Genomic DNA, 72,089 nt, shown 5'->3' with positions numbered 1-72,089 from the left:
TAACAATTTACCCACGTGCCAATTTCACTCAGTAGTACCATATCATCACTCAGCAGCACCACTCAGCACCACCATAGCATCACTCAGCGCCACCTCAGCATCACTCAGGACCACTCAGCATCACCACAGCACCACTCAGCACCACCACAGCATCACTCAGCACCACCACAGCACCATTCAGCATCACCACATCACTCAGCGCTACCCCAGCATCACTCAGCACCACCACATTACTCAGAACCACCACATTATCACTCAGCATCACCACAGCACCGCTCAGCACCACCACAGCATCACTCAGCGCCACCCCAGCATCACTCAGCACCACCACAGCATCACTCAGCACCACCACAGCATCACTCAGCACCACCACAGCAGCACCACAGCATCACTCAGCACCACCACAGCATCACTCAGCACCACCACAGCATCACTCAGCACCACCACAGCACCACCACAGCATCACTCAGCACCACCGCATTATTACTCAGCACCACCACAGCACCGCTCAGCACCACCACATTATCACTCAGCACCACCACATTATCACTCAACACCACCACAGCACCACTGAGCACCACCACTCAGCACCACCACAGCATCACTCAGCACCACCACAGCATAACTCAGCACCACCACAGCACCCCTCAGCACCAAAACATCACTCAGCACCACCACAGCACCACTCAGCACCACCACATTATCACTCAGCACCACCGCATTATCACTCAGCACTACCACAGCACCACTCAGCACCACCGCATTATTACTCAGCACTACCACAGCACCACTCAGCACCACCACATTATCACTCAGCACCACCACATTATCACTCAACACCACCACAGCACCACTGAGCACCACCACTCAGCACAACCACAGCATCACTCAGCACCACCACAGCACCACTCAGCACCACCACATCACTCAGCACCACCACAGCACCACTCAGCACCACCACATTATCACTCAGCACCACCGCATTATCACTCAGCACCACCACAGCACCACTCAGCACCACCACATTATCACTCAGCACCACCACATTATCACTCAGCACCACCACAGCGCCACCACAAGCACCACCACAGCACCACCCAGCATCACCACAGCACCACTCAGCACCACTCAGCATCACCACAGCATCACTCAGCACCACCACAGCAGCACTCAGCAGCACCACAGCACCACTCAGCACCACCACAGCACCACTCAGAACCACCACAGCATCACTCACGGCCTCCGCAGCATCACTCAGGGCCACCACAGTATCACTTAGGGGCACCACAACATCACTACGCGCTACCACAGCATCACTGAACGCCACAGCATCACTCGTCGCCACCACAACATCACTCCGCACCATCACAGCATCAATCTGTGCAACAATTCAACAACAACTGGGTCAAATATGTTCTCTCAATGTTTCAAGCTTTATTACAAATGTCACAAAAAGATGTTAATATTTCACTTCTGTTCTTGGATTTGCGACACAATAAAATACACTAAACATAATCATCACAAAAGTTATTTACAAAAGTTTAAGCTATTGCCATTATAAATTACAATCACTTTTATTTAAGTATTAAATATTTAAAAAAATTAAAAGCCATTGTTATTTGTAATATCAATACATCTAAGTCACGTAAATACAAAACATGTTCCATTACAAATGCTATAGGTGTCACATTTGTGAAAGTTATAACTATTGGTATTGTAAATGACAAAGCTATTAATTTAGCTATTTCAAAACCAACACATAAATAAAAATATTGTCATTTACAAGACCAATAGCTCAAACTTTCCTAATGCGAGACCTATTGCATTGCAAATGCTTGTTTTTGCATTGCCATTTCGTGTCAAACACCTCTGCACGACCCTCCTGGTCATTTCTGCTAATGTCTGTAGAAATTCTAGCTGTCACGACCACCCTGTCCTTCCTGCTCCTTGTGGTTGAGCCAATTTCAAAAAAGGGGAACCTAGAATTGGCCTCACCACCCTCGGATTGAACTCCTGCACACATCCATCCTGTTTCGCAAGACTTGGTCACGCCACTGTCCCAGAACTTGTTTCTTTCACATATCCTGTTGTTCAAGATCTCTCTGCTCCCTCACGGACATATCCTGTTTTGCAAGACCTGTCGTTATCTTTGTACCATCTGTTGCAGCCCCGTCCTGCCTGAACAAAGAATGGTGTAACTGCATTTTTGATTCTGGGGCACCAAACCCCTCACCCAAACTGGTTTCTTAATGTGGAAAATTTGTATGTAAGGCCTGTAAGCTGCAGAGTGAAGCAGCAGCCTCCTCTGTCTTGTTTCTAACGAGCTTGGGACTCTGTTCCACAGCCCGGGCTATTCGAATAAAACTTGGTACCTCCTGCAGGCAAAGGCTCCTGTGTCTCCTTTTACTAAATAAGGAGGGTATGGAAGACTTGGGTGGTTCCCCACCACTGAGACCCAGTAAGTGGGTTTAAACGGTTCTTCAAATGGTGCCCGAATAGGAACTCCACGAGCACGAAGGTCAGGCCCGGTGGACGTGAGAAGGTGCACGTAGAGACTCCAACGGAAGGTACCCTACCCGAGGGAGTCTTGCAGTCCGGTAGACGAACTACTCGCCCGCTGTTCCTCCCCACCCGGTCTGGGCCACGTGACCGCATCGCTGGAGTCCCCTAACAAAGTGATTTCTGGAGCAGGACACAGCCCTACGTCTGCAGTAGAGAACTACCCCTGTCAAGTAAGGCTGGGCTGATCACCCACTGAGTCTTTATGATTCTGCTGCTAATGACTTTTGTAAAAGCCAAGCCAGCGAGGTGAGTAAACCCGCTGTTGTCTGTTATCTGTTTACAAGCATGCCGGTCAGTAGTAAGTTTAAGAAATGATGTTGTTGTATGTGTGCGCAGGACTCCCAGCTGGATGCTGCCTGTTCGCTTCCTGGTCACACCATGTATACTAAACATGGTCCTTCTGCTATAATGTTTTCCACTTTTTGGACCAAATACACTAAACAAAGTAACTCAGAATTACAATGGCCGCCTTATGGGTCTTTCGACCGACAAGTTCTGGCAAATCTAGAGGAACAGCAATTAAAACGGAAGATTTGTCCCTCGATGTTTGAGTCTGTCAGGTTGTGGAGGAAGGAAATTGAGCAGAGGGCAAAGAGGGAAAAGGCACTAGAAAGGAAGCGGTAGCAGATGTCAATGGCTGACCATGCTAGGGAGCACTTACAGGACCGAATGGAAAAATCTGTAGAGATAGCCGATAGGGAACATAGGGCGCAGGTGCAGAAGTGCTACCCGGCCCGGGAAGAGAAAGGAAAATGCTTTATGGAAGGGGGAGAAGAAGGTGATTCCCTGCTTGATACCATGTTGGAAAGTCCCCCTGCTTATGCCCCCATGGACCCTGCACTGACACTCCCTGCCCTGCATGCAGTTGCACCAGCCGTGCGCACACTCCTGCCCCCACTGCCCCTCTTACTGTTCCCCCGTCACACCGATCCCCCTTATTTTGACACCTATGACACCGACTGTGCACACTACCCCTGTCCTCGCCACGGTAATGACCACAAGTCCCCATCCGCCCAATCCCTGCAGCCGTACCCCTGCCGGCCCCTTCCCTTCTTCCCCGTGGTCTATGGTTAAGCAGGATTTATATAAATTATTCAGTTTCCCCTGACTGGCTTGCTTGCGCTCTGCAGTCAGCTTTTCGTCCCTTCGAGAAGATGACCTGCAAAAGCAACAGTGTGAAAGTTGGATAAATTGTGGGAATATTTACCCATTTAAAGAAATATGGTCAACCTTTTCCCAGTGGACAGTTATGGGACAGACCACCTGGGCTGAATACATGTGTACCTTGGTTATACAGAGATTCGAGAATTCATTTATGCAGATACCCGCCGGATTAATGGACCTCAGGTCACAAATAAAAAAAAGCGATGTGCAGGGAGAGGGGATGTTTGGCACTATGTCTGCTTTGATAGCTTACCGTGATATGACCACCTTCCCCAAACCCCCGGTAGAGACAGCTATGCCAATAAGAGCGGCTTCCCCTGTCTTTTTTAACGCACTCACTGATGCCCCAAATAATAGCCATGGGGCTGTCGAAGCACACTGGTGCAGGCTATGGGTTCGTGTCCCTTGGAAAAGGTCAGAGGTAATGCAGTTGAAAGGGCAGTTACCAGATCCTCGAAAAAATCCGGCTGCCTTTTATAAAGAATTAGGCCAGATAATATCTGCTGATACACTTATTCTTGAAGACAACGACTTGCTCTTTGGTACGGTCGTTCCTACTGAAATTTGGGATAAAATTCGACATACTGACCATGAAGTAGAACTGGGAGGTAAATGGGCTAATCTGGAAGCTAAGGAAGACACAAGGGCAGGAGGGACTAAACCAGAAGCTGCCATCCTGACTTTGCCCGATAAAATATTAACGCTCATGAATTTTTTTTTTGCCAGAAACAGTCATTAACTGGGATAAGATAAATGCCTGTAGACAGCGAAAGGATGAAAGTGTGGCTGGCTTCTTTACTCGTTTTGAAACAGAATACAAGGGACATGGTGGCTTGGAGCCCCGGATCCCAGGGTCTAGCCCAGTATTTGTCGATAAGTTTGTCAGCAACCTGCTTCCTGAGATTTCCGCCAGGCTCAAGAAAGTTGAGAGTACATGGTCCGCCCAGACTATGACTGGTATCTTGGCTATGGCACAGTATCACGAGAATAGGGAGAATGGATATAGAGAGAAGGAAAGTAAGAAGGCTAGGGATTTTAAGACTAAGCTACTTCTGCAACAGGCTTACCCTTCCCGAGTTCCCGATGCACGAGGGAGTTTCAGACCACAGCCCCTCCGAGGGCTCGCCAGTCTACTCCCTCAGGCCCTCAACGCATGGGAGCCCTCCAAACAGATCAGTGGGCCCGATTCACAGAATGAACTTACTACTTTTGGCATTCACAGAATGCACTTACTACTTTTGGTATTCACAGAATGAACTTACTCATTTCGGTATTCACAGAAGTTAGGACTACTAACTTTAGGACTCCTAAATTCCTTCTGTGAATACCGAAAGTCTTAAAATTAGTATTTTTCTCAATTTAGTAGTAGTAAAGTTAGGACTCCTAACTTTAGGATGCCTAAATGCCTTCTGTGAATACCGAAAATCTTAAAATTAGGATTTTTCACTATTTATTAGTAGTAAAGTTAGGACTACTAACTTTACTACTACTAAATTGAGAAAAATCATAGTTTTAAGACTTTCGGTATTCACAGAAGGCATTTAGACATCCTAAAGTTAGTAGTCCTAACTTTACTACTACTTAATTGAGAAAAATCGTAATTTTAAGACTTTCGGTATTCACAGAAGGCATTTAGGCGTCCTAAAGTTAGTAGTCCTAACTTTACTACTACTAAAAAGAGAAAAATCCTAATTTTAAGACTTTCGGTATTCACAGAAGGCATTTAGGCATCCTAAAGTTAGGACTCCTAACTTTACTACTACTAAATAGAGAAAAATCCTAATTTTAAGACTTTCGATATTCACAGAAGGCATTTAAGAGTCCTAAAGTTAGTAGTCCTAACTTCTGTGAATACCGAAATGAGTAAGTTCATTCTGTGAATACCAAAAGTAGTAAGTGCATTCTGTGAATGCCAAAAGTAGTAAGTTCATTCTGTGAATCGGGCTCACAGTGCTTATTGTAAATGGTACGGCAATTGGATAGATGAGTGTCCCGTATTAGCTGAAAACATCTGAACAGGGAAGACTCGGCCTCGCGCTCCTAGGGAGGGGAGGCCGACTAGGGACCATGGCCCGCCCCATCCGCAGGACAAAGAAAGTAGGTCTAGGGATGACGCTCCTGTCCGGCAATGCCCGGCCAATAGGTTTGATGGATATGAAGCAACACGCACTTATTACAATGATGATTATGACGAAGCTGATGAGACAGGGTTCTATTAAGCATAGGACGGCCTGGAAAGAGGTATTACTAGAGTGCAAATTCCAGTAGATCAAAGGGGCCAGTATGTTCAAATGTTAGTTGTGGGGAATGATCAGAATTTTCTTTTGGATACTGGGGCCACCAGGTCTTCTATGGCACGTCTGTCAGTCCCGGGGGCACCCCTTTCTGGCAAAATGAATGTCTCCGTGGGTTTTGCAGTAACACCCGTGACCAGCCCTGTCTCTGAACCCCTCCCTCTCAATATTGGCCCAGCACATGTTGACGCTCCCTTGGTCCTTACTACAGGTTGCAGTTTACTGAAAGCTCTGTATGCGACCATATCATGTAGTCCCAAGGTGTATCCCTAAAAATTTCCCCCACCGCAGTCTCCTATATGTATCTGTCCAGTCCTCTCCCACCAGAGCTTCAGTGTTTACCTTCCTCCCTCTGGGCATCATCAGGCACTGATGTGGGGTGTCGCAACATACCCCCTCATGTGGTACGTATTCAACCCGACACCATCCTTCCCCGCCTTTGACAGTATCGACTGCCCGCAGAAGGAGAAGCGGTCCTTTTAACAATAATATCTGAATTGATGGACAAGGGAGTAGTGGAGGAGACATGTTGTAATATCTGTAACAGTCCCATTATTCTGGTTCTTAAAAAGACCAATGGAGATGCTCTTTCCCCTAAAATATAAAGATTTGTGATTGACCTGAGAGCCCATAACAAAATAATGATCTCCCAATACCCTGTTGCCCAAGACATTACAGCCCTCTTGACGATGGTTCCTTCTGATGCCACAGACTTTTCTGTCATAGACCTGAAGAATGCCTTTTTCAACATTCCTATACATCCTGACAGCAGACATTTTTTTGGTTTTTCCCTTGGTGGGTGGAGCTTTAGATTTTGCCGTGCCCCTCAATGCTTCACCGAGAGCCCCAGTATCTATAGTTAAGCTCTCAAAAGTCAGCTAGATTCCTTGGAACTCCCTGATAATTCCACACTGCTGCAGTATGTTGATGAACTCCTCATTACTGCAATTTTCGCCCGACATGTAAAGAGGCTACTCTCTGTTTGTTATGCCACCTTGCCCTCCATAACCACAAGTTCTCTTTAAAAAAGCTTCAGTTTTGTTAAGAGAAGGTGACCTATTTAGGTCATCTCCTCTCGAAGGAGATAAGGCAGCTCACCGCTGATCGTGTAGCCGTTATCAATGCTATGGTGACCCCACGGACACAAAAGCAGATGTGAGCCTTGTTATGTTATGTTATTTGTTTTTGTACCGCGCACAGCTGCCCCAGCAAAGGGGCGTCCTGGCGCACTGAGAAGGTAAACACAACACAACATCGAAGATGGAACAGACTCAATCAGAATTTAGGCAAACAGAAAAGTTTTAATGGCCCGCCTAAACTTAAATAAATCATCTATTGCCCGAATCTCAGCAGGAAGGGAGTTCCACAACTTCGCGGCCACCACTCGAAAGGAGCGGCCGCCCATTCTACTTAGTCTGAAATGAGGGACCACCGACAAGTTCTGGCCCAAGGATCTCAAGGATCGCGAAGGGACATAAGGACTCAAGAGGTTCGCCAGGATTTGTGGAGCCATACCTTTGAGGATTTTAAAAGCCAGGCAAAGCACCTTGAATTTAATCCTCTGGCTCATAGGGAGCCAATGTAGCGAGTGCAGTGTTTTAGAGACCGAGCACCGCCTAGGCAGACCCACCACCACTCTGGCTGCAGCATTTTGCACTCGCTGCAGTCGAGTGAGTTCCGCTTGGTTAATCCCGACCAAAAGCACACTGGCATAATCCAGCCTGGATAACACTGATGCCTGAACCACCAACTGTCTGGTGGGGGCATCAAAAAATTTAAGTATTGGCCTAAGTCCTCTTATGATGCCATAGCAAGAGGCTGCCACTCTCTTGGTATGGCAGGTGAAACTGAGAGCCGGGTCCAACCAGACCCCCAGATTTTTTATCTCCATTAAAGGAGAAGGGGTCAACCCCAGTTCTGAGGGCCACCAATTGTCATTCCACAACCCCACCTGCTTTCCCACCACCATAACCTCTGTCTTCTTAGTATTCAATTGGAGACAGTTCAGATTCATCCAATTAGCCACGGCATGTATACCATCGCGAAACCTAAGGGCCTCCACATCAGAGTCCCCACTCAACGTGACCGCCAGCTGCGTGTCATCCGCATACGAGACCATTGTCAGGCCCCAGCGTTTGACAACCGCAGCCAGCGGTCTAACGTACAGATTGAATAAAGTGGGACTCAAAGATGACCCCTGTGGGACCCCTAGTGTCAGCGGGTAAGATTTAGATTTGCCGGGTGGAATAGCAACCTGGAATGATCTATCCGTAAGGAAGGACCGAAACCAGCACAGAGCGGACCCCCCAACTCCCACTTCCTCAAGTCGCTGCAGAAGGATCCCGTGTGAAACCTTGTCGAACGCGGCGCTCAGATCTAATAACAGGAGTGCCGCAGTCCGACCAGTTTCCAGCACGGAGCGCAAATGCTCAACCATAAAAAGTAGGGCGGTCTCCGTGCTGTGGCCTGCACGGAACCCATTTTGGGTGGGGTCTAAGATGTTAGCTCTGGCAAGATGGTCTGCCAGGATCCCGTTCACATGAGCCTCAGCAACTTTAGTTGCCCAAGGCAGCAGCGAAATGGGGCGGTAGTTCTCAGGTTTTAGAGGATCCAAGGTAGCCTTTTTTAAGATGGGTGTGACTACAGCCTGTTTCCACCTAGTGGGCACGGTCCCTGAGGCCAGCGACAAGTTGATAAGAGCTAGCACTGGGGTACGACATACCGGCAGCATGTTCCTCAGCTGAACAGGTTTAAGTGGATCCGCAGGGGAGCCTGACTTCATTTTCCTGCTCAGAATATCAAACGCCTCCATAGATAGGGGGGGTAGAGTGTCCAAGCCCACACCACCATCCATGGAGCAGCTGCGTGGTTCTGGATTCAGCAGGTCGGTGGGAAAGTGCGATAGATCGCTTGCACTTTCTCAATAAAAAAAGATGCCAAACTTTCGCAATGGGGGTCCGAGCATATTTCTGCTGCAGTGACCCTCTTGGCCATAAGGTCTTTTAATACCTTAAATATCAATTTAGATGGATTGGGGCTATTCAGAAACTCCTGCGCATAATAAGCTGCTCGAGCTCTGCATACGGCTCTATGATATACTTTCGTTTTGCCCGCGTAGCAGGTTTTGAGCGCCGGATCGAAGGATTTCCTCCATCTCCTTTCGGCCTGCCTGCAGTCTCTCTTGAGGGACGCTAAAGTGTTATCATACCAAGGACTGTGATCTTTAGCCCGACGTTTAGACCAGACCAGAGGGATCAGCGAATCCAGGCATGAGAAATCCATTCACAAAAGGAGTCATAGCCACAGTCAACATTAGTGAAAGGGCCCAGAGGAGCTTTCTCCAATAAAAGATAGAAGTCCTCTAACTTTAATTTATTCCACTGTCGTGTAAGGGTGGTTTTATTCTGAGATATAAAAAGGGGTTCAGACATAGGAATAGTCACTTTCACCATCATGTGGTCAGTCCAAATCAACTGGGTAGGGCAACATATGTTGATTCCCTCTAAATTGGTGAAGAGCGGATCAAGTATGTGTCCGTCTCGATGTGTAGGGAAAGTCACCAACTGTGAAAGCAGTAGAGCTTCTAAATCGGCCAAGAAACTCCGAATAGAGGGCAGGGATGGGCAGTCAAAGTGCAAGTTGAGGTCTCCAAGCACATTAAAATTCGCACATCCTAGAGCCTCTGAGCTAATAAAATCCGGGAGAGCGGCCCTAAAGGCAGCATCGCAGCCCGGGGGACGATAGATTAAAAGGCCAGAGAAGGTATAATGATGACTAAAAGAGATTTTAAAGCGGGCACATTCACATCCCGAGAGCTTCAGGTCCTTCCATTCACAGGGATAACACAGCTTAACCGCCATAGCAATTCCACCCCCCCTTGTGTCACGGTTGAGAGTGAACACAGCATAGTCAGGGGGGAAGGCTAAGTTAAGTAGGGAAAGATCCGCGCCCTGCAACCAGGTCTCTGTCATAAAAAATGCATCAGGGGACTCATTAATAAGGAGATCAAAAATCTCCAGATGATGTTTTGCCAGGGACCTGACATTCAAGTTGCAGATAGTAATGTCACGCACTCCCGGTACGCTTTTCTGTCGGGGTGGTAACTCTAAAGAACGAATACGAAAAGGGGATGGTAGTGACCAGCTGCAACAAGTGCAGCGGTATGGGCCGCATATCGGCGCCACTGGGGGCAGAAAACAAGCAGGGAACCGACCTCGTATAGCCAGCAAGTCATCCCTGTGGTACCTGATAGTAGATGAAGTAATCCTGTGCAGCAAAAACATAGAGTCCTGCCGCGCCCCGCGCTTCCTTAGCGCTGACGGGCACAGACGGGCAGGACTCTGGCGCGACTCCGGCACAGCGCAGGCACGCCCGTTGCGCAGAACCGCTGCGCGGTTAGGGGAGCTTTAAGTAGGCGTCCCTCGCCTCAGCCTGAGCGCTAGAGCGCTCGACGATGTGACTCAGCCGGGTCCACACCACTCCAATATGGCGCCCAAACTCAATCCCACCCGAGGGACTTGACCCGCCAAGCAGCGGTGGGGGAGCCAATTAAGGTGCAGGTAAGGGGGCGTTGAAATGTCCCATTAAGAACAAGGAATAAAACAACTGATATTTAACCAAGATATCCAAAATAGGGTAGTTTAAAATAGTAGCGCAGCTCGAGGAGCGCTTAGCGCAATGCAGCACGCATGTACCTTCTCGGCCGGACTGCCAATCTGGTCGCCTTAAGTAGGCGTCCCTCGCCTCAGCCTGAGCGTTAGAGCGCTCGACGATGTGACCCAGCCGGGTCCACACCACTCCAATATGGCGCCCAAACTCAATCCCACCCGAGGGACTTGACCCGCCAAGCAGCGGTGGGGGAGCCAATTAAGGTGCAGGTAAGGGGGCGTTGAAATGTCCTATTAAGAACAAGGAATAAAACAACTGATAATTAACCAAGATATCCAAAATAGGGTAGTTTAAAATAGTAGCGCAGCTCGAGGAGCGCTTAGCTCATAGATCTAACCTCATACTGCAGACAGTGGATTTCCAATTTTTCAGCCATGGTCAAAACTCTTCTTGCCCTCACCACTAAAGACATATCAGACAGTTCCTTTCCATGGATTAGAGAGCATACGCAGGCTTTCCATGATTTAAAAAGAGCTCTGTGTACTGCCCAGTCCTCAGTACTCCAGATTATAACAAACAATTTTTTCTTTTTGTACATGAGACAGACGGCTGTGCATGCGCTGTCTTGACCCAGATATTTGGAGGTCAACATCGGCCATGTGCCTATTTCTCAGCTACCTTAGATCCTGTTGCAAGGGCCCTCCCAGGAAGCCTACGGGCGACAGCTGCGGCCGCACTCATGGTCCGTCGGAGTGCGGGGATCGTCATAAACTCCCCCTTGACTCTGATGGTTTCCCATTCTGTCAATGCCCTCCTTAATAACACCAAGACACAGTACCTCACTAGCTAGCACGACTCACAGGAAATGAATTGACACTCTTTTCCAGTCACATTAACATTAAGAGATGTACTGTACTGAATCCCGCCACATTACTCCCACTGGATACTCAGGATGCCTGTTTAGATGCAAATGACTGAATATTGAGGACAGAAGAGGAGACAAAGGGACGGATTGACTTACAGGATACCCCAATAGCAGACCCAGAAGGTACACTGTATGTGGAGGGATCATGTCTCAGAGGGCCCGATGGTAACACATCAGCCGCCTGCGCCCTCAGGACATTAGAGCAAGTAGTAGAAACAGCTCAGATTCCGCAGTGCTCTGCTCAGGCTGCATAATTAGTGACTAGAGCCTGTGAGTTAAGCAAAGGAATAACGGGTAATATCTACAATGACAGCCAGTACGCCTTTGGGGTGGCTCACAACTTTGGGAGACTCTGGAAAGAAAGGATTTTCCTTACTTCACATGGGACAAAAAATCAACATGGTCCTCTAATTCACCGATTATTAGACTCCCTGACATTTCCCAGAAAGGTAGCTATTATAAAATGTAAAGCGCATAAGAAAGTGACGGATGATGTTGGAAAAGGCAATGCCCTAGCTGACCAGACAGCCAGACTGACAGCTCTTAAGAAAAAGGAAGGAATGTATGTGGGAGGTCCCGCCAGGTGGGTGGCAGAGGGGGGCATGGTAGAAGATACTGTACAGAGTGTAATCGATATTCAGTCCCATGCTACCCCTGAGGAGCTGAGGCTAAGGACGGAGTATTTAGCGGTAAAGTAAATAGATGGTTGTTGGGCCCGTATCACTATGGAGAGACAATGGATATTGCCCGACAGTCATGTGCTACCAGTTGTAATGTTGGGTCATGGCCCTGTTCACATTAGTGCGAAAGGGATATGCAAGTTGCTGGAACCCACCTGGTGTAACTAAAAGATACCAGCATATGCTAAGAGGATGGTCAAAACATGCATGATTTGCCTTATGTACAACCCGGGAAAAGGCACAGTAACCCCTGGAGGAGGATTCTCTCCCCCTACCTTTCCTTTCGAAGCCCTCCAGATGGATTATATCCAGATGGACAGATGTAACAGTTTAAAATACGTCCTGGCGGTGGTCTGTACCTTCAGCCGATGGGTGGAGGCCTACCCTGTCAAAGACTGTACCGCTATCACTACAGCCAAAATACTATTGAAAGAATACTTCCCATGATTCGGTTTGTCCCGTTTGGTCTGGAGTGACAATGGGACACACTTTACGGCTCAAATAATGGAGTATGTCTGTTCAGCACTGGGTATTAAACAAAAATGTCATGCAGCTAACCACTTTCAATCAGCAGGTCTAGTGGAGGTGTACAATGGCATCCTATAGACTAAAATGGCCAAGATTGTAGCCGAGACAGGTGTCACTTGGGTTGATGCTCTGCCCCTGGCCCTGCTGTCTGTCAGGACAATGGCCCATACCAGGATAGACCTATCTCCCCATGAGATTGTGTTCAGGAAGCCTGCCAATGTGTGGGGTGTTCCACGGCCCCAGAAACTGTCTGATGTTGAATACCCTGTGTTGACTGATTATCTGACAGTTTGACTAACACCTTTCGTACTCTTTACCACCAGGTGCAGGAGGCCATACCTGATAAAAGCGAGGGCCCAGGACACGTTATCCAACCTGGCGACTGGGTCCTGATTTGAAACTTTCAACGTACTAAGAGCCTCGAGCCCTGTTGGACATAGCCCTGTCAGGTGTTACTGGCCACCCGCACCACCATGAAAGTTGAGGGACAGAGGAACTGGATCCACGCCACGCACTGTCGACAAGTGCCTCTGCCTCTCCCCTATGATCAATGGGTGAGAAAAGGACAAGGAGACTCAGAAACAGAAATAGTCCCGACGTTTGTTCCCTTCATCGACGCAAGATTACATTCTACATCTATGGAAGCAGAGAGTGACAGTATACTGAAGGGAAAGAGAAAACACTCCCCTCACTCTGCTCAGCATCAGGAACAATTTTTCCCAGACCATACTGTTCCTACTTCTACCCAATATAACTTGTGTTCCAGATGGAAGTCTTGCCCTTGACTTCGCTCAGTTGCCTACCGGGCTGTGACCTCCCGGCTAAGAACGGTGCTGGTATGTCAGACATAGGTACGCCATAGGGCTCTAGGCACCTGCATCCAGTGAAGCAACCAGCAATCACAGACAGCCGCTAGTGGTCCCTGTCTTAGTAAAATGGCAGCCGTCCTATACACCCAAGTCCAGAAACGATATGTTAGTCTCCTACATAGCAAGTGCTTTGTGGCCCCCGTGGTGACGCTGTTTGTCTCAATCATCTTGTCTATCATCGGTTGGATGTTACTGATCTACTATCCTGTTACCCCACTAACTTCTACCTGACTCCTGTAGAGCATCAGTATTTCACGTTACCCACCCACGAATTGCCCCGCCGAGCAGAATTTTTCAATAACACCTTTGTCCAGATGTTACATCATCATCAGCTGATCATAAATACTTCCAACTATTGGGTGTGTGGACTGATGCAGCATGCTATGACAAAACCTGTTCCATTCTTTCCTTATCCTTTTTCCATTTCTGGGTCCTGTCTTGCATGGTGGATGTTGGTGCAGGAAGCCTATACTGTCAATGGTACTGCCAATTCTGCTCTTGGAACATTTCGAGATGACTTCTGGCGAAACAGGTCTGGCAATACCAATACCCCTTTTTGCCCGACCAGCTTATCCACATTGCTATTACCACCGGACGAACTCGGTGAGATGGTGGTATTTAACTCAACTTCTCGACAAACATTTACCAAATTTCACGCCAGATGGCTACTACCTGATGTACGAAACCCTCCGAATGTTATAACTGTGCGGGCCGTGTCTGCATCCATGGCTTAGGAACTAAGAAAGTTGGTACTAGTATCTGTGACATCACTAAAACTTTGAACTCTACGTATCCTCCAAAGTTGGTGGCATCCCTCAACACTTACTTTATCTGTGGCACAGCAGCCTACACTTGGCTCCCCGTAACTGGTCTGGTACCTGCTATCTGGCCTTCCTCCTTCCACCGACGTATTATACCCATGGAGATTACAACCTGTTGATGAAGGGCACTTTGCGCTGCTCACGTAGGGGTGTCATATCGGCTGAGGATACAGTAGGCCAGGAAGCCGGGGACTTCTTTAAGGGTTTCCTCCCATTCTGGGGCCCAATGGCAAACAGTTGAGCTATATGAGGACTGACCAGGGTCCTTGAGGCCACCATCACAGAAACAGCTGGTGCCCTCTCCAACATCACTGCAGAGCTACAGGCAAATTGCCTTGTAACACTTCAAAATCGTATGGTCCTTGGCATCATCCTCGCTGATCGTGGTGGTGTGTGTAAATTTATTAGCTCCAGCTGCTGTGTGTACATTCCTGATCACGCAGCCACATTATATGGTGCCATCCAACATCTGCATCACCTTTCCTCTGAAATTCATCAGGATGAAGGCAACTGGTCCCTCACAGGCTGGATCTGGGGCCTCCTTTCCCAATGGGGATGGAGGGTCCTCATCTTCCTTGCCTTGGGAGTGGCTTCCCTAGTCTCCTGCTGTTTGTGTATTCAATGCCTGCCAATGCTCTGTGCAACGTGCGTTCAGGCCCTCAAGCCTCTACCCTCTAACATTCACGACACTAATATGAAGATGATGCTCCAACAAGAAACAGATGATCAATGGCAAAAGGAGGGTCTGAGGAAAAGTGTCCTTCTTGTCGACATCCATTTTGTGTCATGACTCCATTGTTTTTGCATTGACATTTCGTGTCAAACACCTCTGCACGACCCTCCTGGTCATTTCTGCTGATGTCTGTTGAAATTCTAGCTGTCACGACCACCCTGTCCTTCCTGCTCCCTGTGGTTGACCCAATTTCGAAAAAGGGGAACCAAGAATTGGCCTTCCCACCCTCGGATTGAACTCCTGCACACATCCATCCTGTTTTGCAAGACTTGGTCACGCCACCGTCCCAGAACTTGTTTCTTTCACATATCCTGTTGTTCAAGATCTCTCTGCTCCCTCACGTACATATCCTGTTTTGCAAGACCTGTCCGTAATCTTTGTACCATCTGTTGCAGCCCCCATCCTGCCTGAACAAAGAATGGCGTAACTGCATTTTTGACTCGGGGGCGCCAAACCCCCCGCCCAAACTGGTTTCTTAATGTGGGAAATGTGTATATAAGGCCTGTAAGTCGCAGAGTGAAGCAGAAGCCTCCTCTGTCTTGTTTCTAACGAGCTTGGGACTCTGTTCCATAGCCCGGGCTATTCGAATAAAACTTGGTTCCGCCTGCAGACTAAGGCTCCTGTGTCTCCTTTTACTAAATAAGGAGGATATGGAAAACTTGGGCTGTTCCCCCGCCACTGAGACCCAGTAAGTGGGTATAACCGGTTCTTCAGAACAATACCACGCTGGTTAGATGCTGGGACACAAGGAATCATTAGGGCAGGAGGGACTGAAACTGGGCTGTCCTCAGACTTGTGGTGGCCTGGAGCTTGTCGTGCTCCAGAAACGGTACTATCATTTGGTGGATTTTGCCTGGACGTTGCTGTCCTGCAGCTAAGTGCCTACTGTTGTGGTCTGGGTCCCTAAGTACTCTTCAAGGGCCGGTTGGCTGGTCTTCTGTACCTGAGATTCCAGGGACACAAAGGATCTCACTGTTTCCATGACATCATAACGGACCACACTGGGTGCGGCAAAAATGGGTGGAAGTGATCGTTGGTTGAGGTAAGGACTGCCCTGACGTACAACGTCATCACAATGTGCAGAGGAGTGTGCTCGTAAAGATCAGCAGCCACCTGAGGAGACCTGTGCTCACTTGCACTCTGGAGCGTGTGGTGTCCTAGGGTTGTTGGGGGAACCTGAGCTAGGAGCTTAGACTATTTTCGAACTAAAAATCAGAAGAACGACAGTGCCTGACATAACGTCCTCTGTCTGAGGCTGCTGGCTCCCTTTCCCTGGACCCAAGCCACAAGGTACTTTCTTGTGGATAGCATTGTGATGAGGCCAGAGTGGTTTAATGTACCTTGTTGGCACCTACAGCTGACAGTCGGCACCTACGGCAGTTCACACCTATGCTTGAGGGGAAAACATTTCTCCAGACTTGAAACAGTGCCAGCGTCCTAAGTCACAACTTTTGGTCTATGGGGGGATAGTGATCCTGCACTTGTGCAGCTGCATGGAGGTCTAATCCGGATGAACGAAACTAAGTAACTGTTTCTTTCCATGTTAAGTGGTTCTGACTGTCTAGTCAAAGGGGCGCCAGCAGGGGCAACATGTATCGTTGGCTGGTGCAGTTGAGAGACTGAGGCGCTGGGTCAATAGGTGTAGTCAAAGACCTGTGACTTTTTAACATTCCTGTTTATGGGAAATTTCAACAATTGAATATAATTGTAAGGTGTATATACATTGTGTATCTCATTTTGATTTCACTGGGGAAGTTTGACCATTGCATAGAACTGTGAAGTGTATATTCAGTGCGTATCTCATCTTGATTTTAGTTTGTGCAATACAAAGATGTGTTTTATACATACCGTGTGAAGTCTTATTGTGGCGTGTACAGTGTGTTGAGAGGGTGGTGTTGTGCCAATTCTTTGCACTTAGACCCTGCTGATAAGCCTAACTGCTAGGTGCAAGCAATCCAAGGGTCAGCACAGTTTATTGGACACGTGTACCATACTCATCCTATCTGGAACAGTGGATTTTAACTGGCTTCGATGCGACCGAGCCAGCCCAAAACCACTGGGTCTAACAGAGCATTCTCTGTTGCTACAGAGAAGTAAGCAGGTTCATCATGGGCTCATCTGTGTCATGTCCTCAAAAGGAAAGTGCTGGGTGACAGAGAATCCTGTGGTTTGATTGCTGAGATAGAGGCCAAGAAAGGCAGAAGGCCAGCTAAAGGAGTGTAGTGGTTGCAGATTTTTTTTGTAATGGAGATGGAGGATCACCAGTGTCCTGATGACATGTAGATCGCAGTGAGTAAGACGTAATCAAGGGGTTGGGTGGCACCTCACACACAGGTATGTTTTTAAAAGGGGGGGTGTTCCCTTTGCTCAGGTATCAGAAAAGACTGCTAGGATCTCGCATTTATGGGAGTTTAAGCACTTGGCATTGTAAATGAAAATGCCTTTATTTTATTTGTTATTTTTTAAAGATAAATCAAAAGCATTGTCATTTACAATGCCAATTGTTTAAACTCTTGCAAATGCGAGACCTATTGCATTGCAAACGAGTTTGGTGCCCGTGCTATAAATATTTTAAAAAAGCAATAGGGGAGCGTGTCTTATCTGCAATGGCAGGTAGGACAAAGCTATTTGAGAAAATAGTGCTTGGAGGCTGTAATTAAAGCCTACTGAGTAACAACACACGTAACAGAAGGTGTACCATGGGAGGTTACAAAATGAGACAAGGCTACTAAGCCTATTGACCAATGAATAATCACAGTTTACTGTGAATAATGACACAAGCCAATGAAAAATATGGCCGGAGAATGGGCGGAGCTTCAAGTCCCTACCGGAAAACAGCACCTGAGATGCCCAGGCTCGTCCTAAAAAACGTGGGACCTCGAAGAGGCTAACAGTTCTAACTGATAATCAGGGGGTAGGAAGTGGTCCTAAGTGCAGAGATGAGGGAAAGAAGGAGGGTGATGTTCTATGGGAAGAGTGAGGATAACCAGAACAGGCTCCTTGAAATTTTCTCTTTGGTACCAACATTTGAAATGCGATGAAAAATGGGCCGAGGCATGACGAAGAGCCAGCAAGCTCTTAAGAGATGAAAAAGTAATTGCCAACTGACTGTCCATCAATTTCACAAAGAAGAAAATCCTCTATGACAAAGTCAGGGATAGCTTTCCAAAGTTTACAGACAATTCAAGATGAAAGCGCAAAGTTGAGACATGGTGGGTGGAATCCAATGCCAATCAAGGGAAAGGAGAAAGGAGTCCTAACCAGACAGCTTTTGCAGTAGCAGTAAAAGTGCACCGACTTCCTATTGTGGTGTTGTGTGGTCAGTGGAAGAAAGGTCAAGACAATATGTACCTCAATCTAAAAGGCAGAATGATTCTATGCATTGAACTACCAGGCTTTTAGATGGAAGTAAAGCTGGTCTAAAAAAGGTGTAATAGTATTCTTGATCACAACTATCAATCTTTCTTTTACTGCCTGGTAGATGAGTTTTTGAAGATATTTGGGGTACCTGCATTTCTTCATTTCCGACTACTCACAAACCCAAAACACTCAGCATACACACCCACACACACATGAAACCCACTACACCTGTCAAACTCTTACTCACATTTCCGCAGGAACGCCATGCAAGGATGATAGGTCCCAACTTCCTCAGTTCTCTGATATACCCAACTGAGTCAAAGTAGCAGCAGTAAACCAGGAAAAGAAGGGAAAGTAGGGGTGGAAAGAAAATGTATCCCACATCGTCCCCCACTCATGGACAGGACCAGGCAACCAGGAGAAAGCCCCTACCTGAAAAGAGATAGAGTGCGTATAAAGGAATATGTAACAAGTGAAAACTGATAGTTAAGAAAATGTGTTATCCAGTACCTAGATATTCCCTTCCGCTAAATGATAACAGAGTGGTTCACGTGTGTTATAGCTTTTGTCTGAAAAGAGGAAAGGGAGAATCTCAATATGGTACATTTATAAGTTGAGAACAGAAATTCAGATGGGAACACTCTAACACCCACCTAAGACTGCTAGTGACACTTGAAACAGGTATCTTGATTAGGAATTTTAGTGCCTAAATAACTGGTTTAAAAATAATTTAAACGCAATAATTTTTTGAGCCTTACTTAAATCCTCCTTATAGTCAGGAAGCAATAACAGGGGATTCCTTTGTCTTTCAGGAATACTCTGGTGCAATCCATTAACGGAAAAAAGAAAATATCAAATGGAAGAAAACGAATCTCCAGGGACCAGGTTCCCAACAGATAAGTTTAGGCACTTTAAATATAAAGAACTGAAGTGCAGTGAATTAACGCTGTTATCGTTTTGCTGACAGTGAAGGCTATGTCTTTTTGTGTTGCAGGGAAGTCACGGAATACTACTGAATCACGAGGGACTCAAGAAACGCCTGGGGTCACTAGGAAGATGGAACAGGACGAAGAGCAGGAATGCTGAAACCCGGTCGTGAACCGGAAGAACAGCAGCTAAGTGACCAGGAAGTGAGGCACGCACGATCCTGAGCACTGGAACGCGAAACGTTTCAGCGCGGGATGGGAGGAGTTTTATACTCCTCTGCCAGCACCCACGATTCCTCGTGGCAGGGCCGGCATTCATGACAACACCACACCCCTCCCTGTCCTATATTCTCCTCAACACTTGCTCCCTCACTAAACATGCCAGCAACATTTGGGATCTGGTACACGACCACTCACTAAACCTGCTCTTCCTGACAAAAACTTGTCTCACTCCCTCGTTGGCCCCCATCATCGCCACAGCAATATCCCCTGAATATCAAATCACAAGACAGGACTGGTCTTCCAGACCTAGAGGCAGAATTGCTATAATTTTCAAAGAATCCATTCATACAATGCGCCACCACCTAGGCAGCATGGAATACTTGACTTTCAAACGCCTCATCTCCGCCAACTACACCTTGAGTGGCACCCTTGTGTACTGCCCTCCTTGATCAAACACCAACTTCATTAGTACCATCTTTTACTGCTTCCCCTCCCTGATCCTCGACTACAGAACCGTCATCCTCCTCGGTGGCCTCAACTACCACCTAGAAGAACTCACCAATCCCATAACAACCAAATTCAGAAAGGACCATGGACTCACCGAGCAAGCTCACATACCTGTCACCAGACACCTACTGGACCCCCTCCTCACTAGCTTCAGCAACACAACAGTAGGCAAGTCCACACCGATCACCTGTCTGACTAAACACTGATCAACCTCAGTATATCCATCCTACACTATTGCCTAAACAACATCGCCAAACCTTCACAACAGGACTGGAACAAGATCTCAGAAGCATCTGTTATTTCAAACTCCTACACCACCAGCCTCGACACAACAACCTTCCTGAATACATATCCAACTTCAAGGCCTAGAAGACCACCTACAAAGATACCTGGCCAACAAAGCCAGGATAACCAGACCGCAAGCAAGCCGGTACCTGTAAGAGTCAGACTCACCTAAAGCTACTGTTAGCAATTTAAATGCAGGTTGACACAAAGTGAGAAAGACACAATGACAAGAGCACCTACAAATCTGCCCTAAGGCGCTAGCATGAAAAAATCAGAGCCACCAAACACTCCGCGCTCACTGACTGCATCAAAAACAGCACCAAGGAAATCTTTGCCATAGTGAAAGACTTCACCTCTCTGGCCGGAAGCTCCCCCAGTGGAAACCACTCCCAGGACCTCTGCACCCAGCTGTCTGTATTCTTCAGCAACAAGACCCCCAGCATGTACGAACACTTTGAGCTTCAAATGGAACCTTCCACACTTGCAGCCCTCCTATCCCTCTTTACCAACCTCAGAGGACAACCCTGATCACCTGGCCAACCATCACCACTAAAAAAAACGCAACAACTATGCAGTTCATACACTCCCGAGCACCCTTGAACCCATGCCCTCACCCTGTCTTCATGAGATGACTGGACCCCATCACCGCAGCCCTTACCTTGAATGACTCAATCATCAATGCCATCTACCCGGATGCCTGAAAACATTCCATAGTACCACACTTCTGAAGAAACTCTCATCATACTTGGAAATGCTAGTCAACTACCAACCTTACTCCCTGCTACCCTACTTGGCAAAAGTCATGTATTAAGATTATAAATGTCTAGTCCCCTACCTCACTGACAACGCCCTCCTTAAAACCATTCAATCCGGATTAAGTCCCATCCACAGTACAGAGACCGCACTCTTCGTCGCCACGGACATCCAGATGATCATGGAAAGAGGTGATAGCGCAGCCCTGACCCTACTAGACATTCCTGCAGTCTTTGACACTATCACATACTTCATCCTTCTCCAACAACTGCATGAAGCTGGAATCCAGGGCCCCATACTTTGTTGGAAATGCTCCTTCCTAACAGATCTCACCCAGTTAGTCAGCCTGGCCCCCTTCTCCTTGAACACCATCAACCTTATCTGCAGAGTTCATCATGGATCCTCTCTCAGTCCCACTCTGTTCAGCACCTACGTGACCCCACTTGTAAGCATCATCTGCACCCATGGAATCAACATCAAATCCTAAGTTGACAACACTCAGCTCATATACTCTCCCTCTGCGAGAACAGGCCAAACACCCTGACCAATTTCAGCACCTGTGTCACCAAAGTCACCAGATCGATGAAAACCAACTGAGTCATGGTCAACACAGACAAGATGAAAGTAGTAATCTTCGGCTAATACACCTCGCTCTGGGACTCCACCAAGTGGCCAGCCAAACTCTGACCCTCATCCCTCCTTGCAACCCACTCAAAGAACCTTGAAATACTAATCAACAGCCAACTCACCATGACCGGTCAAGTGAAGGCAGTCTCTGTCGCTTCGTTTCACACTGCCACTGTGCTCAAAAAGTTCTTGAAATGACTCTTTACCAACATTTGCAGAACTCTCACCCAAGCCCTCATCACCATCAAGCTGGACTACAGCAATGCACTCTATGTTGTAATCAACGCTCAACTAACCAGAAACTCCCAGACCATACAAAACTGAAAGGAATGGCTCCCCCTCAACCTGCCACCCCACATTCACATCAGCCCACACCGCAAAGAGGTCCACTAGCTATCAATCCACAAAAGAGCACTCTCCAATCTCCTCACACACACATAATAAAGCCTTGCTCAACCTTGGCCCTACCTACCTTAGCAACAACATAAACTTCCACCAATTTGCCGGACCCCTCCACTCAGTCAGACTCCTACTAGCACACATCCGCAGCATATGCAGAACACAATCTAGTGATATTGCCTTCTCCTACCTCGCTCCTATGGCCGGGAACAACCAGCGCCTTCATATTGAAGCCTCCTTCTCAGTTCTTGATCCACAATAAACTGAAGACCTGGCTCTTCACCTAGTCCTGACCTTGGTTTGGCCCATCCAGCTCCTGCTTCAGCACCAGCATACCCTCCCGTTGAGTTGTGCACTATACAAATACATATAAAATAACATACCTAAGAGCAGAAAGTACCTGCGTAATGATGGTGTGTTTTCTCATGTCCAGAGTAGCCATCAACTCTATACTACACTTCGTAAGTCATGAAGAAATAAAGAACAATGACAGCACAGCGAAATTTGGAATATGAGAATACATCTCAACAAAAAATGTCTAGAGGGGGGCGTGGCCAACAACATGGCCGAATAAGACGTGCTCCTTGGTAGTTCCCGCCGGGCTGCATTTAATCTGCCGTGAAAAAACCAAAAACCAGCCCCGTTCTGCCAGAAATCAGCGTACGAGTGCACCCGACACCAGCTGAAACCAAGAAACCGCAACTTGCAGCGCCGGAGGTCGGGAAATCGCTGATGCATGGTTCCCGGGAGCTCCGATGACTGGCCTCAAGATGGCAGCCGGGCCCTGAAGGAGGAGAAAAGTACGGAGCTGTCTGCGGCGTACCGGAGAGTCCCACCTGGGCCGATTGGCACCCGTCGGTGAGGAGAGGGCCAGGGGGAACCTCAGACCGGGGGACCGCAAGGACAACGAGACGCACGGGGCATCGCGACTTGCCCCCTCATCCCCCCCCCTCCCCGGCGTGGAGAGCGAACAAGTAAGTGGCGGAGGCGACTACATGCTAGCCTCAGCCCGCGCAACAGGGGTGTAGAGGATCAGCGTAGAGGGAGCCGGGTAAGCACCGAGGCAGAGACGAAGCGCGAGACTACGCCACGGGAGGAGGCGCTCCGGGAGCCGACCCGAGTGGAGAGGGGAGACGGAGCTTGACGAGCCGGTGCAACCCGGCACTGCGACAGTTTAAGATCAGGAGGAGCAGCGGGTGCCCGGCACGGCAGAGATTCCCCCCGGGGGATACCACGTAAGAATCTGACAGTTATTCGGAGCCCTAGCCCGGGAACAGGAATCACAGGGCCCCGGGGGACGAGTGGAGGCAGGTCCGCTTGGGACTCCATGTGTGTGGCAGGACTCTGCGCAACAGTGAGACATTGTGGGAAGACCCCGGTGTTCTGGAGGCAGACACTATACTGGATGTGCAGCAATTGAGTTGCGATAAGGCCTCCCTTTGGACTAGGTGGAGAACGTGCAGACATTGAAGGCCAGTCCGCTGGGCAAAAATGGGGTGCACTGCTACAAGAGTCACTGTTAGACGCCATACAGTCGGAGGTCTAAAGGGAATGGCAGTGGATCCCCTCGCCGCCGATCCGGCCCAGGCACAGTGACTCTACCCTTGCTAGATAGGGGCAATACCAATGGGCTCTACTAAATAGCTAGACACTACCTTGGAGCTGGAAGCTGAACCTCTACGGAGATCCCAACACCCGGTAACCAGAAATAGTGTCCCACAGGCGGATGCCCGGGCCCAGACAGGAGCGGTCTCCCTGAGCGCACTCCGCCAGGTGCGGGAAGACGACTGCCGAGGCACGGACGCGGCCTGCGCCCCATCCACTCCCGGGGTCCATCCAGAAACCCGTCCCTCACCACCCCTGACTCTCCAAGACGACGGGAGCCTGTCCGAGCTAAGCCGAGACGCATAGCGAGCGGAGCGGCTGAGAGAGAACCCCACAAGAGACACCAGGGCGAACAAACCGGTCGGGTGTTCTCCACAACAGACCGGAGCGAGGAGAGGAGGAGCGGGTGGTGACTCACGCAAACATCGGTGAGCGGCTCGTGGGCCCCCGGGACTCCGAAGATACTACTGAGGAGAAGACTGATCCGTTGGAGCGCGACTACTGAGCGCGACACAAGGTGAATATCAATTGATCCCGAGTGGCTGACCCACCTGCTGTGCAGCTATTGGGAGGAAGGACACTGTACCCAAATCGCCCAAACAAGGGCCCATGGACAACTTTGCCGCGCCACGACAGATGGTGGACACCCCCTCGAACATGTCTGGTGCGCGCTCGGACACTGATCTTCTCATGGGGGCCATTCAGGCATCCCGAGCCGATATCCAGGAAACACGGGCCGCCCTAGAGGTGAAGATAGGCGAAGTGGGATCCAAAGTCACATTGCTGAGACAAGACTTCCGAAACTTATCCGACAGATTAACTTCAGCGGAGGCGCAGATGGGTGAAGCTTAGGACTCGATTACAACCCTGAGAAAAGACATGGCGGTACTCAAGGCGTCACACCACCAACTCCTGTGGAAGGTTGAGGACGCGGAAAATCGAGCGAGACGCAACAACCTTCGTTTCGTCGGTTTTAGGGAAGGAATCGAGAAGACAGATATGGTGTCCTACCTTCACTCCTGGCTGAAAGAGACCTTCTCGGCGGTGCAATTTTCACCCTGCTTCATTATCGAGAGAGCACACAGGGCCCTCCTGGTGAAACCACCGGAGGGTGCGAGACCGCGACCAGTCATTTCGCGCTTTCTTAATTTCACAGACAGAGATCTGATCCTCCGGGAAGCAAGGAAACTGGGGGAGATCCGGCTAGAAAACGCACACATCATGATTTTTCCGGACTACAGTCAGGAGGTGCAGAAGCAGCGCCGTTCCTTCGACGCTGTGAAAGCAAAACTTAGAGACTTGAAGATTTCCTATATGCTGCTCTTCCCAGCCAAGCTCAAGGTGCTGTACAAGGAACAATCGCTCTTCTTCACTCATCCGGAGGATGCCTGTCAGTGGCTAGAGGAACGCCCAATCCTCAACAGTAGGGAGGCTGCCGTACGGGAAGAGCTGGTCAGATCTTTACGAAATGGACCCATGTGGGAATTGCCAAAGACACGGAGGATGCATTCCAGGCGGGCAAAGAGACAAAACCCTGCAACACCTTACCGAGGCCGTGGCTCGGGAGGCATGCGGAAAGGAAGACCGGCCTCCCCGGGAGCGGGGCCTGAGGCGGGCTCGAGATTCACCCGTTTAAAAACGGATGCTCGCTCGGAGGGGGACGAGGACAATGAACTTGATAGCCGTGCCTCTGGAGGAGAGGAAAGGGGAGACGAGAGTCAATCCGTCCACCCGCTGGTGGATGCGATCCGGGTGTTGGAACAGGACATGTCGGAACAGCACAGCGCGCCTGAATCAGAGACTCAGGACTCCAGATCTTGAACGGGAGCAGATCGGGCTATTGAGAATGCAGCTCGGTGATGGGAAGCACGCAAGTTTACACGCCCTTTTGTTATTTAAGTTCACTGTTTTATATAAGTTTGTGTTCCGAACCACTCTCTTGTCCCGGTAGTGAAGGGAGGGTATTAGGAGAGGTCTAAGGGAGGGATGTGTGGGAGGGCGACAGACCTTCTCCTACGGACAGTTCTGTCTTCTGCTGGGATGGGACTGGATGGGGAGGGAGGTGGGGAGGGGGTGGGGAGAGGGGGTTTCCACATTGATTTGGGCTGGGGGAGGGGAGGGGGAGTTGGGGGGTACGGGAAGCAGTCGAAAAGAAACAGCTACACCCCTTGAAATTCCACACTGCACTGCCAAAACGAACTTTAACTGCAATGACATTACACACTCACGAATGGCAAGTACACTGATAATGCAGCCATTGGATAACAGGGGAGTTAGTATTTTGACATGGAGCATGAACGGGCTGGGATCCAAAGTCAAGAGGGGGTTGGTGAACTCCTACATTAAGAGATTAAATCCAGATATTACCCTACTCCAAGAAACACATCTTAAGGGCACGCAGTGCGCCTTCATAGCTAGGGGTCGATTCAGGGTGTTGGCGCACGCGGGATATACATCTGGCTCCAGGGGAGTAGCGATCATTATCAAAAAGTCCTCCCCATTCACAATTGCACGCACCTGGGTAGACCCACAGGGGACGTACGTAGGTGTTCAGGGGGTATGGAATAGGTCTACATACACAATACTTTCAGTATATGCACCACCTAAACTACAGACACGTACACTTACGGCTCTGGCGAGCATTCTCTTGGACACGGCAGACACCATCCAGATCGTGGGGGGTGACATCAATGACGTGATGGATCGGGGAAGGGACCGTTCGGGGGAGGCAGATAGAGGAGGAACGTGGACAGCCTTAGCCAGCCAGATTGACACCCTGGGTCTTACTGACATCTGGAGGTGGCTACACCCTACGCGGAGTGCCTGCTCCTATTACTCGGGGCGCACAAGGTTTTCTCGCAACTGGATTACGTATTCATGTCCAGGCAATATCTGGAGGTGAGAGACACGGCGGAGTACAAGGCTAGAGGGATATCGGATCACTCGCCATTATGGGTACAGGTGGGCCGCGTCCGGGGCTCTCCGGAAGCATCCTGGCGCCTCGCGCCCTGGGACCTTCAAAACGCAGCTATTCGGCACGGCCTGAGGACTGACATTAAGATTTATATATCGGAAAATGAAGGAACAGTGGATTCGGAAGTTACCTTCTGGGAAGACATGAAGCCAGTCCTGCGAGACAGACTGCGCTGTAGAAAGGGAGAAGAACGCCGTAAGCTCCAGGCTGATAATTCTCGCCTCGGTGCCTACTCTAACCAGGGATCACACTCGGCAACTCTGGGAATTAGCTTGCCTTATCTCCACAACGGCCCCCCACATACGCCGGGGATGCCTGGTTTCACCTTGGAGATACCCAGCAGGGACCATCTCACAGGGAAAGCCAGGACGGGTTCCCCGGCGGTCTACAGCGCTGAGATACTCCATGGCGGGGTGATACATGCGCTTTACAAGACACCATTACATTTACAAGAACTGTAGAGGGAGTGCTAGTGGCCTCGGACGTGACAATTGCTGACACATTCGCCTCCCACTATGAACTTCTTTATGCGGTGAGAGATCTAGGAACATGTGAGGAAACGGGTCCTTACTTGGATCAGATGGACTTGCCCACAGTGTCATCGGAGGACCTCACGGCCCTGGAAGCTGATTTCACGGCGGATGAGATATCGGACGCTATAGCTCAACTGAAGCCCGGGAAAACTCCGGGCCTGAACGGGTTTCCAGCCGAGTTTTTTAAATGTACGGTGGACCTTTTAGGTAGACATTTGAAGGGACTCTATACTGGAGCGTATCGGGATGGTCAGCTACCCCCAGACCTATCCTTGGCCACGATCATCCCGATCTACAAGGAAGGTAAACCAAAAGAGGACCGTGTATCCTACCGTCCCATATCCCTCCTCAATACAAAGGTTAAAATATTGGCAACTATCCTAGCGCGACGCCTGAGGTCAGTTATTGTAAATCTTATACACCTGGACCAATCCGGCTTTTTACCAGACAGGGCCACCAAGCTAAACTTGAGGCGCACCCATAATTGGATCCAGGAGGTGAAGGGCCGAGATGAGCTGCATTGGTTTCTTTCCCTGGATGCCGAAAAGGCCTTAGATGCTGTACATTGGCCATTCCTTAGTGCAGTGCTCCGCAGGTTCAGGTTTGGACCCAAATTTCAGAAATGGATACAGCTCCTATACACTGCCCCGCGGGCTAGAGTGCGGGTCAATGGCAAGCTGTCGAGGGAATTCCCGATCCAAAGGGGGACACGCCAAGGATGCCCCCTGTCTCCCCTCCTCTTCACACTCACTATTGAGGTACTGGCAGCCAGGATACGCCAAATGAGAGCATCTCAGGCTTTCGCAGGGCAACTTCTGACCTCAGGCAAGAGAAAATATCGCTCTATGCTGACGATGTCCTTCTGTATATTACGGACCCGGAGACGGCACTCCGGGAATTATTACGGGAGCTCGAAATTTATGGCGGATGGGCGGGACACACCATTAATTGGGCAAAAAGTAGACAGAACCTCTAGAAGGGCCTATATTTCTTTCAACATTGGATATATCCTAATAATTAGTAAAGAGATGCCAAAGAAAGGTCCTTGAGATATTATTCAAACATGAGAAATTTTTATTAGACTATTTTGTCATTTTCTAAAAAATTGATTTTAGAGACTCATATATATAAATACATTTCATTGTCACTGTGCAAATTAACATTTATACATGTATTTGGTGATAATCTTATCATTTCAAAATGCCCTCTAGTAACAATTGATCCTATAGATCAGGAACAACAAATTCACACATACATCATACAACATACAATATCAATAAAGAATACAGTGCATACCTAACAATATATACAACTAAGCAAAATTATACAAGACATAGACTAACACAGGTGGTAGCTCTAAGGTGTACTTGAGAGGGAACGATTAGGAACCTAGATGGAGTGGTTCTAATGGTTATGATGTGATTGACCAAATTGTATCCAGGACAAAGATGTTGAGCCGACGCACGTTTCGGTGAAAATCACCTTCCTCAGGGCCAAAGACAGAAAAACTAACAGACAAGTGATACAAATATCTTAAAAATGTGAGGGCAACACACAAAATTCTAAGATATAGAAAATCTACTTATGTAGATGTTAGGGATTCTGGCCGGATTCTTTGGAGTAGATGCTCATAAAGAGGGGCAGATGTCTGTGGGTTTCCTTTTTGTTGGAGCCACCCGGGGAACTTCTGTGAGCAAAGGAGTAGTTTCTGTTGGCGAGTACACGGTGTATTGATAATAAAAACTTGAGTTGTTTGATTTAAGGCGCCATGATCTTTTAAATAGCGTTAGTTTCCCTCCTATGGCGCTGTTGAGGGTACGTCTCTTCGTCTAGATAATTCTGGAGAAAGACCGTGTCTTACTCTCGAGATGCTGAGAACACGACCGGGGGTTCTGTCGGGAAAATACCCGCCTTAAATCAAACAACTCAAGTTTTTATTATCAATACACCGTGTACTCGCCAACAGAAACTACTCCTTTGCTCACAGAAGTTCCCCGGGTGGCTCTAACAAAAAGGAAACCCACAGACATGTGCCCCTCTTTATGAGCATCTACTCCAAAGAATCCGGCCAGAATCCCTAACATCTACATAAGTAGATTTTCTATATCTTAGAATTTTGTGTGTTGCCCTCACATTTTTAAGATATTTGTATCACTTGTCTGTTAGTTTTTCTGTCTTTGGCCCTGAGGAAGGTGATTTTCACCGAAACGTACGTCGGCTCAACATCTTTGTCCTGGATACGATTTGGTCAATCACATCATAACCATTAGAACCACTCCATCTAGGTTCCTAATCGTTCCCTCTCAAGTACACCTTAGAGCTACCACCTGTGTTAGTCTATGTCTTGTATAATTTTGCTTAGTTGTATATATTGTTAGGTATGCACTGTATTCTTTATTGATATTGTATGTTGTATGATGTATGTGTGAATTTGTTGTTCCTGATCTATAGGATCAATTGTTACTAGAGGGCATTTTGAAATGATAAGATTATCACCAAATACATGTATAAATGTTAATTTGCACAGTGACAATGAAATGTATTTATATATATGAGTCTCTAAAATCAATTTTTTAGAACATGACAAAATAGTCTAATAAAAATTTCTCATGTTTGAATAAAATCTCAAGGACCTTTCTTTGGCATCTCTTTACTAATTATTAGGATATATCCAATGTTGAAAGAAATATAGGCCCTTCTAGAGGTTCTGTCTACTTTTTGCTTGGTTTGTCTCCCCCCTCTGGGCCTCAAAATATTTGGGAGAACTCCCTCCTTTCATATTCACACACCATTAATTGGCACAAGTCGATCATCTATGACCCGGGGGGGGTGGAGCGATGGACAAGGCTGCCCGACCGGCTATTGACGACTACTGAAGGCTTTCAGTATCTTGGAATCTATATTATATTGGACAAGTCTCTATCGTTCCGAAAGAATCTGGAACTAATAATGTTAGACGCCATGGTAGACATGGACAGATGGAGGCAGCTCCCGCTCACTCTTCTGGGTCGCGCCGCGATGTACAAGATGATAATACTACCTAAATTCCTTTATGCACTCCAGAATGAGTACTATCCACTTCCGGCCTCGGTACTTCCCAAGATTCACTCTGACCTACGGTCCTATCTGTGGCTGGGTAAACAACCTAGAGTGGCACTGAATACACTCCAAAGACATCAGTACAATGGGGGGATTTCACTGCCCAACTTAGAAGCATACTACTGGGCAGAACATATGACGCCGATAAATGACTGGATACATGCCCCGGTGGACCACCCCACTTATGCCCTGGAAAGATTGAAGTTGTCGCCCCACAATCTATTGTACTATATTTATGGAGGGTCCGGGTGGACACCTTTGTTGCCTGCCACTACCCTCACACTCAGTGCCTGGAACAAGGCCTCGAGACGTATGGGCTGGGACAAGAAGCCGACTCGGCAGACGCCTCTGTGGCATAGCCAATGGCTGACGGAACTCCGCAAACTCCGTGGTTTCCGGGGGTGGGACGACATCGGCATCTCCACAATAGGGGATGTAATTGACAAGGGGGAACTGAAATCATTCCAAACGCTCAGAACTGAATTTGGGCTACACCATTCCCAACTCTTCAAATATACCCAACTACACCATGCGTGGCGTGCAGAGAATGTCCCACTTACTGACATCCCGGAATATGCTCCTTTGGAGGGACGGCTCCTTCAGGAGAGGATCCCGGGAAAAGGGGTCTCCCTAACCTACAAGATCCTGACTAATTATATGTTGGGAGAATTGCTGAAATTGAGGCACACATGGGAAGGGGACTTGGGGTTCTTGGAGGATCTGGACTGGGAGATTGTACTCATGCACCCACGAGAGGTAGCAATCAAATCTAGTCTGCGACTCATTCAGTTCAAAGTGCTTCACAGGGCATACTATGACAGACTAAGACTACATAAAATGGGAAAGGTAGAGAACGCACAATGTCTACGGGGATGCCAACAGGATGGGGATTTTTTCCATACTATATGGGCATGTGACAGGATTCAGACATATTGGAAATACCTCTTTACTGAACTGGGGGAGGTCTTGGGGATTACGCTTCAGTGTGAACCTAAGCTAGCACTGTTGGGCATGACCAACGACGTCGATTTACCACGCCCACTTATTATCTTCTTGGTACTGGCACTAGCAGTGGCTAAAAGAGACATTGCAAAGTATTGGGGGGCTCCGGAATAGCCGGGATTGGAGGAATGGAGGAGAGGGTTAGACCTGTACATGGCAGCAGAAAGAGTGACGTATAAAGCAAGGGGGGGCCCAAAAAAGTTTAGGAAAGTATGGGCAAAATGGCGACAGTATCATGGGTTGGATGGGGGGTTGTGAGTGAGAGATCCATGCAATCATAAGTGATACTATCACAGCTTATGCTTTGAAGATGCACCATCCTGGGAGGGAAAGGGGATTGTTTATGCTGATGGAAATAGACTGCTATGTTTGTTTGTTTTACGAGGGATTGTTGGTGGGGACGGGTTTCTTATAAGGGGGGGAAAAAATGTAAAAGCAGATACCCTTCGAGGTGATTAGAGGCATTCAGTAATATTGAAGTCATTCGCCGCCCGGCCTTCGGGATGTGGGCTAAATGGCAATGTGAAACCTTTTTAATTGTATTCAATATCGCAATGATGATAACCTAACCTATTGATTGAATGCTGCAACTCTTTTCTTGTGTTTCTGCAATAAAAATGTAATTTAAAAAAAAAATGTCTAGAAAAGGTTATAACGTTTATCTTTTATTGACAGTGATTTGATGAACCCACATTGTTTAGCATAATGAGAATTCTCCTATTTAGTCAGATACAGCTAAGGAGCCGACACGTTTCATCCAATGAACTTTCTCAAGGCTCTTGGAAGGACCCTTTTTGTAAAATGAGGATCAATGTTTAAGAATAGTCTGATGGTCTGAATAATTGGATAGATGTTACTCTCTTTTCTCCACAGAGCAAAAGTGGAGAGTATCTGTACCAACCATTAGTGTGATGTAGGGTAAACAAGCAATGTGAAACCATCTGTTGGTTACTAGGTGGATTGAGAGAGAGTAGTGTTGTAAATAGCCATTGCTCCAACTGGGCATTTTGTGAAGCCCTTCTTCTGTGTTACCTAATATGATCTATTTAGAATGTCCATCTGATTCCATGTCTAACCTCAGCATGCTAAGTTCCAGACTCTGGCAGGTGGAAGTCCGGTCAGCAGGCGAGGTGGATGTGCGGTCTTCTAGTAATAAACTCAACCAAAAGAATATACTCTTGTTCCTGTGACTTCCTTTCTACAACAATTTTTGGCGATGATGATTTAACTACTATTAAGCGACCTGCTGTCCGAAGTGTCCTGGTGAAAGCAAGCTTTTTAAGAAATTAAGGAACATTGGAGAAGAAGACCGACGACACCTCTACGATTTCTTTAAAGAATTCACACGAGGCAGATTTTCAAACCAAGCTACCCGACATTATTGTGAGTAAAGTAACATTTTAAGGAATTTTTTTTAAAGACCTCTTACACCACTGCTCCAACGGCGTCTTCTCGCTCATTTCAGCTGGAACCCGGTGACGCATTAGGTGCTTCCACTGTTGCCAAGTATGTACGTCTCTCCCCTGCCGTAAATGGATGATGGCATGCATGTCTCTCCAAGCAGCAAGGTGATGACTTGTTTGTGCTTGTGGATTTAGCCCTGAGCCACCATTGGTTGCGAGTGACGTCATCACGCAGAACGTAGTGACGTGGATACGTGGTGGCCATTTTCTCTTTTTTTAAAAAGGGTGAATTTTCAATGCGTCGGAGATTCAAAACATCGTCGGAGATTCAAAACTAGTTCGGCACTTTGATTACCCAACGTCTTGGTTCCAGAAAGGTATTGATCTACAGCGAACAAGTTTTGACAAGTAAGATTACCAATGAACATTGTTTACGGGCTATTGTTTCAGTGCTCAGTGAGTCGTATTTTCTGTATGTTCTGACATACTCACCGTGTTCAACAGTGCCTATTGACAGCTCAGTCAACACAGTTATTCGAAACTATTTGTTTATTGTGTACTCTCGTCTGACCAGCATCTTTTCGATTTGCAAGCTGTTTTGAATAAGCTACCTTCTAAGATCTAATCTCTAAGAGTGCACATTTTTAGTATTATTCAAAGCAGTATTTTTGTGTGTTTATTATGTTCCAACAAGTAAATGTTACTTTACCTCCACCATTTTTATGTGAACCAGGGACTCCCCCAATAACGTGGGAGGACTGGATTGTCATGCTTGACAATTATATTGTAGCTTTGGATGGGCAAAATTTTTCATCACAAAGGAAAAAAGCATTACTATTAACAGCATTAGGAAAAGAGGGTCAGCATGTTTTCAAATATCTGCCACAAGTTCTTCAAGCAAGTGGACAATCAGATTTGGATGTATTTAACTAAGCAGTCTTAAGATTAGAAATAGGATTTGCCAAAGAAGAAAATCTTGCCATGAACAGATACAAATTTTATATGAACAAACAGCGTGTTGATGAATCAATTGATGATTTTGTGGCAAGATTGCGTGAACTCTCCGTTAAGTGTCATTTTGGGCAAATATCTGAAGAATTAATTAGAGACCAGTTAATTGTTCAATGTAATAACAGAAAAATTCAGGAGAGGTTATGGGCGGCAGAAAAACCACCTTTAAAACAAGCCGTATATTTGGCCAAAGTAGTGGAGGAATCTGAAAAATGCATGAAAGAACTAGAAAAATGTAGTGTTTCACACGAAGTAACAGAGGTGTCTGAAAAAGAGTGTATTGATGATGAATATAGTGAGGTAGCAGTAGTGAAACCTAAGAATGGTAGTTTTCAAAAGAAAACTTATATGAGTAAGATGAATAATAAGATTTGTACCGAGTGTGGTAGCAATACTCACACTGCTGATGCGAAATTTTTTTTTGCTAACAACAAAGAATGCCTAAAATGTGGTAAGATAGGGCATTTTTCAAGAAAGTGCAAATCAAAAGGTAAAGCTAGAGTAGCTGTTATTGAAGAAAATTACATAGCGATAAGGGAGAAAAATAAGATTTTGCTCGTGGATGATGATGAAAATGAAATGTACATAGAAAAAAGGGAAATTAGACCTAAAGAAGATTTTAAAATTGATGGTCAACAGGTCTCACTAATGTTTGACACTGGTTCAAGGTGGACCATAATTCCACAATCTCTATTCAGGAAATTATGGGACACTAAAACATTATTAGAAAGTGACATATGTCCATCCAGATATCAAGGTGAAAAAATAGACATTGTGGGATATTTTGAAAGTGAAATATGCTTTATGTACAGATCCACGAAAGGTAAAGTTTATGTATCATTTGATGGTCCAGCTATTTTAGGGTGGATTCATCAGTATGATTTACACATTATGGTGAATCCTAGAGCTTCTGTACAAGTAATGGTAGTGGATACCATTAATGATATCTTGTGTAATGCAAAGAATGTTTTCAGAGAAGAATTGGGTGTACTATAGGGCTATGAACATAAAATAATTTTAAAACAGAACGCCACACCTGTACAACACAAATTACGAAGAGTACCACTTTCAGTTAGGGATGATGTGAAAGATGTCATTAATGAAATGTTGCAGGGAGGCATAATTGAGCCAGTTGAAGCCTCTAGCTGGATTTCTCCGGTAGGTATCACCCAGAAACCGGATTAAAAAAATAAGATTCTGTGTGGATTTGAGATCCTTGAACAGATGTGTGATAGCAGACATGTATCCTCTACCCAATATTGGTGAACTTGTTTCAACTCTTAAAAGTGCGAGATTTTTCTCAAAGCTTGACTTAAAGAACGCTTATCACCAGGTACGCTTACATAGTGAGTCAAAGCAGCTTACAGCCTTTATCACCTCTGAGGGCACATTTCAATTTACAAGATTACCTTTTGGCCTCATTTCTGCGGCCAGCGTCTTCCAACGCATGGTAAGTGAGATATTTAAAGGTATAGATATGGCTGTTTATTTTCAAGATGACATCTTAATATTTGGTGATTCTGTTTCTGAGCATAATGAGACTTTAAAAGAAGTGTTACAGAAATTAGATGAAGCAGGGTTAACCTTGCGGAAAGAAAAGTGTTCATTTTTGTTGAAGAAATAGAATATCTTGGTTATGTGATATCTGCTGATGGTATAAGGCCAAAGACAAACTCATTAGAAGCAATACAATTAGCTCCGTGTCCTCAGGACAAGGACCAACTTAGATCCTTTATGGGTTTAATTGAATTTTATGCAAAGTTTGTAGAGCACTTCTCTGAAAAAACAGCATATCTTAGAGCATTTCTTAAGAAAGGGATAACATTTGGTTGGACTGAGGAACATACCATTTGCTTTAACAACATCAAGAAGGAGCTGTTTGAAGCAAAAGTATTAACACCATTTGACATCAAGTTGCAATCCATTTTAATGGTTGATGCAAGCAACATAGGCCTGGGTGCTGTGCTCTTGCAAAAGCATGGAAGTAGTGAGAAAATGGTTGCATTTGCTTCTCGGCCCCTGACTACTTCTGAAAGTCATTATTTGGTTATTGAAAAGGAGGCTTTAGCTGCAGCGTGGGGTGCAAGCTATTTTAGGAGGTAGGCAGACAAAATATCGAAATTAAAATATCGATATACAATAATATCGATGTTTTAATTTCAACAGTACAGAATATCGATGTCCAAAATATCGACAGACAGAATATCGTTTTTTTAAGGTATGTATGTTACTAATATCGAATTTTACTAATATCGAAAATTTTTTTAGTGTTATGTATTTTATTATGTTGTTTATATGTTTGTTAAACATGTTTTGTAATGTATGTTTGAAAATTTGTAAATTTGTTTACATTTTGCGTTTTAGTATCAGAGCGGGTTGTGGGTTTATAGGGGAATAGGGTGGGAAGTAATTTAATAATAATTAATTAATTAATATATGTTTGTAAATATTTTTTATTAATAATTAATTGGTAATTAATTAATATTAATTAGTTAATTAATCAATATAATTTTGTACATATTTTTAATTAATAATTAATTGGTAATTAATTAATATTAATTAGTTAATTACATTAATTAGAGTAATTTTTTTATATATAACTTTTTGTTATTGTTAATTAATTAATTGGGAAAAAATAATATTAATTATTAAATTTAAATAATTACAGCTAATGTGCTAATATATTTACTTTATTGTTATTGTTAATTAATAATTAATTGGTAATTAAATAATATTAATTAATTTTGGGTAAAGGAGTATTTTTAGGGTTCAGGGTCAGTTTTCAGTTTTTGGGTAAAGGGGTATTTTTAGGGTTCAGGGTCAGTTTTCAATTTTTGGGTAAAGGGGTATTTTTAGGGTTCAGGGTCAGTTTTCAGTTTTTGGGTAAAGGGGTCATTTTTGGGTTCAGGGTCAGTTTTCAGTTTTTGGGTAAAGGGGTATTTTTAGGGTTCAGGGTCAGTTTTCAGTTTTTGGGTAAAGGGGTATTTTTAGGGTTCAGGGTCAGTTTTGGGTTTTTGGGTAAAGGGGTATTTTTAGGGTTCAGGGTCAGTTTTCAGTTTTTGGGTGAAGGGGTATTTTTAGGGTTCAGGGTCAGTTTTGGGTTTTTGGGTAAAGGGGTATTTTTAGGGTTCAGGGTCAGTTTTGGGTTTTTGGGGTACAGTTGTACAGGGTAAAAATAAAATAAATTTAAATTAAATCAATTAAATGAAATTTAAAAAAAATACATTAAATTATTAAGTTTTTAATTCATTTTAAATGTATATGTATTAGTTTTACGTTTTTTAATTATGTTTTAATATTTTTATTTAATATTTGTAAAATTATATGTATTTTAAAATTATTTTTACATTATTATTAATACATTTAAAAAAACGATATTTTTAATTTCGATATTTTTGTACTACGATATTAATTTTTCGATATTTTTGTGCTTACCTTTATGAAGATATCACTCCGATATTTTTGATTTCGATATTTTTGTGTCGATATTTTTGTATGTAGATATTCTGTCAGTCGATATTATGTCAGACATTCATTTTAGGACATATCTTTGGGGACAGAAATTCAAGATTAGATCTGATCATAAACCTTTGGTTAATATTTTAGCTCCGGATGGGGCTGGAAAAGGTTCTCCGAGATTAGCTAGACATGCCTCAAAGTTACATGAATATCAGTATGAGTTATGCTATGTACCAGGTTGGCAAAATGTACAGGCAGATTGTCTGTCTCGCCTGCCAATAAAAGAGGTCAATTCTTTGAGCAGATGTGATGGTGATTTGGAGGAAAGTGCAGTGATTTTCATTCAGGATGTTGTAACCTTGAGTGATAAGACAACTGAAAGGGTCTTGACTCGTAAACTCAGCAAGGCTGAGCCAATTAGAACTAAAGAAACAATACACTGGCCAATGCTGAGAGCCTAATTAGACAATTCTAATTAAAGGTACATAGTATGCATGAAGATAACATGGACACTTGCTTTATAAATTGCAACATGTGATTTTAATTTTCTTATTTAAATTTTAACCACTTTTTTTGGTTTTCGTGCATGGGAATACAAAAAAGTTTTTATGTACATTTATATACAAACATAAACAATACAAATAGATATGTACAGTAAATCAAACCTACTCACACACAACACTCTTGGCCATCCATTCATTCTACTCATCATCCATACTGGTCCCGGTGTCAGACACCTATATAAACAAAGCCGTAAGATGGCTCCAGATTTTTTGATGTTTTTTTGGGTTGTTTGTAAAGTTCAAAAGAAACGCAAAAAATCCTTATGTTAATTGCGATGACAATTTAGTTTCAGTGTAAATTCAAAAAGTTGACCCGGGACCGGGTCGGTCGACGCGTTTCAAACCCTGCGATTGCCAGGGTTCTCCTCAGGACCAAATATAACTAAAAGGGAAAGGAAACAATTTTGAGTCTCGTGTTTCTAAAATGAGAGATAGACCTTGTTTACCATCATGCGCCCCTCAGCCTACCTCAATTCTCGGGTAAAGGCTCCAAACCGTTCGACCAAACAATTGTATTCCAAATGCAGGAAAGAGGGAGGTGCTAAAAACAAAAGACACACGTAGACTAAGTTTTAGGTGCTGCCACATTCACCATTAGTCATACTCTCACCACTCATCCTATGGCTAGAACTGCGCCTACCTGCGTGATTGCGCGTTTTTTCAAACAGTTATGAGTGCAAATCCTCATCAGTATCGGCCGGAATGGGTAAATCCTCAACGGTTTCAGCCGGATTATGTCATCCTATTTGCCGCGATGGGACGCTGATGAACAAAGGAAAACGCGTGTTACCGCTTGGGTCTGGCTCGTCGTGAGCGATAAAAGATAGTAACCGCTGGGGCATGTCATGTCGTTCTTACCGTGGCTGTGTGCACCGGCGCGCCTCGGAATGAAGCTCGAAGATGTTCTCTTGCACTCCCACTCGTTCAGTCTCCTGGAAGTTAGTGGGCAGAGACTAGGTTGTTTCTTGTAGGTGTGGCTTAACTCCTGGAATTATGGGAGATGTAGTCTTTGTGATTGATTGTGTCTTGGGCAATGGCGAAAAGGGTTTATAGTGGCTACAAATCATCTACAAATTCATTTTATAGATTTCAGAGATTTCATTCAATCCTTTGACTGCTGTGTCAAATTTCATTATTAACAGCGCTTCTCTTTGGCTTAGTCGTGTCTCAAGGTTCCCACCTCTTGGGTCATTCTCGATTTTGGATAAGATAGTCCATTTTAATTTTGTTTTGTCGTGATTCTTACCCAACCAATGGTTGACTAGAGGGGCATTCTCCACTTCTCGGCGTATTCTTGATTTATGTTGAGTAATGCGTTGTCTAACTTCCTGAGTTGTTTTCCCTATGTATAGCATAGGGCAGGGGCACATTATGGCATACACCACGTTCCTTGTCTTGCAATTGGTGAATACTTTGTGTTTCCAATTGATGTTATTAAAGGAAAAAACTGTGTTTTCTATAGTTTCTTCACAGCACATGCAGGTACCACATTTGTGGTGACCTATTGTTGGTGGAAACCCGAACATGCTTCTTAGGGTGGGTGCTTTCTCAATCGGCAAGGCTGCTCTCACAATGTGATTCGCCACACTTTTCTCCTTTTTGTATGCAAACAGAGGTGGCACTTGGAAATCGTCGTGTAAATCATTTAATAGGTGCCAATTAGATGTTATCAATTTTCTAAGTTGGTTTGCTGCAGGGCAAAAGGTCGAGACACATACCAGTCGTTTTAGGTCAGGTTTGATTTTCTTCTCCATTAATGTTTCACGTGGCGTCCACCATGCCCTTTTAAGAGAATTTTTTAAAAGTTTTTTTGGGTATCCTCTTAGGAGAAGCCTCTCCTTTAATAGATTTGCATGTTCAAAGTAATCCTCTTTTCTTGAACAGTTCCTACGAATTCTGAGGAATTGTCCCAGGGGTAGATTTTGTCCCAAACTGCGTGGGTGGTTACTCGAAAACAGCAAAGCTTTATTTCGGTCAGCCATTTTGCGGAACAAAGTGGTTCCTAGGCCTCCTTCATATGGTTCAATTTTAACATCCAAGAATGTTATAAATTTATTTGATGATGTGCAACTGAATTTTATGTTATTTGTTCGTGCGTTCAGCCATCCAACAAACTCGTTAAGTATCTCAAGTCTTCCAGTCCAAATCAAGAACACATCATCTATATACCTCATATAGTGTGAAATGCTGTCCTTGTAGGGATTGTCATTGTAAATGAATTTTTGTTCGTAAAGTCCCATGAACATAACTGCCAGTTCCGGGGCAAATGGACACCCCATCGCTACTTTTTTTATCTTTTAAAAATATTCAGAGTCAAAAGTAAAAAAGTTTTTTTGCAAAGCGAAAGAAGCCAATTTCAGAATAAACTCAGTGGGTACTCTCACCGGTCTGTCTCGTGTATCCAAGAAGAATGACAATGTTTCAAGAGCCTGATCTTGGGGGATCTGGGTGTAGAGTGATACGACGTCAAGCGTCACCATCAGTTGTTTATTTTCATCAAACTGTATTGTTTCGATTTTTTGTAAAAATGCAGTTGTGTCTTTAAGGTGAGCTGGAATTGTTTCAATGAATGGTTTCAAGAAAAAATCTATGTATTTAGCCACAGGCTCAATTAAGGATTCACACCCCGAAACTATTGGGCGTCCCGGTGGGTTTATTTCATCCTTGTGAATTTTTGGCAATACATAAAACACAGGGGTTCTGGGATTTTTATTTTGTAGAAATGCCATTTCCTTTGGGCCTAGGAAGCCTTGATCAAAACCATTTTGGATAATCTGGAAAAGTTGAAACTGAAGGTCATTTGTTGGATTTTTTGCTATGCGTCTATAGCAGGTGGTATCATTCAATTGTCGGTGTACTTCTGTTTTGTATTTGTTAATATCCCAGACTACGACCGCTCCCCCTTTGTCCGCTTGCTTTACAACCACTGTTTTATCATTTTTAAGAGTAAATAATGCATCCTTTTCCGCTTTAGCAAGGTTGTATTTCACATAATTCCTCTTTTTCTCAAGGGCAGTTATGCCAGATAACACTGTGCGTTCAAATGTAATAACTTCTTTTGGAATTTTTGATCCAGCCGGACAAAAAATGGATTTCTTTCTCAAGCCTGTCACCTCTAACTGACGGTCTTCTGTCATATCTGAAAAAAATGTTTTTAACCGAATCTTGCGGCAGAATTCTAGTGTCTCTAATTTCATTTTAACGAAATCAGTAGGCCTGGATGGAACAAAACCGAGCCCCTTCGTCAAAATCGATGTTTCTGCTACTGTCAAACTTCTTTCAGATAAATTAAAAATGGGTAGCTGGTTTAACTCTTGTAAAACTGGGGTCGTGTCCTCATTTCCCATGGCTGGGCAGATCGTATGCGTCCTCTGCCTCTCTGCTGGCCCCGTCCTAAAAAAGGAGTCTGATTTTGTTGTTGTAATTGATGTTGTTCCTGTTGATTACCCTGTCTATTCTGATAGGGTCTGTTCGTGGTGCTTGATTCACTTCCCGAAGATGGCGATGTGTCTGAAAATGTGACAAACTTTCGGCGTGAACGGCCTTGGTTATCCTGTAAGAATCTCCGTGAGTCAGAGCGCAAGTAAAAATCTTTACTCAGATACGGATAAACAGATTCCAAGGAGAAGTTTTTCTTGTCCAGATCAAATTTGTTGTTTTTTTGAGCAACTGTGAAATCCTTAAATTCCCCTATTTCTTTTTCTACTTTTTCCAGTAATCCTTTGGCGTCCGTTATTAGTTGGTTGTCTTGGATTTCTTTTTCTAACGCCACGATTTCCTCAAGTTCTTTTACTGAGATTCTATGTGCTGTCTCAATGGTTAACACCATGAGATCCCTGCTGCACTTTGTTTCTATCCCGCTGAAACCCTTTTTGTACTCGGGGTCGTCTGTGAATACGACTGGGATATTGCGGATTTGAAGTCCTGCAGGGATGGTGCCTGAGCGTAGATGTTGAAGTAAAAAGTGTCCGTGGAGATCCGTTCTGATTTGTTTTTTCCGTAAACGGATTAATTTCTCTGATTCGTTTTGGGTGTTTGCTGAGAGGCTAAGGGTTGCAGAAGCAAACAAAGGGGGGTCTCTCATTAAGTTTTGTATGTGCTCCTCACTATAAGCTAACGTGTCCTTTTCAGCCATACCACAACTGAACACACGTGAAAAAAGACAAATACAACACACTGAACGCGTGAAAATTTAAAAAAATACAGATTTTTAAGACAAAACAACGTTGAATCCAAACACTACAATCCCCGCAGTGGGACACCTATTCAAACCACAATTCAACCCTGTGGCAGCTACTCCTCTGCCCAACAGGACCTCGCGGGCAAGACCACCCGCTCTAAAGTAAGACAACTGAAAGGGTCTTGACTCGTAAACTCAGCAAGGCTGAGCCAATTAGAACTAAAGAAACAATACACTTGCCAATGCTGAGAGCCTAATTAGACAATTCTAATTAAAGGTACATAGTATGCATGAATATAACATGGACACTTGCTTTATAAATTGCAACATGTGATTTTAATTTTCTTATTTAAATTTTAACCACTTTTTTTGGTTTTCGTGCATGGGAATACAAAAAAGTTTTTATGTACATTTATATACAAACATAAACAATACAAATAGATATGTACAGTAAATCAAACCTACTCACACACAACACTCTTGGCCATCCATTCATTCTACTCATCATCCATACTGGTCCCGGTGTCAGACACCTATATAAACAAAGCCGTAAGATGGCTCCAGATTTTTTGATGTTTTTTTGGGTTGTTTGTAAAGTTCAAAAGAAACGCAAAAAATCCTTATGTTAACTGCGATGACAATTTAGTTTCAGTGTAAATTCAAAAAGTTGACCCGGGACCGGGTCGGTCGACGCGTTTCAAACCCTGCGATTGCCAGGGTTCTCCTCAGGACCAAATATAACTAAAAGGGAAAGGAAACAACTTTGAGTCTCGTGTTTCTAAAATGAGAGATAGACCTTGTTTACCATCATGCGCCCCTCAGCCTACCTCAATTCTAGGGTAAAGGCTCCAAACCGTTCGACCAAACAATTGTATTCCAAATGCAGGGAAGAGGGAGGTGCTAAAAACAAAAGACACAGGTAGACTAAGTTTTAGGTGCTGCCACATTCACCATTAGTCATTAGTCATACTCTCACCACTCATCCTATGGCTAGAACTGCGCCAACCTTGAGTGATGGCACATTTTCAAAAGATGAATGGTGTTCAGCTATGGGAAGTGATGTTGTTCTTAAAAATGTTATGGATCAAATTATAAAAGGCACAAGGCGTGAAAGTTGTGTGGAACTGTCAGTTCGGCCATATATAAAAGTTTTGCATGACTTATCAGTGATAAACAATACTATATTAATGAAAGGTGACAAATACATTCCGCCATTCTCACGTAGATCTAAACTACTTAAGATAGCACATGAGGGTCATTTAGGGCAAACCCTTACTCAGCGCAGGTTGAAAGAACATTTTGGTGGCCTTCTATTGATGTGCAGGCAGCCAATTGGGTTGAAAATTGTGTAACTTGCAAGAAGAGTGAGAAAAGGCTCAAGTTGTTTTCATGTCCTAATCTTGGTGATAAATGCATTTCTTTTGCAAATCAACCTTGGCACACTATATGTTTAGACTTTATTGGTCCCATGGATGAGCTACCTATGGATCATCGGTATGCTATTGTTGTCATTGATGCATATTCTAAGTGGCTCATTGTGAAACTTGTCAAAGATACAACTACTGATTGTACGATCAAGTTTCTCAAAGATGTTTTTCAGGAAGAAGGTTTTCCGTCAATCCTTATTACTGACAATGGTACACAGTTAATTTTTGTGAAGATGCAAGAGTCTTTAGCAAGTTGTGGCATATCTCATCATCACACGACTTTGTACAATCCTCAGGGAAATAGCATTTGTGAAAGGGCCAATAGATTTGTAAAGGGAATAATTCAGATGACATGTTCCTCTGGTGGGTTTTCACATGAAACTGTTCAAAAAATGGTGTGGGCTTATCGCACAACTGCTCATAAACATGAAACCATGGGGCATATGTAGGTAATCTCCATTTTGTGATTCTGAAATAGTGATTTTTAAGGAATCGCTATTTGAGAATCGCAAAATGGAATGTAGGTAATAATTCGCATTTTTTTTGCTGTTACCTAATATTCCTTAATTGCGATTAGCAAATTGCGAATCGCAACTAAGGAATAAGTGTCCCATTCATTCCTATGGGGCAAGAGGCCCATAGGAATGAAGGGGGATAAATTCTCAAATTGCGATTTTCTATCAGAAAATCGCAATTTGAGAATCGCAATTCCAAGGGTGCCAGGGTGTCCAAAGGACACCTGTTGCACCCCTGTATTGTGCCTGTAAGTACATGTAATAAACCAGAAGAAATGCCAGAACTGAGATGTTGATTCAACCAGAAGGTTTTGTTCATAAGTTAGAAAGACAGATTCCAACCTACGCTGTTGCTAGTTAATAGCGATTTATTCAATTATTTTCAAAAAGGGAATTTTTAGACAATTTAATACATTTTTTACAACACTACACCAATATTTATAAAGCACCCATTCACCTAGTCATCCATATCACAAGCATACAAAATCAGGCATCCATATGTACACAGAATTTCAAAATAATCACAAAAGAAAATTAACGACAAAAAATTAACGACAAAAAATTGGAAAAGGAGAGACAAAGAAACAGAGGCTGCTCATACAATATTCATCTGTGATAAACCATATATCTATACATATATACAAAAATTGGAGATTAATAATAAACAACTTAAACGATGTCGCACATTGTATATACACATGTTCAAGGTATCGGAATTCACAGTTGTTTGGATTTTCAGTTTAGAGAGAGCAGCACTCAGCAAGGGGCCTACGCGTTTCGAGTCCTATACAATGAAGGGACTCTCATCAGGGCCGGGGAAGGTATCTAAAAGGAAAAATGAAATGTCTTCAAAGTCAAGACCACTCTCGGGGAATATTAAGCAATGGAACCCATTTCCTCACTCAGCTTACCCTACTGGTCTGCAAGGCCACTTCACTGGTGTAGAACGCTGGGGTGCAGGAAGTCGCGCTCACTGGGGGGTGACGGAGTTGCACTGGAGGGTGAAGGGCACAGGTTAGCCTAGACGCAGAGCCAGTGGCTTAAAAAGTGCTCTCGGATAGACAGGTTCTTACCTTGTTTGTTCCAACGGACCGGGTGGGTTTAGTCAAGAAAAGGGAAATCCCGGGTTGGAGCCCAACGGGGTGGGAAGTACCTGGGGGAGGTAAAGGGTGGGGTGTGAGTACGCCGCCTAAGGGGTTTTTTGATGTATCTATCTAGGTACGTGTTGAACTCATACCTTAATCGGTGGAGCTTGGTGCTCAATCAGCACAGCGTCCCGCTTGGGTTAGGACGGATGCTGGCAAGTTTTTTTGAAGGACTCCTGTAAAAGAGTGGAGAGGTGGTATTCACCCGGGTGCTTGAGCATGGGGGGTTTTTTACAGATGGAAAGCTACTTCTCCTGGCGGGGGAAAGTATTGACAGACCTGAGGGTGTGAGTGTCCTCGTTACAATCGGCGTCTCCGGAGCGCTGATCCTTCGCGCATGCGCAATGGATGGCGGGTCCGAAGGAAGGGCCGTTTAAATAGCGGTGTCCGGGAGGGACGCTGCTCTATGGCGCATGGGCACAAAGCTGACAAGTGTGAAAGGAAGTGTGTGTTACCACGTTCTGCCCCAACGCCAACCAGTTAAAGAAGGTGATAAATCAGAACTGGCACCTCGTAAAAAACCTTGAGGAATGCCTAAGGGAACCCCCCCTTTTTGCTTTTAAAAAAGATAAAAGCATTGCCAATTTTGTGGTAAGAGCAGCCACCCCCAAACAAAGCCCCCCCACTATCAGACAAATGATGGGACTCAATCCAATCACAGGGCACCACAAATGTGGCACCTGTGTTTGCTGCGAATCCACGATAGAGGGATCTCTATTCCAGCACAGAGGCATTTCATGGAAACACGAAACCCACAGCAATTGTAAATCTAAATACGTAGTCTATGGAATCCTGTGCCCCTGTGGACTACTGTATATCGGGAAAACCAATCAAGAGGCAAGACAAAGGATTTCCCAACATAAATCCAGATTAAAAAACCGGGTCGAAACAGCTCCATTGGTTAATCATTGGAACAGACTGGGTCACCATATCAAGGACTTACAATGGACGATAATTTCCAAAGTTGAGCGCGACCCCAGAGGAGGTGACTGGGATGCCAGACTCTCCAAAAGGGAAGCACTCTTAATTGTGAAGTTCAACACGGCCGTAACTGGCCTAAATGAACTATCAGAACTATATAAACTCTGATGACGTTGGCAACTCGTTGTCCGCCTGTCCGATGCTAATAGAAGCAATCTGTCCGTAGAACCTGGGCTGCACACGTCGTAGCTCCAACCTTGTTTCCAATTGCCCCTTCCCCGCGCACCAGCGCCAGAGAGTAGCGTTCCTTTCACACTTGTCAGCTTTGTGCCCATGCGCCATAGAGCAGCGTCCCTCCCGGACACCGCTATTTAAACGGCCCTTCCTTCGGACCCGCCATCCATTGCGCATGCGCGAAGGATCAGCGCTCCGGAGACGCCGATTGTAACGAGGACACTCACACCCTCAGGTCTGTCAATACTTTCCCCCGCCAGGAGAAGTAGCTTTCCATCTGTAAAAAACCCCCCATGCTCAAGCACCCGGGTGAATACCACCTCTCCACTCTTTTACAGGAGTCCTTCAAAAAAACTTGCCAGCATCCGTCCTAACCCAAGCGGGACGCTGTGCTGATTGAGCACCAAGCTCCACCGATTAAGGTATGAGTTCAACACGTACCTAGATAGATACATCAAAAAACCCCTTAGGCGGCGTACTCACACCCCACCCTTTACCTCCCCCAGGTACTTCCCACCCCGTTGGGCTCCAACCCGGGATTTCCCTTTTCTTGACTAAACCCACCCGGTCCGTTGGAACAAACAAGGTAAGAACCTGTCTATCCGAGAGCACTTTTTAAGCCACTGGCTCTGCGTCTAGGCTAACCTGTGCCCTTCACCCTCCAGTGCAACTCCGTCACCCCCCAGTGAGCGCGACTTCCTGCACCCCAGCGTTCTACACCAGTGAAGTGGCCTTGCAGACCAGTAGGGTAAGCTGAGTGAGGAAATGGGTTCCATTGCTTAATATTCCCCGAGAGTGGTCTTGACTTTGAAGACATTTCATTTTTCCTTTTAGATACCTTCCCCGGCCCTGATGAGAGTCCCTTCATTGTATAGGACTCGAAACGCGTAGGCCCCTTGCTGAGTGCTGCTCTCTCTAAACTGAAAATCCAAACAACTGTGAATTCCGATACCTTGAACATGTGTATATACAATGTGCGACATCGTTTAAGTTGTTTATGATTAATCTCCAATTTTTGTATATATGTATAGATATATGGTTTATCACAGATGAATATTGTATGAGCAGCCTCTGTTTCTTTGTCTCTCCTTTTCCAATTTTTTGTCGTTAATTTTTTGTCGTTAATTTTCTTTTGTGATTATTTTGAAATTCTGTGTACATATGGATGCCTGATTTTGTATGCTTGTGATATGGATGACTAGGTGAATGGGTGCTTTATAAATATTGGTGTAGTGTTGTAAAAAATGTATTAAATTGTCTAAAAATTCCCTTTTTGAAAATAATTGAATAAATCGCTATTAACTAGCAACAGCGTAGGTTGGAATCTGTCTTTCTAACTTATGAACAAAACCTTCTGGTTGAATCAACATCTCAGTTCTGGCATTTCTTCTGGTTTATTATGTTTAAAGGCTCAGCCTAACTGATGTAGAGCATACTCTTCGTTGTTTTTTGTGTAAGTACATGTGGCACACAGACATGCCCTAAGGGCATGTCTGTGCGCCACATGGCACTTTGAATTTTTAAATAAAATGCATTTTTTAAGGAAATCGCAAAATACCATCTACTTGGAGTAGGTGGTATTTTGCGATTCCTTAAGCCGGAATCGCATTTTTTAATTGACTCCTACATACCATTTAAGGAATCGCAAAACTGAGATTCCTTAAATGCTTGAGCAAAATAAGGAATCGCAATTTTTAAGATTCCTTATTTTGCTAATATGCACCTACATATCAAATCGCCGTTTGAGATTCGCAAACGCCAAAATTTGCTGAATTTCGCATTTGCGAATCAGAAACGGCTACCTACATATGCCCCCAAGTCTCCTTTTGAGCTCATGAGGGGCAGAAGTCCTGGAACTAAGTTGACTCCTTCTTGGCTCAAAAATTACAGTGACAATACTTCCTTTAATGGTAATCAGATGAAGATTTCTGAAAAGATTTCTGTGGGTCATTTAGTGAAGGTCAAGCCTGGGAGGGTGACAAAAGGATTTTCAAAATTCAGAGGCCCATTTACAGTTCAAAATGTGTTTCCACATTACATTATGTTAGAAAATGGCGAAAAATTGAATCTTCGCAGAGTTGCTCTATACCAGAAGAACAAAGAACTGGTGAAGATGTCTGGCCTGTCGGAACATATTAGTGGGTATATGTTATCTAATGAAGGAGTCCCAAGGTCTTCAACTTCTTTCAGTTCCAGGAAGGAAGTAGGTAGTGGTGATGCTTCTCAACTCATGTCTTCTCTTGACACTTCTGATCAGATAATAGGTCATCTTCTAGTAACGATGTTTTCCATGATGGTTTTAATCATATTGCCTCAAATAGTTCAAGATGACGACGACCTCCTACTTATTTAAATAATTACATTTGCTAATGTTTTCCAATGTTTATTTTATTTGTTTTATCAGTTGAAGGGAAGGAGATGTGTTGTAAATAGCTTTTGCTCCAACTGGGCATTTTGTGTAGCCCTTCTGTGTTACCTAATATGATCTATTTAGAATGTCCATCTGATTCCATGTCTAATCTCAGCATGCTAAGTTCCAGACTCTGGCAGTGGCGATTCCCCCATGGGGGCGTTTGGGCGCCGCCCCCACCTGCTTTCTCACCGTGCGAGAAGGCAGAACAAATGGTAGTTATCATATTATATAACTACCATTGTTTTTGCCTTCTCGCACGGCGAGAAAGCAGAACTTCCTGGTTTAGAGTGGGGGTGGGAGTGGCTTGGGGGAGTGGCTTGCCCACTGTTGTTAATACTGACTGTTTAGGCACCCTGAGGCCGCCTAAACAGACAGTATTAACAAGAGTGGGAAAGCCACTCCCCCAAGCCACTCCCCCCTGCCCTCGAGTAACTCTCCCTGTTCTCTCTGTATGCTGCGATATCGCCCGATAAGTCTAATAGACGCCCTGCAGAAAGTCATCGCCAGGATGCTGTTGGGTAGAATTCAGATTTGGATGAGCGAAGAAAATATTCTCTCCCCACTGCAAGCTGGCTTCAGGGCATGTACAAGCACTGTCGACCAAGTACTCAGATTCATTCTGATATATTGGAAGACAGTGCAACTTGGTGAAGGTTCTATATATGCAGCGTTCGTGGATCTTAAATCTGCCTTCGACTTGGTTCCTAGAGAGAAGATGTGGATGGCCCTAAGGAGAATGGGAATGCCGCCCGAACTGCTTGAGCTTACCATCAGGCTGCATGACCAAAATTTTGCTAAAGTTAGATGGGGTAGTCAGGGCCAAGTGACAGAACCTTTCCCAGTGACTCGTGATGTAAGACAGGGCTGTGTCTTGGCACCAACTCTGTTCTTAATTTTTATCAATCAAGTAGTGCAGTTCCTCTCATCTACCCCGACCGATGCGCCAGTTTTGGGTGGGACAAGGTTCACCCTCCTAATTTTTGCTGACGACACTCTGATCTTGGCAAAAACACAGGTGGGACTCCAAACTGCGATAAACAAATTTGTGGAGTTTTGCAAAATAAATGACCTTGAAATTAATGTATCAAAAACCAAATTTATGGTCCTAACTAAGAATAAACCATTAAAGGGTCAAGTAACCATGAATGGTACCATCTTGGAGCAAGTAGAGGTGATGACCTACCCAGGGGTGGTTATAGACTATAGGTTGTGCTGGAAGGAGCAGATTGAGGCACTTTGTCTAAAATTTGCCCGTTTATCGGGATGCCTAGGTAAAGAACAGCAATGCTCCCAAACTAAAAGAGTTCTTCCAGCCCTTAAGATCTACAATGCAAAAATAGCCTCAGCCATCCTTTACGGCTCGGACCTATGGGGTAGTGTAGATCTTGCCCCATTAGATAAGATTCAACACAAGTTTCTCCGTAGCCTGGTAGGTCTTCCACAATCAACACCGTTACTTCCCCTTATGTTAGACATGGGCTGTTATTCTATTAAAAACCAGGCCCAATATAGGATGGTAGCTCTGTGGTGACGTATTTGGTCCACCCCGGAATTATCTATGTTTGCGAATGAGATTCTGGATGTAAGATCAACCTTAGGGTCAGGCAATCTATCTTGGTTTAAAACTGTGAAGGCCACTCTTTTTAAAATGGGTCTTCATTTACAGTGGTCAGATCCGGGAAATCAGGTATTCCCGTCGAAAAAGGAATTTAAACTATTGTTTTGGGCTACTGTAAAGGAAGACCTGTCCTGCTTTCACAAACCTCCAACCTGACAGGTCATTTTCTGCGCCATAAGGTAGTTCCCCATATTGAGACCTATTGGGACAATATCACCAAAAGCGCAGATTGGAAACTCTACCATCAATTCAGAGTGGCCACACTACCAGTAAGGGAGTTTACACATAAATGGCGTAACCAATCGTCCATGTATTGTCCCTGGTGTAGTGAGCAAAAGGAATCTATTGGCCACCTTCTCTTTGCTTGTCCAGCTTACAGTGCACCATGACGGAAATGGCTTAAACCAATCTGTAGAAGGATTAATACACGGGTGTGTGAGGAAGCTTTGGTAATGTTAAGATCAAATACTGCAGAGTGGATGTCCATAGGTATGGCGAAATTCCTCGGGTGGGCTTGGATCATTAGATCCAGACTCCAATTTGTTGAAAACTGAGATAAGTGCAGGAATGAACCATAAGTAGTTTATGATTGAAATATAAATAGTGTACTTTTAAAGATTTTTGAGACGTCTTTTGATACTATTTAATTGATCTTTTAATGAGTAATGAATGTATGGATTGTAAAAAAAAATGTAAGAATTGTATTCATTATGCTGTACTTTTGTATATATTTTACTTGTGTCTTTTATGAAGAAATGTTCGAAATAAAGACGTTAAAAAACAAAAAAATATGATCTATTTAGAATGTCCATCTGATTCCATGTCTAATCTCAGCATGCTAAGTTCCAGACTCTGGCAGTGGCGATTCCCCCATGGGGGCGTTTGGGCGCCACCCCCTCCTGCTTTCTCGCCGTGCGAGAAGGCAGAACAAATGGTAGTTATCATATTATATAACTACCATTGTTTTTGCCTTCTCGCACAGCAAAAAAGCAGAACTTCCTGGTTTAGAGTGGGGGTGGGAGTGGCTTGGGGGAGTGGCTTGCCCACTGTTGTTAATACTGACTGTTTAGGCACCCTGAGGCCGCCTAAACAGACAGTATTAACAAGAGTGGAAAAGCCACTCCCCCAAGCCACTCCCTCCCTGCCCTCGAGAAACTTTCCCTGTTCTCTCTGTATGCTGCGATATCGCCCGATAAGTCTAATAGACGCCCTGCAGAAAGTCATCGCCAGGATGCTGTTGGGTAGAATTCAGATTTGGATGAGCGAAGAAAATATTCTCTCCCCACTGCAAGCTGGCTTCAGGGCATGTACAAGCACTGTCGACCAAGTACTCAGATTCATTCTGATATATTGGAAGACAGTGCAACTTGGTGAAGGTACTATATATGCAGCGTTCGTGAATCTTAAATCTGCCTTCGACTTGGTTCCTAGAGAGAAGAAGTGGATGGCCCTAAGGAGAATGGGAATGCCGCCCGAACTGCTTGAGCTTACCATCAGGCTGCATGACCAAAATGTTGCTAGAGTTAGATGGGGTAGTCAGGGCCAAGTGACAGAACCTTTCCCAGTGACTCGTGATGTAAGACAGGGCTGTGTCTTGGCACCAACTCTGTTCTTACTTTTTATAAATCAAGTAGTGCAGTTCCTCTCATCTACCCCAACCGATGCGCCAGTTTTGGGTGGGACAAGGTTCCCCCTCCAAATTTTTGCTGACGACACTCTGATCTTGGCAAAAACACAGGTGGGACTCCAAACTGCGATAAACAAATTTGTGGAGTTTTGCAAAATAAATGACTTGAAATGAATGTATCAAAAACCAAATTTATGGTCCTGACTAAGAATAAACCATTAAAGGGTCAAGTAACCATGAATGGTACCATCCTGGAGCAAGTAGGGGTGATGACCTACCCAGGGGTGGTTATAGACTATAGGTTGCGCTGGAAGGAGCAGATTGAGGCACTTTGTCTAAATTTTGCCCGTTTATCGGGATGCCTAGTTAAAGAACAGCGATGCTCCCAAACTAAAAGAGTTCTTCCAGCCCTTAAGATCTACAATGCAAAAATAGCCTCAGCCATCCTTTACGGCTCGGACCTATGGGGTAGTATAGTTCTTGCCCCATTAGATAAGATTCAACACAAGTTTCTCCGTAGCCTGGTAGGTCTTCCACAATCAACACCGTTACTTCCCCTTATGTTAGACATGGGCTGTTATTCTATTAAAAACCAGGCCCAATATAGGATGGTAGCTCTGTGGTGACGTATTTGGTCCACCCCGGAATTATCTATGTTTGCGAATGAGATTCAGGATGTAGGATCAACCTTAGGGTCAGGCAATCTATCTTGGTTTAAAACTGTGAAGGCCACTCTTTTTAAAATGGGTCTTCATTTACAGTAGTCAGATCCGGGAAATCAAGTATTCCCGTCAAAAAAGGAATTTAAACTATTGTTTTGGGCTACTGTAAAGGAAGACCTTGTCCTGCTTTCACAAACCTCCAACCTGACAGGTCATTTTCTGCGCCATAAGGTGGTTCCCCATATTGAGACCTATTGGGACAATATCACCAAAAGCGCAGATAGGAAACTCTACCATCAATTCAGAGTGGCCACACTACCAGTAATGGAGTTTACACATAAATGGCGTAACCAATCGTCCATGTATTGTCCCTGGTGTAGTGAGCATAAGGAATCTATTGGCCACCTTCTCTTTGCTTGTCCAGCTTACAGTGCACCACGACGGAAATGGCTTAAACCAATCTGTAGAAGGATTAATACACGGGTGTGTGAGGAAGCTTTGGTAATGTTAAGATCAAATACTGCAGAGTGGATGTCCATAGGTATGGCGAAATTCCTCGGGTGGGCTTGGATCATTAGATCCAGACTCCAATTTGTTGAAAACTGAGATAAGTGCAGGAATGAACCATACCATATAGTAGTTTTTGATTGAAATATAAATAGTGTACTTTTAAAGATTTTTGAGACGTCTTTTGATACTATTTAATTGATCTTTTAATGAGTAATGAATGTATGGATTGTAAAAAAAAATTAAGAATTGTATTCATTATGCTGTACTTTTGTATATATTTTACTTGTGTCTTTTATGAAGAAATGTTCGAAATAAAGACGTTAAAAAACAAAAAAATATGATCTATTTAGAATGTCCCTCTGATTCCATGTCTAATCTCAGCATGCTAAGTTCCAGACTCTGGCAGTGGCGATTCCCCCATGGGGGCGTTTGGGCGCCGCCCCCTCCTGCTTTCACGCCGTGCGAGAAGGCAGAACAAATGGTAGTTATCATATTATATAACTACCATTGTTTCTGCCTTCTCGCACGGCGAGAAAGCAGAACATCCTGGTTTAGAGTGGAGGTGGGAGTGGCTTGGGGTAGTGGCTTGCCCACTGTTGTTAATACTGACTGTTTAGGCACCCTGAGGCCGCCTAAACAGACAGTATTAACAAGAGTGGAAAAGCCACTCCCCCAAGCCACTCCCCCCTGCCCTCGAGTAACTCTCCCTGTTCTCTCTGTATGCTACAGCAGCAGCATACAGAGAGAAAATGACGTAGCCTGGGGCAGATGGCCGCACCAATGAAAAACGCGGAATTGGGAGCGAGGCTGCCTGCCGGGCCACCTTCTTGATGACGTGCTGGTGCTGCCTGCAGGACTTGAAAGCGAGGACGGCGGAAATTGGGACGGAGTCTCTGGAGTCTGCTGGACGGTAAGTTTACTTTTACTTACCTGCCGGGGTTGTAGTATTTTAAATCTCTTGTTCCCTTGTATTATACTGAAAAGGAGGTAAACTAAACGTCCATAAAAATGTTTTTTTTAAATGTAAACAGTACAGTGGTTTACCAGCCGTAACACTGAAGGGTGCGAATTTTATGGCAAATGTGCACATGGATCGCAAGCAAAAATGCTGTAACTCGCGAAAATTCGAGACACTGACTCAAAGGGGGCTGATCCGATGCCCCATACTATAAGTTGTGGTGGGCGCAAGAAAAATGTATTTGAATTAGTGCTGTGTGCTTTGAATGGGTGTGTGCATGGGTATGTGCTAGCGAATGATGGGTGTATGTGTGCGCTTGTGAATGGATGGGTGTGAGTGCACATGTAGATGGGTGGGAGTGAGTATGTGTGTGTGGGTGCTTGTGAGGGATGGGAGGAAGGGACTGTGCTTGTGCGTGCCCGCGGCCCGCCCCACTACTCGTCGACATTACGAGCCGCCACTGGACTCTGGCAGTTGGAAGTCCGGCCAGCAGGCGAGGTGGATGTGTGGTCTTCTAGTAATAAACTCAACCAAAAGAATATACTCTTGTTCCTGTGACTTTCTTTCTACAACAAGTAGATAATAAGGGAAAAAGACTCACTGAATGCCCTTGTCATCCATTACCATATATACCATCAAAAAAACTCCCTTCGGTTTCTTGCTGGCTCCCATGAGAGCATGTGGAAAATATGTACTTTAGTGTGAGAAGGCTCATGTGGAATCGTACAAAACAAGCACTGGAGTCAATTGAGAGGGTATTGAGGTGACTATGGCGTCTAATAGTGGCATAAAACAATAGACAAATAAGCAGTATATCGTATTACATGGACAGCAGTCAAGTGGCCTCATGCCGTTTGTGACGTCTATCTTCCCAGTTACTCTTTTCCTGCTGAGCCCATGCGTGTAAATAAATAGTAAGAGTTAAACTACAGAACGCGATCACCCATTGGCTAAAGCGTCGTACGGTTTGAAGGTGTCATATGTGACATGACATACTGAGGGTCCCTGAATGAGGGAACAGCCAGGTTTGTGCCACCCTTAAGCACCATTGGAATTAAACCGAGAGCTATATTTTCTTATTTAAATGTTATGTTAAACGCTAGATTGTGACTGAAACAACTTCGCAGCGATGTTGAAATTAATGAAGTTCTTTAAAAAAAAGCCCAACTCCTTTTCAGCGCAGTATGCAGAGAGAATTAACAGTCGTATCCATTTCTGCTGTGTTTGTGCAATATCCTAATTTAGATACACACATACTCGCACAAAGTCTAGTTACAATAAAACACCTTCCAAGTCCGACTCATTGTTTCACTGCGTGAAATCCTCAATATTTGCTCTCGGTCTGCAAGCTTGGGAAAAAAAATTAAGGTTGGGTCGCTTGGTGTACGTGTCACTTTTTGGGAGCAGTTGGACAAGAAAGGCTCACCAATAGAGGGCGATAGAACTCCACGAACTGACCGGTGGGATGTTCAAATCAGCTACGGGAAACGTTGAAGACAGCCGTGCTGCAAGAAACAAGCCTATCCATCCTCGGACGTTTTTTTTAGTAATGAAGCCGAAGTATTTGATGTTTTCGCATGTTGCGCTGTCAAAATGTCGTTACATACACGAGGGGGAATGTAATATTATTCCAAGAAAAATAGACAATTTGGGAATCTGCAAACATAACTCCCACAAGTCTCAGAAAAATGGATGTGAACAGACAAACATGCATTTTGTTGCTCCTTCCACAGTCCACCAGCGCTGGGCAGAAGCGACACGTGCTGTCTGTGTGGGCACCCGCCTGGAAAACAGAGACAGGCAGCTCGTGTTCTGCGGCCATGTCTGCTGTAAAAAGCACTCTTGGCACCGGAGGCTGGCTAGCAGTCCGTCTGCTTTTCTGTATTCGTCATTTTACACTCAGTTTTCTGCGGTCTCCTTTGGCTGCGCTGGAAGGTGAATGCGCCGGCGCCCCCGGCCGATCACTGTTCGAGCCAGAAATGTAGCAGCCAACAGACCGCATGCGATAGGGTCTTCATCAGCCGGTCCAGTCTTTTTAGCCAACACTTTGCTTTATGGGATTTAAGTCTCGTGGTTATAGGAGAGGATATGGTATGGCGGCTAGACTGCAGACTTTGGAGCTGGGCAACAAAGGTTCGAGCCTCTGGGTGTACTCCACATCATGTGATTCTGGGCAAATCACTTAATCTCCATGTGCCTAAATAAAAATGAATGTGTCCTTGTGTACTGTAACTGGTGCTCATGTAAAGCGCTCCAATACCTTCGGGTCGAGTTCGCGCTTTATAAATCTGCACAAAAAAAGCTAAACTACAAATGCGCTCAAGGACAGAGATGTTAGCTAAAAAGGCCGGAATGGCAGAAAACGTCACCTCTCATGGGCAGCTCTCCATCATTATGAAAATATGCAAGAACAGAACTCAGAAGACTAGCTGCTAAGTGGACCCACGTCATGTGTGGCACCTAAAAACAGCTGTCACTGCCCCAGCACTCAGAATACTGACTAGCACAAATACCAATGTTCTCCTGTCCCAACCCCTGATTAAGTCCCTCAGTGCCTGTCCCTTCTGGTCAACCTCTATTTGACATAGTCCAGGTGTGTCCTGCAACCCAAGACAGGTCCCACTGTGCCCATGCTGTATCCTTCTCAATCCCGACATGGTCCTACAACTTTGCCCCACTATGCAGCAAAGTTCAGTAGCAGCCAGGAGAATAACACAGACCCTGCAGGGAGGGGAGGCAACCCTTCAGTGACCCTTCCAATCCTAGATGAGCTCCCATTCACCCCACGACCAATACATATATGTTAAATAGTGGAGACTCAGGGTGTTCTCTTCATATTCAGCAGAGGGGGCGTTATTATGCGTTGCACCACTGGCAGCAGCGATGCTCCTGCACACAAGGAAAAGTCTTGGTCAGTGGCGTAGCCAGTGTGTCACGCCCCGTGCAAGGATGGACATGGGTCCCAGGTCCGCCGTCTGAACTGTGAAATACAGCAATATTCAAAGTTCACTGGGCCCTTATGCCACTGCACCGGTTTCCAGTGGCGGCTGGCATCTACAAGGAGGGGCGGGTGCACACGCAAATAAAATAAATGAATTAAATTAAGCATGTTCCGAGTCCTCTGCGCCGGACCTCTTCTCTCTTCAACTGCAGCCCAGCCACCAGGAAACTTCCTTGATCAATCCTGGTGGGGCTGGTCTCATGCATGAGACCAGCGCCCTGATTGGAGTGAGCGGCCTCACTTGGCACTCCACAGCACTCCCGAGGTCTGCACTTGCTCTAATCCAGCTATCTTAACCTCTAGGGTGCCCATGACGAGCTAAGCTAGTCATGCGGCACTGTGGCGATGTGCTGATGATGAGCTGAGCAGTCATGACAGTTACGGAACGCCCATGCAGTAATAATTTCCCCGCTGTGCTGGGCGTTCCATTGGAACGGGCGTGGTCATGACAAGCTCAGCTCGTCATCAGCTCAGCGACACTGTGCTGCATGACGAGCCAAGCTCGTCATGAGCACTGCGCGCGGCCCCCCTCCCCCTGTACCACGGGGAAAGTTAAGACAGCTGGGTTAAAGAGGTTTCAAGTGTGCACGTGTGGCTTGCTGTCATGAGATGGCAGGCCGGTTGACGGAAAAGACATGGGCGCTTTAAACAGGGCACATACAGTCCACCCTTCTCTCTGCTGATGTGACTCAGCAGGCCCTGTCCCGTCCTGATGTTCTGTTCAGGACGGGGATGATCAATAAAATGATAATGAATTACAATGTTATTTTTCATCTCTGTGGCTTTGGGGATAATTTAAGTGTGGCAACACTCCTCTGCTACAACAGAACCGTCTCTGCGTGCTGCACCAATAGAACTTATACTCATGGTCTCGGCGTTCCCCTAACCCGAAAGCAATCTTCCACTGCCCTCAACCCCCAGCAAAGTCTTGCTGCACTGAAAACTCCAAGCTCCTGTCCTAAGTCAAACTGCTGCTGTTCCACGACACCTCGAAGGTCCTGCTATACCCATGCTCACCTGCACCCCTCTTTGGCCTACCTAGAGGTAGCTGGGGGCAGGCTGCAGTGAAAACAGTCACAAAATCGTGAACGTCACAAAATCTTAGGTACTTCAGGAATTCGTTTCTCATGCAAAACAGTGTGATGAAGGGAATGCCATGCGTGAAAAATGCCCCAAGGACAGTTTGCGCTCATTATTACTCATTGCAGGAAGCAAAGGTTGTAATCGGGTAACCACTCATCAACACACGGTATTTCCAAGAGAGGTTTAGGGTCCGATTTCAACCTAGTCCTTAAAATAAGGCCTTGGCCTCACAGTAGGTAAATTGAAAACTGCCAATGATACATGAAGTGAAACATAAAAGGAGATGGAAGGAATGCTTGCAATTTGTCTAACCACTGGGAATCGCTCGGAATAACATTCCAACCCATCGTTATTTTGCTTACCATGTTATCGCAGGTTGGACCCAGCCATATGCAAATCAATCTTACCCATGCTCCTGATGGGAACAGTACTGTGGCAGACAACAATTAGGTACAGGAAAAATTATACAAAAAAATCCACTTTACATCACCCAAGCCTATTTATGCACAGAGTGTAAAATATTTTCTGTTTACTGCCAACACTTGTGCATTTCTAGATGTTTATTGTGGCTTAAAGCACATTGAAGCAAAAAAGCACATGCCAGTGCTATACAAAGCACGTAACAGTACGATTAAGTCTACGTACAGCACCAACTTAAGGGAGGTGCGCCTGTTGCAGCTGCACTGGGCGCTGACCTAAACAGGTGTATTGACTCAGAGGGGGGGGGGGGGCACTGTGTTAAACATCATATAATTTAAGAGCACCCGCTGCAGAGTTCTTGTGCGTCCAGCTTTCAGGCAGCAATAAAAATGTCATGATAACTCGTGATTATCATTAAAGTTCCTGCTAGAGAGAGGGATCAGAAATTCGCCTATCTGCAGTTTTAACGTGCCATAAAGCAGTGAAGAGGGTTAATATGCCTGCTGCAAAGAACATATCTATATTGTATGTGGATAGCTGAGAGGATGAGTAAACTCAGCCTTTACAAGAGCTTTAAAACAAATGAAATGTATTTGAGAGAGGGTCAATGGAGAGATGAGGGGCACTTTTTCCGGGTGGCAGTGAGGGAATCCAAGTAAGTCCCAAAGATTATTGCACAGGGTGCCACCAGCGCTAAAGCATGCCCGGTCTACATATGCCGAATAGACATGAGCTCAGAATACAGATATCATGCATGGCAGGTCACACCATCATGTAACACTTCTGATTCTGCCATACTTCCTAGACAAAACAGGCACAAGCCAGTGCGGAGGCTTTTTTTTTTACCACACTAGCTGTTGGCAAACACGGTCATAAAATGTGATCAAATTATTTCTAGCCTTGTGTGCAGAGCTAAAACTTTTATGGTCATTTTTCTACTGCACTCAAGTGTGAAGTAAGTCACACACACGAGTGGTTCAGTCACATACAGAACAGTCCCACTATTTGTGCTGGTGATTGCCTGTGCTCAGCACCAGCATTTAATTATCAGCACTTATGGCTGCCTGCCACATTGTGGCGCTGTCTGATTTAGAGATGAGCCCAAAAGTGGTTTATTAATTCAAAACACATTACAAATTACTAATACTTTGCTTCCAGGCTATTATAGCTTTGGGGCCCTGAAAATTAAAACTGTCACAGTTGTATGAATATGATGGTTAGAAGTTGTGTTGGTACAGTCGTTGACAGCACTGGCAGGAGCAATGGGTAGTGTGAGCTGCGGTAGCCTCCTGACGAGGGCCCTGGCACTGATTTTACAAATTAAGCACTAGCAGCCTAGCTATGTAGCAAGGCTTTGGATACTGGTGGGAAAGAAGATGCATCGATTGTCATTCCTGCCCACAGACCTCAGGGCAGTAACTAACCAAGGAAGGTAGGTGGTGGCCAGAGTCAGCAGATGGGCATAAACTGAAAATACACAAGTACCTCTAAGGAAGTTGTTACAGGGTTTCCCCACCCAGGTGCTGGATGAGTGTAGGGAGTGTTCCTCAACTTCAGGCTCGGAACTTGGGTAGATTAATAGGAAAGAACATTGACTGAGGTGGGCACTTGCATGTGAGAGCTGGGAGCAATACTAACAGCCAAATATACAATACATCCCAAACTATCCGCTTAGAACAACGGAAGCACTATGAACTACCAGTTATAAACAAACACCATTTTCTTTACTATGTGGATGAAATACCTTGTAGCAGTCACAAAAGGTCCAGTGTACTCATGCCCACCATACAGTGTATTCCTGCTGGAGTACCCAGGCCTGATGGTATACTGGTGGGACCACTTCGAAAGAGATGGTGTCTTGAAAGGAGAGACCCAGATACTGGTAATACCTAGATAGAACAGCCTACAGAGGGTTTCTGGAGATTCTGACACAGCCCAGTGAGAGATGGCATACCGTGGTGGTAGTAGAGAAAAGCAGGATTGAGGGTGCAACAAGTCAGAAAGAGAGGGCTGCGTCAGGATTCTGGCAGAATGCTAATGGCAAAGACAAGGCAGCTCAACATTCAGAAAGAGTGGCATCTCTGTGCAAGGCCCTGGGACAAATACACTTGAGAGTCTCTGCGGTCTGCGAATCCTTTTGAGGCTGGATGACCTTTCCACGCACACCAGCTGATGCAGCCAAGAATTCCTGGGTAGTAAAGGCAATGGCAGAAGCTGGATGGAGAAACTTGCTGACTATCGTCATCTCATCTAGAGGGAGTGCATTGAGTCCTTTGACCGCAACAAGGTGTCCAGTATTCCACATGCACTCTTCAGTATTCCAGACTGGCAGGAGTTCGTACTCAAGGCCTACAGTGAAACAGCACACATACCCTGTTTGCCTAATGCACAGGAATGGGGACATCGAGCCCTTAGCTGCAGGGGCTGGTGTACTTTCCATTTCCCACACTGACATAGTTGGACAAAATCTGATCTGGGAGATGTTAAGCAGCATTTTCTTGGATTTGTTGGAGGTCATCGTGATATCTCTAGCTCTCAATCAATTAAGCACAGGTGAGGCGAGGCGGAAGGTTATAATAATCCATTGAAGTGGTGAAAAATAGAAATGGGGCATTTAGAGGCAATTTTAAGTGCAGAGGCCAAAGATGCCTTGTTTCCACATACTCTGAAATAGGACCCATGCACCGGTCATAACAGGTAACGTCTAGAACTGCCCCTAATCCACAAGCATTACATTGTTCAAACACCCACTGACGAAACAAACACTGAGAACTAGCTGTAGTGCTAAGTAAGCAAGGGGCAGGTTTGTGGTGTTAAAAGCTAGCTATGGCGATAGTCAAAAGGGACTAGCCAATATATATTACCTCAAGTCAAATTACATGCTATTACAACTTGTTGCGCTGCACTTACAACTTGAAACGCAGGATGTGGAACTTCAGAGCTTGCTTACTACACCAATTGATATAAAACAGATTAGTGAGCTGCCTCTGCAGGTTTAGAGTTGTAACTAGCATTATCTTCATTGCAGCTTAACCTGGTTATTTGTTTGGCACAAATGCACGGTGCTCTGATGTTTCTTTGTGGTAGCTTAGGCTAGAGCACACATATCTGCACAAACATTTGCTGCTTTACCTTGACTGATACGAGACTGGTGTAAAATGGGTCTGCCGTGCTTTTTAACCTGGAAAAAGTCTTGAACTGGACCATGTAGAAGTAACCTGTTATGCTAACACGATCAGAGGTGTAGCTTTACAGTGCTTATGTCACACTGGCGACATGGTTATGTGTACACACGAACACCACTCGGCTTGCTTGGATAGTTGGCCGTTTGACCTCTAATTCTATTAGTGCCTTTTTGGACTCAATGCTTTGGAAGCAAAAAAGATCATATAAGGCGGGCTACCGTGCTTTAAATTAGCTTGTGGGCCATAGATTTGTGGAGGGAAAAATCGGAGAAACTGGTCCATCATCCAGTTGGACAGTGATTCTCTTGCCATTAGGGGGAAAGTCAAATCTAAAATCAACTCATTTACAGTGTTGTGGTTGGAGGATGTGCTGGGGAGAGACAGCTTTCAAACTGTGTAGCCATGGAAACAGTCCTCTTGGTCACGTGGCTATGTATGAAGAACCCATGCAAGGTCCCTCCTCCCTTGAAGAGGGGAAAGGCAGCCCTCTTTAACAAATCCAGAAAGTCACTGATAAGATCCATTCTAGAGCGATCCAGCTTTGATGAGATCCGCCTAAGTTTTGAGATGTAGTACACCACTCATTGAATGGCTCCTTTAACGCAAAGAGCTGCAAGCTTCAGCCACCATTCAAAGCTACAAAATGCTTCAATCCCAGCAAATGGAGTTCAGTATAAACATTCTATACAAAAGTTTTATTGAAATACCTGTATAAAAAATATGATCCATACATTTTCACACAGTTAAACTGAAAAAAATTCCAAGCTGCTTTGCGCAACTAGATCACAGAAAACAGCTATTAAAATAAATTAGGACTCGTTCGAGTCAATGCATGAAAAATGTACAATGTCAATAATTTAAAATCCTTCCAAACATTACTTTACATTTCTGGTTGAAAAAAAATAAAAGTCATACCGGTTAAAGGAAAAACGTGACTAACAAAAAACTCCAATTCCCTTAAATTAGACTTTGTACAACAATTTTAAAACAAACTGGTAAAGAGCAGGAATACATTTTTACAAAAGTTAACAGGAACGCAGAAAACATGAGAAATGTCTTGAGCGGGGGACCAGCAGAGGAAAGGGATAGCACAGTGTTGGGTGTTTCTAAACAAATAAATTAAAATAAATATATCTTTCAGATAAAACTGTGGGACCGGTCCAAATGTCATAATAAATAAAACTGTATAACAGAAGATAACCGAGTGTACATAAATACATTATACAGGTATGGGGAGAAAGTCAAAGTCCTCGGGTATTTGCATTGGTTGTGCATTGAACATGCTCACACATACTTAAGACTTGCGGGTTAACAGAAAGGAGCGAGAGTCAAGATGAAACGGGGGCTTTTGGGGCCCAGTGGTAGAGATGAAATGGAGGAGAGTGGCTGTTCCTGATAAAGCGGATATCCCTGTTCATACTTCTGTGCAGGCTATAGGAAGTATCTGAGCAGCAGAAAATTGGGGGTGAACATGTCTCTTCAAGTATTCCATCACTGTAGGATGGGAAAACTTCTGTTTACCGAGCAGGTTCCAGTGCGTTATAGGCCTCGCTTGACAGCCAGTCCTATAACCAAAAGGGATCTTCTTTGGACATAGACAGCTCAAAAAAGAAAAACGTCCCACTGAAGCAGCTTTCAAAAAAAGGCACTCAAAAGCAAATAAAATCTAGTCCGGGCTCTATGAGAGCAAAAATGTTCATATTCAAGAGGTCACTGCTTTCTTAAATAAAAATCAGTCTATTTTGCCCAAGGAGCCGGTCTGCAGCTTACAGACATCAACGCCGCCAAGAAGTCCCATCCGAGCAGAACCCGATAGAGGGAGTATACATCAGACCCTCACAGATTCAACTACAGGATAATGAATGCATTGTCAATCAAGCCCCTCCCAAACGTTGGCAGCAGCGCTGTGGTGTGTCTGCAAGTCCCTCCCCTCGGAGGGGTAGGTTTCAGAGGCTCTCGCTGCTGGAACTTGTGCTTGATACATCAGTGTCTATGGTCCGGAGCCTCAGATCACAGTCCTCCGACTTCACATCAGCCGATTTACGCATCCATGCGTGGTCGAAGATCTGTTCCAGCGTTGGTCGGTCTGAAGGCCTCAGCGAAAGGCACCACTTTATCAGCTGTTGGCATTCTTTTGGGAGGGAAAAAGAGGAACATTTTAAATCACTGCAAATAAATCGAAAAGTCACACAGAGAAAAACGGAAAATCGTAAAAGAACAAACCTGGGGTAATTCTCCGTCTGAAGTAGACCCGCCCTCGTAGAATCTCGTCATCTTGTTCGAAAGGGATGTCCCCGCACACCATGTCGTACAGGAGGACACCCAGTGACCAAACGGTAGCCGACCTCCCGTGATACCTGTGGTATTTGATCCATTCCGGTGGACTGTACACTCGCGTCCCTGAAAGACAATAAAGCGATTATTAAACTAACGTTTAAAATAAATGAATGCCAAAACGTCAAATAGTTACAAACAGCAAAACCAAGAGGTAAAACAGTGCATATTGCAAAGAAATAAGTAGGCTACGTTAGGACATTTACATAGTCACCCTACAAACACAAATCCTTCAGACAGGGCTGGATGTTTACAAACACTGAGCTCGCTGCCCACGTGGCACAGCACACCCAAAATAGACACAAAAGGAGCTCTGGGAGACAGCTGAGCTGCAGCCATCACCACAAGTCCTATCCTCTCGAATTTCACGGTGGAGAACCAGACACCTCCTCCCCAGCTCAATAAGCTGCTGCTAAGTAACGAAGCAGCAGCGCGGTGGGGGCGGGGAACCTTTTGTTAGTGGGCTTATTCAGAAGAGGCGTGGCAGCCCTCATGCCCGCCCGCCCTCACTCCCTCCCCATCGGGCTATTCAGATTGATTAGCAGGCCACTGCCGTCATGGCGGAGGGTGCGTAGATCACACAAGCTACGTATACAGTGCATTCCCATTGCGGAATTTTACAGGCCAAGCAAGAGTGCCAGTATCCGATTTCAAAAGTTTTCCATTTAAGTATTAATTTTTTAACCGGAGGGAGGAAAATAGTGTAAGGGGCAAATATTAGCGGCAAATAAGGCTCGGGATGTATTCTCTTAAAGGAAAATTGTAGCGAGTACCATTTCAGCCCGCTCTCCCAATGCCCGTCCCATCTTCCCGCCTGCTGGCTTTGCCATCTGTACGCCCTCCCCTCTTGCGCCCCCTCCCCTCCTTGGAAACAGAGCAGGCCCCGGCAGCTGACGTATGCGGTCACATGGCGGGCGTTGGGTTTCACAACAAACAGATGCGAAGTGTTGGGGAGGCTCTTTTACATCGACCGACGGCAATTCCCTCCAAAACCTGCCCCACCCCCACCCACCACTGAGCAAGAGTGGCGGCAAAAAGGCTCGCAACCGCACTGAGGTGAAACCAGACCCTCACAGAAACCAATCCCCCCACGGGTGAGGCACAGTGCCGGGCGAGAGGGGTTCATGCACCTTGCCATGGTACCATGTCACAAATACTAAAGGTTAGGAGTGCAGATACCACTGGGCAACCTATGGTGTGCACCTTGATGTTCCAGCAATGGCAATGCTCATTTGTCAATCACTATGAGATCCAAGAAATCCCAAGGGGTGATGTGATGAACAGGGAAATGCACCCAGAGGCTTGCCTTTGCTTTTAAAACACTAGGTCCTGGCCATCCACAAGAACATGCATGCAATCCAATCCGGGGGGAGATGGGGTTCCCCGACAGCCACCAGGGAGGTACCTAAGCAACACAACAAACTAAAATACGACTGTTTCCCTAGACGGTATACAAAAGCACTCTTGTTGCCAGTAAACAATGTCGCGCCATCACCTGGGCACATGGGTCAGCCCTACACGCCACACACAACACAAGCAGTAAAATGATCAACGCATTTTCAGAAGACAGTCTGTAGCATTAACAATTCTAGAACGAAAGAATTGGGCGGGTTTACTGGTGCGGGCAGAACACCGCATGTAGCAGGTTAACCTACGTGTGAATATATATATAAAAAAAAAAGGACAAACTCGACATAATCATTGCGCGACTGCAAAGGGGCCAGAGAGGGAACCTTTACATGAGCTGTAGCAAACAGTGCTATGAGCTAATGGCTATACACAGCGAAAAAAAGGCACTGCGCGTATATCATGCAGACAGACATCCCCGGTGCGAAGTTAGAAGTTGAGGAAAAAGGGCAAAAAAACCTCTAGGGCCAGGGACCACATCACAGTGTAGTCATATTTGCTAAAACATATGGCGAGCAGCACAGACCAGCAGCAGGGGCCGACAAGATGCGCGCAGCGCGCCCCCACCGGCCAGGCAGGTCACGTACCGTCGAAGTCCGTGTAGACTGTGTCCTTGAGCAGGGCCCCGGAGCCGAAGTCGATGAGCCGCAGCTCGCCCGTGCGCAGGTCGACCAGGAGGTTCTCGTCCTTGAGGTCGCGGTGCACCACCCCGCAGCTGTAGCAGTGGCGGACGGCCTCCAGCACCTGGCGGAAGAAGGCCCTCGCCGCATCCTCGTCCAGCGCCCCCTTCTCCGTGATGAAGTCGAAGAGGTCCTTGACGGGCTCGGGTCGCTCCAGCACCAGCAGGAAGCCGTCGGTCCGCTCATACCAGTCCAGCAGCCGGATCACGCCTCGGAAGGCCGGCGAGCCCACCTTCTTCAGCAGCACCACCTCCAGGGGGACCATGGAGCCGTTCTGTGGAGAGGAAGAACGATTAGAGCACTGCTAGAGATCAAATACCCACCCACCCACCCTGGGGGGGGGGAACACGCAAACCCTGGGAACAAGCCATGCACCCACTCATTCTCCACGTCACCCTGCCCTGGGGGACCCGAACACCCAACCCTGGGGTCAGACGGCCAACCCTGCCATAGCCTAACCTTCCCCTCACCCTTGGGATAAGTACTACTAAAGATCAACTGCCCACACATGAGAAAGGACAACGCACTATCAGGAGATTAGGGATCGCAGGGACATTTTAGAGGGGAGGGGGTACCAGGTAGCCAGTGTATGAAACCAGAATGCAAAAGCATCCACCTGTGGGCAACGCCCGCCATTACTAAGGGCGAACTACATTTCAGAAAGGACAGCTGCACTAACCAGGGCACTGCGGATAGTGGACACCGACCTGACAGCCAAGGTGATGCATAGGGACAGCCTTAGCGGCACCCACCGCCCAAACTAACATGCGCGCCAATCGTGATAGCTGCAAATAACCGACACCCCCAGAGGATGACCATCCGGTAAACGTGATTGCATGTTGCCAGTGCTGCTGTACGGTAGGCTGAAAAACCAGAGCCCAGAGGACTTGCAGAGAAGCCCAGCCGCATAACCTCATAACTATTCATGAAACTAACTACAGGGAAACACCGCAGCCTAGGTACCGACTCGTGGCTAGATACCCCGGGGGAAATGGGCACTCGAGAAGGATATACTTACTATGGTTCCCCACTCGGTGACCCGTTCCTTGCAGACGTGCTTCACCGCAACCTGAAGACAAGAAGACAACATTAGAAGGAGGACACATTAGCAGCAGGGGCTGATCGCTGCGCGGGACCTCGGACATGAGGGATGCGGGGCGGGGAACGATCCATAGCAAAGAGGTTTAGTGATGGTGCGCAGGGAGAATGCAGAGTGACGCAGGGATCCCAGCCCCCGGGACGCACAGATCGCAGACATCAGACAGGCTGGTTTAGTGATCCTGGGCACGGGGAACATAGGGTGTTGAAGGGCTCTGGCAAGTGGCAAGATTGTCTGGTGAGGATGCCAAGAAGGGAGAGCCGCAACATACATGCCGGCACTGTGGAAATCGAAGAGGCGCATACCGCAACTGAAAGAGGGAGACAGGAGGGCATAAAGGTGCACGTATACATTTCACGATAGTAACAGAAAACCTAATTTACAGATAAATTATAAGAAAGGTAACACTGCCGTGAGGTTGGACGGACAAATTGAGCATAACGCTGCGGGGATGTCGGGTTCGAGTAGTAGAACTCCAGGCACGGCTGGAGGGGTGCACTTTAGGCGCGGCAGGGAGAGAAAGGAGGCAGGAGCGTGAAGATATGGCATCCTCGTGCCGGCGAGGGGTGAATCACTGGGTAGGCAGGGAGCTGCGGAGATCAGGGCGATGCGGGGATATATTTGCTATAGAAGCACAACTGAGAAGGGGTGGGGGCGGCATGAGGCAGGACGCTGATGGGAATGACAGTGCTGCAGTGCGATCGCCGGGGGTGTGGTGAGTACTGCATGGATCCGAAGCGGCAATGGATCCAGGGCGGTTTAAGTCACGACTCTTGGTATATCAAACCCTGGACGTCTGCATGTGAAAACAAGCATACGTGGTAACAGTTCGGATCCAATGCAAGGTTGGAATCCGGTGCCGGTCAGTGCTTGTGGGGGAAGGATGCTGCATGGGTCATGAGGAGGAAGGGTACGGGTCCTATGCAAGGCGCAGGGGGTGTAGCTGTGGGAAGCCGGCGGGTGCCGATCCATTCGTCCTTACCGGCAGCCCGTCGGAAATCCTGCTGCCCGCGTAGACCGTGCCGAAGCCGCCGCTTCCCAGCACCGAGCCCACCTGGTAGATCTTCTCGAAGGGCTCCTTGTCCAGCTTGGCTGCGGGAACAGAAGAGAGAGAAAGTGAGCCACGACGTCCAGGCAAGGGAGGCGCAGAGAGACAGAGGCCGGGCGGAGAGACCGCTTCCAGAAGCCGGCAGCCGTCCTTACCTGGCGGCAGGATCTTGGCGGGCAAGTGGTCTACGCTGCTAGGATTGCAGATGTGAGCCAGGGAACCAAACTTAGACAGTAACATGTTCCAGTAACAACCAAAACAATCCAGTGGCAAAAGGATCCTCGGGTCTTCGCGGTCCGATGCCGCCCGCACAGTAATCCAAACAAAACTCCTCCCAGACCCGCGCCTCGACAGCACTGAGCGGCGCCCTTCCCGTGCAGCCTCTTAACTTGCAATGTTTTGGTGTCGTCGAGAGATCCCTTTGATATCCCTCCGCGTCCAGCAGCTGAGGGGGATAGCTCCACGCCCCCTTCCTCCACCCACAGCAAATAACTCCTCCAGTCCCCTGAAAAACGGCTGTGGGTGGTGCCAACCAACGTGTCCAGCCCTCCCCACACCTGAAACCGCGGGAAGCGCAGCCAAGAGAGGCGCCTACGGAAAAATAAACACTGGCACTACTTTACTACGAGATTTCTAGACGCGCAAGGTTCCCCTGTCTGAATTCGAGCTCGGCGTGTTACACACATTAAAGCGAATCTAAATGGGCGGTGGTCAAATTTACATATGCATCAGAAGCCAACCTATCGGTGTCGGGCGTCGGGACAATTGATGCCAGAGTCTCATCCAATGGGGCTAGAGGGCGGTTTGCATAACGCCTGGGCGGGAATCCCTGGACGCGCCTCCCCCCATAGCAGCAGGAGACCGGGAAAGGTCAGCGGCTGAGAGCGCGAGACACTGCAGCACGCTCTGAGGGGAGGAGCGGGGCATCGTCCCTCCCTGCCAACGCATCACGAGGCGGTGCTGCATGCAGCCAGGGCCTCGACTTCCTCCCGCCCTAAACCGGGATTGCTGTCAACGCTATCCAGGAGCTAGATCCCGCCTACCACAACAATAACACAAACACTGACATTTTACCGCACGACCCAGCGATACCGTACCGGGAATCCTTCAGTAATAATATATATGACTCCTTGCCTTTAATTACCACCAACATTTTCATTGAACAGTGCTTTTCAGTATCTAAAATAGGCACGATTCCCACTTTTACGCATTCCTAGCTATCTATGGCATTCGATTCATTATTTGCAACTTCTATTTATAAAGACGCATTTATTTCGCAACCATCAGAAAGTTGACCATTCGAGTTGTATTGTGACTTTAATTTATATTGTATAAGAAAATACTGTTTAACGCGTCTGCGCACGAGCGTTGTATAATGCCCGATTTCAAGGTGACTGGAAAAAAACCTTCAGAGGAGGGAACCCAGGATTCCCCTTTCATGTGGGTTGCGCTTGTCGAATTTATAATATATGTTGGCACATTCATCAAAGAGAGCCGCCCCTGCGTCGCACGCGCTTCTGTTTTTTTATTTCAGGTTTGGGTGGAGGCTGCAAAACGAAGGTGGGGAAAGGATGCTTTTTAATTTTAATTATTCTATTAATTAAGTAAATATTTCGAAAATTATTTTTACGGCTTTTGCTTCCGCTTGGATCCTGTTGGAACGCACGTTCATGTGCGAGTTCCGTGCACTGTCGGCGCGGTTTGCCCCGGTGGAAGACCTGCAGAGGCTGTAGTTGGCGGGCGCCGTGTTTGCGGTTGGTTTCTTGGTGGCTATCCGCCATCTTTTCTGTGCGGGTCTGTCAGGGAGACGGCGCATTGCCGCGCGTCGCCGAAGACGGCGCTGCAGACACAGGGAAGACACGGGGCTTCCCGCCTCGCCCCCACACTAAAGCTAAGCACCACAGACTCTTTATTGCCCGTGCATGAATTACAAACGCGGAGCTCCGGTGAAATTGAGGTTTATAGGGCGACCTCCTCCCCTTGCTGGCTGCGCCGCTCGGTGTCTCATCTCTGCTTGAACCAAAGAGGAAAACAAACCCGCGCAAGCGTTGGACGAGCCTACAACACCACAACGCCTGTAAAACCCTCCAATTGCGTTTTTTTAATAACCCTTCTACTAAAAGATTAGTTCGACCTTTCTATCGAAAAAGCATTCTTTTAAATCATTGCTTTTTATTTCTGTTAATATGTGCACCTATGCACAAAGTGATGAAAACTCGTCTAAAAGAGGAATTAACACGACAGTAGAATGCAGCATGGTTCGATACACTTCCAAAAACGAATACAGTATGGCCACAATCAAAAAGTATGCTTGTGGGAAGTCTGGTGTGTGAGGTGAGGAGTTGGCACAGCGATTCCCGGAGAGATGCATCAGGCTCCACACCCTTAAACTGTTTTCTTTTTGGTGCAGCGCAAACTGGGGCTGAAATAATTGTCTTAATCAGGGCTCGAGTCGGGGTACCACGCGGGTGGACGGCGTCCCCCCACTTATTTTACCGGGAGCTTGATAACTGTAGCAAACTGAGCCAGACATTCACTCTTTGGCCTCACTGGGGCGAGATCGGAGCCCATTCAGAACGCTGCTCACGCGCTGGCTTCTCTGATGCAAGCGCATCTAAGGGGTGGTCGAGGGGAGGCAATGAGTCTGATGGTGCAAGCCACCTTTCTGAAAGTCACTTCCTGTTGTGACGTCAGGGTCATCCCACTTCTTTTTTTAGGACTTGTGCCCTGGTCTTAATTTCACACCGCCAATTTTCACTAACGCTGGTGCACGGCCTGAGTTCTGGTTTACGGGATTTAATTTCAAATCCAGAATTCGGGGTACAAAGGGAATGCTTCTCGTTTTGCACTCTGAGGTCCAACCACACAATTTGCTCCCTTGCCCATGTGGGTAGATGGCCTGGGGATGCTGGCACATGTAAGCATATGACCTCATAAAGCCAATGAGAGCAAACTAATACTAAAGCATAGGGATTGCTCCCTCTGTTTTCTATATATGAAGTGCCCATGCTCCAAAGGGCTGCTCAGCTCTTGCACAACCGTCACTGATACAAGTGAGTTCCCTTTTGTGAATAGGTACTGCCACGCACAGAATCTAGACTCAAACGTTTATTAGGAATTTGCCGCTGATGTTCTGCTTTGCCTTTGTTGGAATGTTGGAATTCACCTGGGCAAATCAGCAGAAAATGGGAGAAGTCAAGTGAACCATGCCTTTTTTGGACAAAACGAGTTACTTAGACTAACACAACTCTTTCCATCGTCAAATGAACCAGAGTCATCATAATCATGGAGGGAAAGCATCAGAAACCAGGCACTCTACTTGCTGATACAGGAAGCAAATAAATACAATCTGAAAAAGAAACCAAAGCTTGTTGACAGGAACTCACATTTCCTAATACAAATGACAATTGTTTCTGTTCTCTAGGAACCAGGCATGCCAATGTGCCAGAGCATTTGACAACACCTGGAAATATTTTTTTCCTGAATGGCTATTGTATTATTTACAATAGGTCTAACGCTTTGCAAGTAAGTATGCCAATGCTTTGGACATTGTGCCACCCCGTTTGTTTACATAACAGGCTGTGGACACATCCACCTGCAGCACAAGTGTATCCTTGCCGAAACCTTTTAGGGCAAAGGAACATGCAATAAACTCTGAATACTTAATGATATTTGAGGCTTTTCCAAAAATGAATGTTCAATTAAATTTG

The 72,089-nt window shown here is 45.8% G+C and overlaps 1 protein-coding gene across 2 annotated transcripts; it reads right to left on the bottom strand.

Moving 5' to 3' along the window:
* Positions 1-62,487: 62,487 nt before the first annotated feature.
* On the bottom strand, positions 62,488-69,043 carry PIM3 (Pim-3 proto-oncogene, serine/threonine kinase). 2 transcript variants are annotated; one of them, XM_086967324.1, is made up of 6 exons: positions 68,535-69,037; positions 68,314-68,423; positions 67,251-67,301; positions 66,140-66,506; positions 64,035-64,211; positions 62,488-63,942 (listed from the first exon to the last, which is right to left on the bottom strand). In XM_086967324.1, the coding sequence occupies exons 1-6, from the start codon at positions 68,617-68,619 to the stop codon at positions 63,758-63,760; spliced, it is 975 nt and encodes a 324-aa protein (XP_086823450.1). In that variant the 5' UTR covers positions 68,620-69,037; the 3' UTR covers positions 62,488-63,757. The 2 variants fall into 2 exon arrangements, with proteins under 2 accessions (XP_086823450.1, XP_086823446.1); XM_086967320.1 differs by having other exon boundaries at positions 68,314-69,043.
* Between the last annotated feature and the right edge of the window lie 3,046 nt (positions 69,044-72,089).

This window comes from Lissotriton vulgaris, chromosome 1_1 (genome assembly GCF_964263255.1).
Source record: "Lissotriton vulgaris chromosome 1_1, aLisVul1.2, whole genome shotgun sequence".
In the NCBI taxonomy this organism is placed as follows: domain Eukaryota; kingdom Metazoa; phylum Chordata; class Amphibia; order Caudata; family Salamandridae; genus Lissotriton; species Lissotriton vulgaris.
Note: the sequence above shows the minus strand (reverse complement) of the source record. Positions and strands in the feature narration are given on the sequence as shown.

Coding starts and splice junctions, on each gene's coding strand:
- PIM3 (XM_086967320.1), bottom strand. CDS start 68,619: ATGTTACTGTCTAAGTTTGGTTCCCTGGCTCACATCTGCAATCCTAGC. Junction 64,212..66,139: donor AGTCTACACGGACTTCGACG/GTACGTGACCTG, acceptor ATTGTCTTTCAG/GGACGCGAGTGTACAGTCCA. Junction 63,943..64,034: donor CAGACGGAGAATTACCCCAG/GTTTGTTCTTTT, acceptor CCCTCCCAAAAG/AATGCCAACAGCTGATAAAG.